Below are 72089 nucleotides of genomic sequence, written 5' to 3'. Positions count from 1 at the left end.
GCAACTTGAACCTTGTATGTGTGCTCTCGGCCTATGATCACAATAACATATTTCTTCTTGAGCGCTGAGTTCAGTATATTCTATAGTTGGCCTTACGGTGAGTGTTTATAACCGGATGTGTGATGCATGTACACACATAGTCCATCAGATGCTGCTGACACTATTGCCATGTTCGGACAGGGTATTTACTGATGACATCAGTGAGCTGCCTTCAGATCGCCGAAGTTTCCGCACCCCATATCTAGAATGGTTAAGCATTTTCATTTGTATTTTGGGGTGTTTCGACGATTATGAATCGATCCATTATAGTTCGCTAATATGCGGTCCTGTGGTATTGTTTGTGTGCAGGCCAGATCTTAGTGTGCTATTTGTTAAAATTACTGTATAATTCAGGCTTCTCGTATATTTAAGTTGTACGGGCATAACTAGAGATGACATATTGGCCAAACTATGTTTGATAGTTGTGATTCAAAAGCATGCGAGGTTAAGTCTGCTCTCTATAGCAATACCGTTAGTAATTTGATGTCACGCACCGATCGGTCTGATGGTGATGATCTGCTTCAAGTCGGAATAAGCCCTAATGATTCAATGGACCATTCATAAGAACCTTTTACTTCCTCCTAAATGAATCAGCCATTTTGAACAAATCAAATGAATGAATAAATGATTCGATGACTTTATCATTAAGACATTTACCACCACCTACTGGCAGATTTAGTTTATTATTTAGAGTATGATTTCATTAAAGAAATTATTTCATATTTCCAAAGTAATAATAATAAAATTAATAAAATAAATTATTAAAAGGTATAGTTCAACAACCCAAAAGTGACAGTAATGTCATCATTTACTCTAATCATAGTCCAAAAAAGTATGACAAGTAATAAATTTTTATCAAACAAAATTTTTTCTTGCTAATTACTACTTTTGTAATGGCTGTTTGACACTTTACACAACAATGACTTTAAATAATCTTTTGGGAGTAATTTATCAGCCAAAATCTTATTAATTACATGATGTGGCGACTTTATTACTGGTGATGAAACTAGTTTTTTGTGTAATTTAATGCCCAGAGTATGCGACTAGTTAACACTACTCTGGTTGTTTCTAATGCAAGCGACTGAAGAGTTGATGGTAAATTTGACATTTTTGTTCTTCTTTTGGAAAGTAGAGGAAATGCACTCATGGATTTTTTTAATTTTTGCTATCTAGAGCAAAACAGGCATCACTATAGATGTTTACACATCTACATGACAACTTTGCTTCTGAAAAAAACCCTGGAAATGTGAAAAGGGTCCATTTCAACTTGAAGTTATTTTGCTACTGCATTTTTTTTTTTATTTTTGTTAACACTTGTACATGTATGAATGCATTTCCTCACGCATTATACTCTTTTCTGATGAAGCGCTCCAGACTGCCCAGAATCTGCTCCCTCTTCTGCTGCTTTCGATAAAGAGGCGGTGACAGCTCACCTACAAACACAAAAAACATCACATACGAGACTGGCGATAAGCGTAAGGGTAAAATGCAAATAAATGCACTCAAGCTGAATGATCGGAATGCGCTGGAGTATTAAAACAGATGATGTTAAAGTATGGGATGGCGCTACGGTAGCACAGCATGCAGAGTCCGTCCAGGATTTCTCTGAAGTGCTTTCGGTCATGCGGACAGGGTTTTCAGCTCAACCTTCTTGAAGTCTTCAGGACAGTCGTCTTTAAGGTGGCAGTCTGGCGCAGATGCTGCGTACCGCGACTGCCTGTTGGCGGCTGTGAAGAGAAACAACCAGCAGGCGCCAACTTCTGGTTCCACAGCACCCAGATTATTTAGGATACCATAATAAATGTGATTCACATGTGTGCCATAGTATAATCTTTATATATATATATATATATATATATATATATATATATATAGATATATATATATATATATATATATATATATATATATATATATATATATATATATAAACAGACGATTGAATTATTGGATTGCATGACAATTCCACCCCACTCTTAGAATTAGAGAGTCTATTTTTTTCACTGCTGTGCCTTCAAAGCCTCCTTTATATACAATCGTTCAAAAGTTTTAGGTAAGTTCATTTGTTTTCCTGAAAAAAAAAAAAAAAAAAGTAGTATATTTACTTAAAGGGGTTTATTAAATTGGCAGTAAAGACACTTATAGATTTCTATTTCAAATAAATTCTGATCTATTTATCTTTCCATTCATCAAGGAACCCCAGCCCTCCAAAAAAAAAAAAAATTATCACTGTTTCCACAAAAAATATTAAGTGTTTTTAACATTGATAATCATAAGAAATGTTTCTTAAGTGAATCAGCATATTAGATTGATTTCTGAAGATCACGTGACACTGAAGACTGGAATAATGATGCTGAAAATTCAGCTTTGATCTGAGAACAAATTACATTTTAACATATATTCACAAAGAAAAAGAGTTATTTTAAATTGTAACAATATTTCACAATATTACTGCTTTTTCATTTTTTTTTTTTATCTGAATCGTTCATACCATTTTTGAAAGCTGTTTTGGTTCGATTCACTGAAAAAAAATGTATTCATTTAAACAATTCACTCAAAACAAACAAAAAAAAAATAACGCTGGCCATTTAATTATGTAATAAACTACACAAGATCAATATCTGCCTGAATTTTGAGCCAAACCACAAGCAGAATACAAATCGAGAGCACCACAAACATTTTACACAGTATCCTGTGCAATTACCTTCTCTCCAGTGAAGATCATCCCGTCAAAGATGTAGTGCATGTCTTCTGGAGCAATACTGTCCTGTTTCTCCATCTCTTGATCTTTATCCTCCTCCTCATCACCTCCTGCGCTGTCCATCAGCAGGCCGTTCAGGAGCAGAAAGGAGACTCCGCTGCAGAGGTTCCTGGGAAACAGACTCCAGATCTGCTGTCCATCCCAGCGTGCCGGCTCAGCAGGAGCTCAGTGAACCCAGCTCTCCAGACTCTCCTCTTCCTCTCCATATCCCTCTGCCGTCCTCATCATCACTGCTGTCTCGTCCTCCTCGCCCATCTTCTTTCGGTCCAGGCTCCGGGATCGGGCCGTATGAGGCGTCTGGGTTTCTTCACTCCAGTAAGCGCGGCTGGCGTTAAGCTCCGTTCCTGCTCTGAGGACAGGCGAAGAAATACTGGCAGGCCGTCTTGGAAACGGCTCCTGGATGTACTTTCGAACACCATCCTGATTCTAGTTCAGACTGCGAGCCACGTTCCTCTTCAAGCTAAACACGGGTCTGAAACACACCATTTAGTCATTTGCAAATGCTTTCAAACTGCAGTTGTTGCTCCTTTTCATATGGATCTTAAAATAACAAACATAAAATTAACTTAAAATGGATTCAATTGTAAAATACTGTGGTTTTTGATATTGTTTATTAGAATCGGACCATTTTGATCGGTTGATAATGGAAATTGAATCATGTGTTCAGTTTTGCAATTGTGTTCGTTTTTAGATTACCTGTGCAATCATCTCATGCTCATCTCAAGTTAATCAGCAACACTTTTTTGTTTACATTACATTCCTGACCTAACAATGAACAATACATCTCTTCAGCATATATATTAATAAAAGTTAATATATTACATACAACATTTACTAATGCAACTTTGAAATCAAAAAGCACATGCTATATTTGAGCATCAACAAACTATTATATTTTCTAAGAATTAATTGCTCAATTAAATGCATATATATATAAACAATATAATATATGCTAAGAATAATACTTTGTACTAGATAATTAAAAAAACAAACTTTTTTTTTTTCAATGTCAAAACAACATTTGAATAACTTTAAAACTGTATTACTTGTTTGTTTGTTTTTAGTTCTACATGTAACAATTTTGTTTTATTTTATTTAAATTAATAAATATGATTTAAATCATACTTTATAATGTTGTCATTAATAAATTCACCTGCTGCATTAAAAAAGATTGCGTTCTGAGTTATTAAAAACTACAGAATTTTTATATCAGCTATTTTTAGCCATAACATTAAAATAACTAAAAGGTGGTCAGCCAAAATATTCTATCGTTTTGGCATTTATTAACAGTGCATCCCTAAAGAGGGAAAACAGATAGGTTGAATAACTATTAATCTTATTTGAAACAGTTTTTAGACACGCCTTTTGCAGAATGAACACAAAAATGCTAAACACTTGGATGGAAACCAAATGCTTACACTCTTCAGGAAATGAACCATCTGAATGAAGTGTTGACAATGCAAACATCAGTGTTAAGCACAATGTGGTCTCACCTCGGCGCACAGAGTCAAGGCTGAGGCCAGTTCTTCTGAGCTCCAGTCAGCGGCAGCTCTCTTTCAGGACGGATGCTGATGATGTGCTCTTCCAGCTGAAACTCAGCCGTGTAAAAGCGCCCAGGAGCTCCAGCAGCTGCTCAGATCAGCTTTACCGGCTGCTTCAGCGTCCAGGCGAGTCTTACAAACACACACACACGGCTACTATGCGTTACTGATAATACTCACCCTAGGGATTCTCTAATCCAGTCATGAGTAGCGGTGAACCGCTCACCTTGCCCTTAGCATATTCACCCTTCTTCTCTTTCTTCTCAGTCTGGGTTTTAGGTTCAGGTTTGGCTCTGCCGTCCCCATGACCTTTCGCCTGCAGGAGCGCGGTCTGTGCTCCCAACCCGCGAGCGTAGTCCGACTCCATCCCGTCAGGTGAAACTCATCCACATCAGCTTCAGCGTCCGAAGCCCTTGATCTGAGCAGACATGAAACAAAAATACAGTTATTTCAATCTAAAATAGATGTAAGAAGCCTCCAACATGATCATCCTCATGAGGGATCCATCCCTGAAACTTAAAACACCATATGTATATATCTGAATTGAAAAATGCTGCATATTTTCATGTTTAAAGGCCAAATTCTAAATAATTATTGGAAAATACTTTGTTTCTATATGTTTCATTCTTACTTTGCTTTTAGATGTTTTACTTGTTTAAATAACTTTTAAATCAATTTGTGCTGTGAAAAATAAATATTATAAAAAATATGCAAAACGATTATTTGGAAAATATTTATTTTACATTAATTTCACCACTCACTATAGAACTGTGCTATTAGATGTTTATGTTTATTTAAATTAATTATACTGCAAAATAAAATTAATATTACATGCATCAAATAGTATTTTGAAAATATTTAGTTTGTCACATCATTATTTTTTTTTTAACTCACCAAGTACTGTGCTGTTAGATGTATTTGTTGATGTAAATCGATTTTTGCTGTCAATAATGAATATCATAAAAATGTGTAAAAATTACTTCTATTATGTTTTTCTCTCAGCCATTGTTAGATGCATTATTTGTTAAATCAATTTATACTGTGAAAAATTGTAAATGTGTAAAAAAAAAAACATTTAGTTATATAGCAATTATTGTTTTTCCCCACTCACTGTAGTTCTGGGCTATTAGCTGTATTATTTGTTAATTTGGAAAATAAAAATAAAATAATAATACTGTAAAAAATTATAATTATAAACATGCATATATTATAATTTGAAAAAACATGTAGTCTATATTGTTGCAATAAGGTTTTTTTTTTAATCTCTAAATTACTGTTACTGTTACATGCATTATTTATTTAAATCAATTTCTTAAAAATCAATTTATCCTGCAAATAATTATTACAAATGTTTTTATTTGACAGTATTTCTCTAAGCTTTTCCACTGACCTCTTGCAGCCCCTCAGTTTAAAAAACTAACTCAGACTACCAGATCCATTTGAGGTTCATACCCAGTGTCCCTAGATAAACAGGCAGGATGGGCTTGGCTCTCTGTTGCAGGAAGAATATGACCATCAGAGACAGCGAGTAGGGCGGGATTCTCCCTCCGCCTGACAGTGCGATGTGGCACAGCTACAGATAAACACACAATCTCGTTAGACCTCGGTGACAAACAGTTACTGTAATGTCTGGAAAAAAACATGATGGCGGACGAGTCAGTCATGCATACATTGGCCCAGTGATTCGGAAGGCCAGAACCAGAGGCCCGAGCCAGCCGGCTCCAGTCTGGCCAGAGCTGCAAGGTGATTGGTGGTGAGGCCACGCGACATCATTTCCTGCGCTCACTTTGCACATTAACCCACTGCAGAGACAACAAACCACACTTATCAGTTATGACAGGCTATTACTGATGACTTCAAATGCTTATTCTTTGTGTGCTGTGACTATTTATAGAAGTATTTTATTGCTGTCATTAAACCGACCTGGCCACATCTCTGCAGAAAACAACAGGGACTTTGGCGTGAAAATCTGACTCCACCTCAGCGAACTCCACTGGAAACAAAAGCGAAACTTGAGTTATTCTGAGCTGTCGAAACTCAGGTCTGGTGCATTATTAACTTTCAGCTGTTAGAGCTGGTAAACAGTCAAGTGAAGCACATTTATACTCCAAACCTTCTGAACTGAAGTCTTCAATCACTGAAAAGAGTATTGTAGACTCATATAAGCAAAGAATATTAGCAAATTAAAATTTTGACTACTGGTTTCTATATTTATATATAGTAATACACTAAATTTCAGTTATTTTTCCCATTATTGTTAGGGATGTATCGATTCACTCCAACTCACGATTCGATTCACGGTTTTGATTTCAGGATTAGATGCACAATTATTTTTTCTCACGATTTTTTTTCACAAAATGAGATTTAAGACAAATTATAAAATTAAATGTGTCCTTTTATTATTGCTTGGATAAAATGCTGTACGTTTCTTTGTGAAATTGAAATATAACACTTTAATAATATACTAATGTAGCACTTGCATATTAATTGCTCTTTTTGTTGGTTGATTGCTCTTTTGTCCTCCTTGTAAGTCGCTTTGGAAGATCATCTGCTAATGTCAATGTTAAATAAAAGTAATGTAAATAACAGAACTAATTTGAAATTTTAAAACCAGCCCTAAATCAAATATAATACGTCATACAATTAATTCGATTATGCATCACTTATACAATAAGGCGGTATGTCTGTGCTCTTTTTAGATCCTTTAACATTAGAGGCAAACTCCAATGCATTGTCACTCAGGATCCAAAAAAAGATGCTGCATAACATGCAACCTGAGCAGTTTGTAAATCTAAATTAGACTGTGTAATTTTGAAAATTTTGAAGCAAAAACAGAATGGGTGACCTCAGTTTTGTGAACTATACAATACACATATCTGCATGAAAACAGAAACGGGACGAGCTGAACGATACACGATTCACTCTCGCCAGCAGGTGTCGCTTAAAGCTTTTCATGGTTTCTGCGTAACAAAACAGTTGCACGTTTTTTTGTTTTGTTTTTTAACAGCGCTGCACTTATGACCTTTAAAACTGATTATACAGACCAAGAAGGAAAAGAAAAAATACCATCTAAGAATCGTTCTAAGAGACCGGTAGTTTTCCCCTCAGACATGCGTTCATATAAAATCTTACCCCTAAATGAATCGCGATCTGTTTAGCATCTCAACCGATTTGAATCGTCACATATTTTAATTGATTTTCAACCAGGCTCACAGTTAATCGGTACATCCCTAATTATTGTTTTGTGTTCATATTTTATTTTATATGTTTTATACATATGTGCTATGTATCAGTGGTAAATATTAAAAGTGCAAAGGTTGTACATTCATTTTGATAGGTAAAATTGATAGCCTGAATATTATGTTTTGGATATAAGCGGTAATTTTACACATATTTTTTTATATTCGGTAATTTTACACTTATTTTTTTCCCTTCAGTATTTTTTTTTTTTATTTTTTATTTCCATAAAATAAACACACACACAAATAAAATATAAAAATTTACAATTTATAAACTTTTAAATATAAAATATTATTTAACTACATTATACATATTTAGTATTTTTTTTTTTTGTTACATACCTGTATTTTTAAAAATGCATATAAACAATTATAAAATACAAAACATTAAGTAATATTTTTATAAGATAAAATAAACATAAGAAATTAAAGCAATAAGCTCCAAGAAGCCGTGGTTTACAGTGAATTTATAATAGCTAAGCCCAGGATGTTAGACACGTGGCCAGCTCGCTGCTCTTCCATAAACGTAGTGGGTTTCACAAAATATAAACAGAGCAAATCAGTAATGTATTGTTTAAAAACATTATTCTTCTGCCTTCAAACAATGTAGTTCTCATAAACAGTAGTGATTCCAACAAAGTTTGCATGAGCAACAAAACATGTAAACAAATGTATGTTTGTAATTTACAACAGCTTTGAACTGGCTCAACCAATCAGAATCAAGAAGAACTTTCCGTTTGATAAAAATGGTATTTTACTACAAATGTACAGTATTAGTCAAAAGTTTGTCTAATGCAGTTTTAAACAATAAATATTTCAATGTAAAACTGTGCTTGCTATAGACATAATTTCATTCATTTATATTTAGGTTTTCCATTGACTTTTTAAAGTTTTATTGGTTGCCAAGACTATTGGGAGTTAATATCCAATTAATTTAATTAATCGGCACAAGTAATTAACTCGAAAATGTATTTTGACGACCCTCATTTTTTACGAAAATCTGTTCATTAATTTGGATATCTATTTATAGTTCTGAAGTAAGTAAAAAAAAGAGTTGTGTTGTTTTTTTTTGAGAAAAAAATATTGATTGTTGAGTCAGTTCATTAATTCTTTGTGTGGTTTTAATGTTTTTTGTATTTTAGCTGTTTTTTTGGGTATCTAGAGCACCTGGATCAGCATCAGGCTGAGTCATCTGCACAACAGAAATGTGCAAAACTTTAACAAACACACAAAATACACAAGAAACACTAATCCAAGCAGGCTCATGCACGTTCGTTTCAGACTCACAGTGAGGGATAAGAGGCGTCGATGTTGGCGTCACTCGTTTTGAAGGCCGAAAGCGGGTGAGACATGAGCCATACAGGCGGAGAGAACACGCTAAGATAAAACAAACATTTAGATTCAGCAGACTGGAAGAAACACTTTCTTGACTTAAGGTTAGTTTACTTAAGTCTAGTGCAAGCTATTACCCAGGCACTGTACCTGTGAGTTGTTTGCGTATATTCCCCTCCATCCGGAGCACCCACGGCTTGCCTTAGCACGAAGTCTTCCTCCGAGATGCCGTGCGTCTCTGCCACCTCCAGCACGACCGAGTCTAACGCCCTCAACTGGGCGGAGAGGGAGGGAGCGGCAGTGCTCGCAGCTCATTCTCCTCCTGCTTCTCCTGCAAAGACCCCCAGAAACAATCAAAAAACAAGCTCGCAGCTCCAAAAAAAACAATACAAATGAGTCAAATCCAATACAAAATACCCACTATTTAGCTATAATATCTTTGGTGCTGGTAAAGGTGATGAATACATAACGCTTCTTTCCAGAGAGGGATCTTTAGCATGCTTGATAAAAATTACTATAATTTATATAATTGTGTAGAACATTAGAGCATTACAGCAACATTCTGCCAAATAATACATTGAGGATTTTAAGTTTTTATAAGGTGAAGAAAAATATATAACATTATACGGTTGTTGCTTGTTCATAATTTGTTAATGCATGTTGCATAGGGATATTCAAATGGCAAACACACAACGTCGGAATCATAATACATAAAATGTGTAATATAAAAAACATTTAACTTAAATAATATCGTAAAGCTGTGCAGTGTAAAATATATATTTTTTATTATATTATCAATTCTCATATTTTTTGCCGTACAATAATAACAATTAATTTATTATAGTTTCAGTACAATCATTTAATCGTACAATTAAAGTTATGATTATAGCTATTCACTTGGGTTGGGGTCAGGGTAGTGAGTTGACCGATATATCGCCAAGGCCGATTATATCAGCCGCTATTGGGCGATAATTTCACCTCATGGCGATCGGCCGGATAAGTTTTCCTGCTGTTGGGCCATGTGTTCGAGGCACAACTTTTATTCTGACGGCAATGGGAGCTGGCAGAGCCTGCGAACACAGTGCTCACACTCCTCTCTCGTTTTAATGACGGTTAACATTTTTGTCTAATATGGGTAATAGAAGTCTGTCTACTAATTCAGATAGAACGGTTTAAACAAAGGAAATTAATGTCTATAGAAAGTATTGATAACAATTGCGTGTGATAATTAGTAATAGAAAGGCATACCATTATAAAAACTTTTGTGCTTGCCATCACCATTAAGCAATACGCATTTATATAATTTAAACCCAGCTTTGAAGGACTAATGAACATTTAATTTCACAAAACATTGCAAAACTTCGTAGAACCAACAGGTGCAGATTTTGTGACGTGAAGTGTGCACTTTTTATCCAGGAAATGATCGTTGTGTTCTACTGCGTGAAACTCGCGCTCTTTGTTAATTGAATGCTTTAAACTCTTAACTCGGTGAATTTCAACTTATGCTGCGCTTTATGCATTTTTACACTGTCATTATTCTATGTCAATTTCCCGGGTTTGCTGGAGGTAAAATGGGGACTGTTACCCTGGCTTTATTTGATGAAAAGATGTGCCCAAACTGCACACAGGGGGGACTTACCAGAATACTGCGTGCTCCGGTTGGTTACAGGGTTTACTCCTGTTTTACTAAACAAAATTTTTTATCGAATAATTTATTTATTAGTGGAAAAATACTTTTTAAATGTTATTTCCACATTTTAGTTTTTTTAAATCCATTGTCAAATGATTTCAAATTTCTTCAATATATTATAAGAATAATAATATATAATCATAATACGATATATTATATATATATATAGGCCCCCCTGCTTTCCACAGATATTGGCATCGGCCTGTCAAAAAAAACACACAAACTTAAAAAAAACAAAAGGTTTAAATCTACAAAAAATCAAACACTAACAAACCTAATTACTGAAACATGAACTTAAACTATCCAGCGGAAACTTCAGGTAGATATCGGGCGGACAAACGTTTGGCAACAGAAAAACTAGAACGAAAAAAACCTTCTCCAAGCTTAAAGTCACTGTGGAGTTCACAGAGCACCAGAAAATAAGTGGTTGGGGAAAATAACGCGGACTGCTTCATCACAATGATGTCTTCTTGTGAAGTTTCTTCTTAATGTGCGTGTGAGCACCCTCTTGGATGTTCTCCACGTGAGACTGAACACAGTTTGCCTAGATACTGGAATGGGGGGTACTCAGTCGACGGCTGTGGAACTACCCAACGGGCCTGAGAAAGCAATCACAACACGCCACATCTCTTCACACATCCTACGCGCTCACAGACATGCTGATGGGAGAAATGAAGAGACCACTCAAACGACTCAGATTCGATTAACAGGCGCTATTCACTCCGCATTCAAAAGGAAAATCCTAGAGAGCGTGAAATATGCCATCACATTTACACTGATACTCAGAACAGTTAAGATCAGAGTCTGAGTTACAGCTGGGTCAAATAAAATCGTCTGTGGAAGTTTTTAAAGCAAATACAAAAAACTATAGGGTGAGACTCTTATTTATTTGGTACAAAATTAATCTTAAACACAGCAGTAAAAGTGTAAAAAAAAAAAAAAACCTTGAATATAATTAAAACAGTTTTAAAAAAAAATTATAAATAGATAAACACAACAGTAAGTAGATAAAACCGTAAAAAAATAGAAATTAAAACAAAAATATAAATTAAAGCAATAAATAATCTACGAAATAAAAATGAATTCTACACACAGCAGTAAAAATGTAAATATAAATAAATATAAAAACAATCCTTTAAAATAAAAATAACAAAATACAAAAACAAACAGAGATAAATAAACCATAAATAAAACAAACAAACGATTTTTAATAACAGCAGTAAGACGTAAAAAGAAACTTGAAGATAAAAAAACATCCTTTAAAACAAACTGAAAACCATAAATAAGAATTAAAACAAATAAATTGGTAAATAAAACCATAAAGAAATTAAAAACTAAAGCCAACAATAACTTCTAAATACGCAGTTAAAAAGTGTAAATATAAAATAATATTAAAAGAACTACACAAAACAAACAAATAAACATAAAGAATAACTTTAAATAATCCAAAAAATGACAAAACCATTTTAAACAATACCCAATAATCACAATTATACTCAAAAACAATAAACAAAAAATAAATAAATCTAGTAAAAAACAAACACACATTAAAAATAAATTACAGGAACAAAATGGGACACTGTCAGGTATCAACATCTCTGCTAAATATAAGGCACAAAAAAATACAAACAACTAAAGACTTGTTGCTTAAAAAAAAAAAACATTAAAAAAAAAAGGATAAACGCTGAAAAATAAAATGAAAAATAAAAAAAAATTCCAAAAAAATATATAAAACAAAAACAACCAATATTCTATTAGCACAAGAAGCAAAAAAGCACTGAGGACACGTTCATTTCAATATAATGCGTAAAGAATCCGAAGAAACAAATCTACCCGAATACAATAAATAACAAACTATATAAATAACACGCTAATAAAAATAATATGTGATTATATTGAAAAATACTGGCTGTCGGTCCCTCTAGCAATCTTTATAATACAAAATACTAATAAGTACCCAGCTGATGGGTCAAAGAAAAAAATACCAAACCATAAAATATATAAACAAGATATAAAAAAAATGTTGGCCCAAAAAAAACACTCTGATATTTAAGAAATAAAAATCAATAACCTAAAAACGACCAAACCTTACAAACATCATAAAAAATCATAATCACACTGACAACAAACCAAAGCATACATATACTAAACCGTATCTACAAAATGAATCAAAGTACAATACCAAAAATACAATAGACAAAAATATCGGCAGATTAAAAATAGGTTTGTTTTAAAAACCGGATAAAATTAAACAACAGATAAAATACAGAATCACCAAAGATGGCGCACGGCAAAAAAATAATAATCCAACAGCATATAAATAACTCACTGTAGCAAAAAAATAAAGGTGCTGCTCGCTAAAAAAACAACTATTTGCTATAAATAAATTAAAAGACAAGCGAAACAAAAATAGTCTAATCAATCTACCAATAATACCACATAGAAAATAACCAAACATACATCACTCCAAAGATAACCTAAAAACAAAAAATATAATATTAATAATACACCACATAATAAATTAAAAACATAAATAACACCAAACTACTACAATAAACAAATATACTAACATACATCAAACACCAAAAATCTAATAAAATACCACAATAGATACAATCATAAATAGAACACAAAAAATAAAATAAATATAATAAAATATAAAAAAGAATAAAATACCAATTTGTGTATTGGTGTAAAAAAACAAAATAATAAAATAAAACCTAAATAACAAAACATTATTTTCAAAATACTATACATAAATAATACGACATCAATAAGATACTAATAAAATAAAAAAATAAAAACAAAAAAAAATAATAAAATAAATAACGAGGGCAAACGATTGGACAACTGATACTATCATGTGACGGAAATGTAGAGAAATCAAACTCAAAAAGTGATGCCTGTCCGGCCGGAAATAACTAGACAATATACATGGGAAAAAAACATAAAAAAAAGTCGATAATAATAAATAAAAACAAACACCATAGTACTAAAAATCATTATAATATACAAACAAATACAACACAACATGGACAACAAAAAGGATAATAGGCACTATAGCATAAGAACGGTCGTGATGCAATAGGCGGAACTAAAAAGAACATATGAGCATATATATAAATGACGGCAAATATATAAAATAAAAAAAACATATAATAAAAATAATAAACGGGTTATAATAAAAATATAGGCGAATTATAGTGGCAACAATAATATATTTACAAAATAATAAAAATATATCTGCTCCCGGGCAAAAATAATATAATATAAAAAATAATAATAAATAATAAATCAAAGTAGTTAATCTTATAGAGCGATGAAAAATACAAATAATAATAAAAAGTAATGCGCAATATATTAACACAATGAAAAAACGATAACTAAAATAAAATTAATCTGTATTTGTTGCGTGCAAAATAAGGCGGCGTAGCAAATAAAAAAAAGAAAAAAACAAAAAAAAGAAAAAAATAATCAAAATAAAAATAAATAAATAAAAATAATAAAAATAATAAAAAAATTTAATAAAAATAAAAAAAAAAAAAAAAAAAAAAAAAGAAAATGGAAACCTATACACAAAATAACTATAATAAATATATGGTTAATACTAAAAATATAAAAATAATTTGAATAAAAATAATATGAAATTAAAATAACATAAAAAAAAATAATCATAAAAAAGTCCATATAATGTTTTAAAAGAATAAAAATATAGATATTAAAAAATAAAAATAAATATAATAAAATAAAAAAATAAAACATAAATAAAAATATAATTCATAAAAGAATCTGGTTTGTTTCCCATAAAAACATTCCAGAAAAAAATGCATTAACTTGATTTAAATTTGTTTTGCATGTTTTTTGAGAAGTATGTTAAGTATTTTTGATTGATTTATGTTTATAATGTGACACTGAAGACTGGAGTAATGATGCTGAAAATTCAGCTTTGCATCACAGCAATAAATTACATTTCACAATATGTTCACATAGAAAACAGTTATTTTAAATTGATATAATTTCACAATATTACTGTTTTTACTTTATTAGATAAATGCAGCCTTGGTGAGCATAAAGAGATTTAGTTTTTTCCAAAAACATTTTTACAAATATTACCGACCCCCAAACATCGTATCTCAAACTGTCCAGATCTGATCAGATAATCGGTGTGTATTTTCTCACCAGTTATGCTGTCTTTAGCGGTGGTGGTGAGGATGGTGTTGTCGGGTGTTGGGATCTCCAGCGGTGCTGCTCCTCCATCCTTGAACCGGTCCACTGTGTCGGACTGGAGTTTTGTTTCTCCTGGGCTTTGCTGACGGCCCTCACTGGGGCTGGGGCTTCCCTTTCCGCCCCCTCTCGCCAGAGTTAGTTTTCTGCCCGTCAGCCGGCGGGCTTTTCCCTTCCCCAGCTCCTGTGGGGCTGCTGGTACGTGTCCTGCCAGCACTGGGACCGCCCTGGATCTCCTCTTTCACCCTGGGGACAGCGTCCTTGCTATTCGGCCCGGGCTTTTTTTTGTTGCTCTCTCCCACTGGGGTTTGGGAGACAATAACAACGCCTTGCCCCCGCTCGAGCGGGAAGGTTTGACCACCTTCACGGGGCTTTTGGGGTCCTCCATGCCACTCAACTTCTCTCCGGATGAGACTGAAGAAAAGCCTGTTGAAGGTTTCTGGAACAGAAACAGGACAGAATCAGATTGTGGGGATACAGAAATGTTTGTGCACTGAAGGTTTGACAAATCAGGAAGAATCTGGCAACATTGGGAAATGAATACAAGCTCAGTACTTCAGTGAGTGGCATCTAGCCATGATTTAGGAAATATTATTTATAAAAATGAAATATATTAATTTAATTATTCCATTTAGGCAGGTAAAGAGAGAGATAAAGCTTAAATACACACACATACATAAGCTAATTGCGACTTTCTGACTATTCTGGATATTTCTTTATTGCATTTATTTATTCAGTGTAGATATGCATTTATTTTTAAAATAAACAACAAATTGTTAAAAAATTATAAATTATTTATAATATATAATTAATCGCATCCAACATAAGTTTTTGTTTATAAAATATATGTCGGTGTACTGTGTTCATTTATCATGTACATAATACAAATACATGTATGTATACATTTAAGAAAACCATGTTGTGTTTATATATTAAATGTACTGAAATTATATGAATATAAATATATGCATATAAATATTTTCTAAATATACTGTCTAGGGCTGTGCAAAAAATCGAATACGATTTTCATGTGCATCTCATCATTAAAGACGCTCCTGTAATTAGTAGTATATCTCCAGCACGTGCGTTCAGATCAGGGTTTTGCCAGGTTTCACAACAATCCTGCCCATTTGCTTCTCAAAAACTAGTCAAAAAATAGTCCCCAATCGCGTTTCCAGGAGGTTCCCCGATAAAAATTGCATCCCGCTGTTAAAATGTACGTTTTTCGGCAGGGTTCCCTTGGTAATATTCACATTTTAGGGTCTAAATATCAAGTTATTGGTATTGGGGTCGCTTCAACCCGCGAACATGGAAAACAACCACAGACTTGGCAACACTGGTTGGCATTTACTACACAGAGCCATAATTCACTGACAATCTACACAAAATCGATTTTAAAATCACAGGCGATTCTTTCTCGATTTTGAAAGCGATTTGTGTAGCTTGTCGGTGGAATTACGGCTCTGTGTAGTAAATGCCGCTCCACCTGAACTAGTGTTGCCAAGTCTGCGGTTGTTTTTCATGTCCGCGGGTTGAAGCGACCCCAATACCAATAACGTGATATTTAGCACCTAAAATGAGAATTTTACCAAGGCAACCCTGCCAAAAACTGATATTTTAATCCCGGGATGCAATTTTTATTGGGGAACCTCCTGGAAACGCGATTTGGTTAGTTTTGGACTAGTTTTGAGAAGCAACTGGGAAGGATTTGTTGTGAAAACCTGGCAACCCCGATCTGAACGCACGTGCTGGAGATATACTACTAATTACAGGAGCGTCTTTTTACTGATGAGATGCAACATGAAAATCGTTTTCGATTTTTTGCACAGCCCTAATACTGTCATATATAATATATATATATATATATATATATATATATATATATATATATAATATATATATATATATATATTATATATATATATATATATGACAATACAAACACATTATGGTAAACAAAAGGCCCAGGATTTGGGATGCGATTAATCACAATTGATCGTTTGACAGCACTAATCTAAACATAGCTACAAATAGCTAAATGTTATTTTTATTACAATAAGTGCATATTCACTTATAATATGCAAATTTAAAACCATATTTATAAAATAAGTTTTAAAATATTCAAAATGCAAAGTTATTATTATATACAGAAGTATTAAATAGCTAAATATTATTATTGCATTCAATTTATGTACTCAGTTTTAATATGCATACTAAAAAACACATCGATAAAATAACACTCCATTTTTAAAATCGTGAAATTGTTATATATACAGAAGTATTTGTAGCTAAATAAAAACATTATACACAACATGCATGCATATAAAATCGTATAATTGTGAGGTTTTTTTTCTTGCAATTGCTAGTTTATATCTTGCAATTCTGACTTTTTTTAAAAATAATTTCTAGAAACAAAGTCCAAATTTTGATACATGAACTCTGAATTACAAGCAAAAAAAAATTAGAAATGTGAGACAGGATGTTGCAGTTACCTTTTTTAAATTATTTATTTCTTATTCTATGTCAGAAACATGCTTCCATACAAGTTAGTTTCAACATAACAATCTGCTATTTACCTAATACTGCACAGTTTTACATTGATGAATTTGACAAATAATTTTAATTGAATAAATTGAATGCAATAATAATATTTAGCTATTTAATACTTCTGTATATAATAATAATAACTTTGCATTTTGAACATTTTAAAACTTATTTTATAAATATGGTTTTAAATTTGCATATTTCTAGTGAATATGCACTTATTGTAATAAAAATAACATTTAGCTATTTGTAGCTATGTTTAGATTAGTGCTGTCAAACGATCAATTGTGATTAATCGCATCCCAAATAAGTTTTTCTTTACATAATGTGTTTGTATTGTCATATTTATTATGTATATATAAATACACACAGTATATTTAGAAAATATTTATATGCATATATTTATATTCATATAATTTAAGTACATTTAATATATAAACACAACATGGTTTTCTTAAATGTATACATGCATGTATGTGTATTATGTACATAATAATTTCCCATTCAAGCATTTTATCAGTTCATGCAACTCTTGGCGTTGCTTGCACCATGTGCTACTGACAGTATATACTGCCAGCTATTTTTTTGTTTTTTTTTAAAAAAAACACATCCTGTATATTTAACAAATGTAGTGGGTCAGATCACATAATGCATACAAAATTAAGATTATTACAGAATAATTGCCAGGAAGGCATGATATCACCATTATAATGAGTGATTTCTGTTTAATTCTTAAGAATCCAAGTATATTTATCAGTAAATACAACAACTGTCCATCCAATAACTACACATTATTGTAACTTCAGAAGCAAAATGTGTAACATATATCATCAGATATAAAATTATATAATTAAGGAATTACATATTGTATTTAAAACGAATACAGAGTAAAATCCACATCTGAAAGCAAAACTAATGCACAAATATTCAACCCCTCACCTGGTCCCAATATCAAGTTTAATGACATACAGGCCTGAACAAACTACAGGATCTACAGTCACACATTAGAGTCCAAACATGAATTAAGACACTGTTTGCATGTACCAGCAATGATGCTTTATCCTGAAAGTTATTGCCTGTTTCTGATTTCCTATTACCATTGTAAAAGCATTGCATGTAACCTTGCAATTATCAAACAGAAGCAAATATCCATTATGTGAATATTTGCATGCAGAAAGCATATGCATGTAAATATTAAACGGTTAGAATTGTGTACTATTCACAAAAAGTCTAATTTTGCAGTAATTGCCCCAAACTTTGGCCATTGTATTTCGACTTAGCTCGTCTGCGCTGGTAACGCGTCGCGGACCTTTTCCTCACTTTTGTGTCTTTAGCGTTCTGTCTTACCTGGATTCACTAACGTGTGGTAGATCAGCAGCACATGCTGAGAACGATCACACGGAGCAGTGACGGATCGGCGTCGCGTTAAACGCCATGTATCCCTGCGCTGATGTTGTTGTTGTTTTCTTCGGCCCTGCTCAAAACGCCGAGCGCACGCGCCATGTTAATTCCGCTCGCGCGCTGGATTGTGGGCCGCGGCAGGCGGCGAAAACGAAACTGGAGTCCAACGCGACGCGACGCTTTCGCGCGTCAGTACGACTGTGACGCCTACAGGCGGCGCGATGTGGCTCAAACAACAAAAAAAGTGAATTACTAAAACTCTAAAAGAGACCTCTTCTTCTTAAAAATGATTAATAAATTAAATGATTAAAAAAAATTCCAAAATGAAATAGCCCCTTTTTAAGATTTGAAATATTGAAATTGTTTCTGTTTTTACAATAAAACATTAGTTTCAAATATTACAAATAATAATAATGGTTGAAAATAAATACAATAAATTATAGACCTTTATCTGTATTTTCTTATATAAAGCTTAAAAACTTTATTAAATGCAATGTTTCGGTCCACTGACCTTCATCAGGCAAATGCTTATAAAAGTAAGCTATAATTAACATTCACTAGGCTAAAACGCATAATTTTCTTGTTTTGCCAAAGATCTTATTAAAAATAGCAGGTTGGTATTTGCTTATTTCAATCAGTATTTGTATTCAGTGTTAATATGCATATTTAAAAACATGTTTCTAAAATAAATAACAGTTTTAAATCGTTAAAAATGCTAAATTATTACTACTATCATAAAATATTTAGTAGCTAAATAGGTTCAGATAGCTCCCTGCCCTGCCCATCCATGCAGTCTGTCATGAATGAGCAGGGAGAGCAGCAATAATGACCCCACTAAACAGAACGCAACAAAGCAGATACCATTAATGTACCTATTGATATTTAAGTTTAACATTATTCAAGATAAATGAGTCTGATTCAGCAAGGAATATCAGAAAGCCAAGTCCTGACTGTGGTGAAAGGAGGAGCTGGGGATGGAGGAGGGTAATTTGTTCCAGAGCAAGCAAAACAGCTGCTGAATAATACTGAATAGAGCTTATATAGGAATGCTGGGATAAGTGTCGTATTCCTAAAAGTAGATGTGATCAGCTAAGAGTCAGCTGATGCAAGCTTGACTCACGTGACCTACCAGAACTAACGCTATATGCTTAATTTATTTTATTTTATGCAAACAAAAAGAGCATTGTGTTAGCAGCGCAAAAGGTTGTGGGTTCGATTCCCAGGGAACACACATTGTAAAAAAAAAAAATGTATAGCCTGAATGCACTGTAAGTCACTTTGGATAAAAGCATCTGCTAAATGCATAAATGTAAATGTATTTGGAGAAATGTAGCCTTACATCACTTGCTCACCATTGAATGGGTTCTGTCAGAATGAGAGTCCAAACAGCTGATAAAAACATCACAATAATCCACAAGTAATGTTTGTGTTTGTGTGTGTGTCATGTATGGTTAATTAGGTTAATCTGTGAGTACTGACAGTCCCAGAGGTTTGATGTAGTGCATGTCTTGTAAACACTGCCATCTGGTGGAGTAGGAGCTCATCCACAGCGGTTGAGTCCTCAGTGTCAATCTGTGTCAGATGAGGCCAGAGTCTCATCAGAAACCTTATTAGTCTTCTCAGACGAGGAAAGACAGTTCTTCCTGTCAGACAGGGATATTTTATCTGAGTAATAGCAGGCTGATTGTATCTGAGGTTTGTGAATCTTTTGATTCAGAACGTTTTTTAACCACAGTTTTACTACAAATACCACGTTTAAACTGTGAGTGTAGCAAAACCATGGTTAATTATTATTATTTTTTTATATAAAAAAGTTTATGTTTATGTTTATATGACATTTAGCAATCAGGAAACACAAATTAAGTTATATTTTGCTGTATTCTCTTTTGAGTACTCAAACAATCCAAAGAAAACATCTTTAAAACCCCCTGCTGTAATGTTGTTGGTTTTACATAATTAAAATTGTGCAGTTATTGTCTGAAGAATATTCTAATATAAAAAGCCTCTCTTTATGATTTATGAGTCATTTTGGGGAATTATTTATGGGGAATAATTATGATTTATGAGGAAGTCGAGGCCTAATAGTGAGAGAGTTTGACTCCTAACCCTAATGTTGTGGGTTCGAGTCTCGGCCGGGCAATACCACGACTGAGGTGCCCTTGAGCAAGACACCAAACCCCCAACTGCTCCCCGGGCACCTCGTGGCACCGCAGCATAAATGGCTGCTCACTGCTCCGGGTGTGTGTTCACGGTGTGTGTGTGTACTTTGGATGGGTTAAATGCAGAACACGAATTCTCAGTATGGGTCACCATACCTGGCTGTATGTCATGTCACTTTCACTTTCACTTTTTTCAATTTCAAGTTGGCTACCATAGGCTATAAATATAGACTTTAGATGCCATGAAACTGTGGTCAGAAGCCTGTCATAAATGTGAATATGTTGTTGTAGTTGGATGGAGAGGGGGTGTTGTCTGCTGTTCTGTCCCCACCAATGTCAAAATCAGACCTACTCCCTAGGTCTTTAATAATAATGCATTTTAAATAATGATTATAGTAATAAAGTCATTTATTCATGGTTTAATGTTTAAGCATCTTATTTTTTACTGGATTGAAATCCATTTTTAATTGGACTGAAATGTTTTTTATTGATGTATTTTTGAATTACAATACAGAAACAAAATGCAAACATATAACATACATACATATATATTTCTGGGGACTTGTAGGACAAAAGTTTTGTCCTATGTCCATATTCCTGCTGCATGTGTGCCTTAATGTATGACAGAAGCAGCTGTCATACATTAAGGCACACATGCAGCAGGAATATGATGATGGAGGCGGAAATATCACACATTATCTGATAAACTGTGGTGATAGTAAGTGGTTTTACTCAACTTTGATTGGAGGGTGTTTTTTTTTTTTTTTTTTGGTACCAGTGTATGGAAAAATAAAAAGGTAATTACAACTTTTATCTCACAATTTATAAGCTTTGATTGCAATTCCCAGTTTATATCTCACAATTTAGAGTTCACATCTTGCAATTAAAAATGTATTTATTATTATTATTTATTTATTTTTTTTCTCTGGATGAATCAACTTTTAGCAATTCTAGCAGTTCAAGAGTTTTCCATTTTGACTTGCTACTTGATTTCAACTCATTTTGAGGAAAAAGTCAGAACTGTTTAGATAACGTTTAGATCCTGACTTTATTTCTCACAAATAGTTTATATTTCACATTTCTAAGTTTACAACTTGCAGGTATCTCACAATTTTTTCTCACAATTCTGACTTTCTCACAATTTTTTGAGTTTATATCTCATAATTCCAAGATTGTGTCCTGCAATTCTGACTTTTTAAGAATTCTGCATTCATATTAAAATTCCTCACAATAAAAACATTGCAATTCTGACTTTTTATGGTAATTGCAAGTTTATACACTGTAAAAAATAAAAACCTCTCCAACTCAAATTTTTCTAGTGACTGGTTACATCTAAATCTTTCAATTGACCTAATTGAATTTATACAATTAAAATCACACTAATTCAAATTGGCCAATTGAAAAATTTAGATGTGATCAGTCAATAGAAAAATTTGAGTTGGAGAGGTCTGATTTTTTTTTTTTTTATTTTTTTTTTACAGTGTATTTCGCACATATCACTATTTCTCACAACTCTCAAAATTTAATTTAAGACAAACTGGTAATTCTGACTTTTTTTTTTCAGATATATCAGAAATGAGAAACAACTGGCGTAGAATAACAAGATATAAACTCATAATTGTGTGATTCAAAAAGTCACCAAATTCCTTTTATTCTGTGGTGGAAACTGGCTTCTATTTAAAAAATAAATAAATGTTTAAATAAATAAATAAATGAATAAATAAATAAATAAATAAATAAATAAATAAATAAATAAATAAATAATCATTGGTAAAAACCAACTTTAAATGAAGGTGTGTTTATTAATTTTTCAGATCATGCAGGTTGGAGTGTGTCAGTTTGATGACGGCCAGCGTGTAAAAAAAACAAGAATAATCTTTAACTGCATGACATGTTTGTGAGTTCTGTTGTGATTGTTTCTTTCATCAGTTAGGGGTGTCAGAAATAGTGTTTAATTCAGTGCGTGTCTGTACTGAATCACTGTTTGACATCTGCTGATTCTGCTCAGGTGTGTGACGTCTAGATGAAGTGTATTTGCACATTCAATCAAGTTTGACTTAATAATTTTATTTCCAAAGTTCTTCAGTGACTCAGACCGTGAGTTGTGGAAATGCTAATACGTGGGTGTGTGTTTTAATCAGACTGTCATATAATTATCATTACTCTATTAATCGAAAGTATGGCCATTAATCTTTTTAGGATATTAAAATAAGGTTTTATTTTTAATCATAGGACACAAACAGGATTAGTTTGACCTGAGACTTATATCTCAGACTATAAAACAAACATTTTCCCTCCTTTCACCAGTTTTAATGGCAGATATAACCTTTAAGAGAAGTTCTTTTCAAAATATTTGTTTGTTTGTTTTTTTTACACAATTATTATGTCTATAAAAACTTTCATTTACATTTATTAATTTAGCAGACACTTTACCAATTTGATTGCTTTTAGACATTTATTATTATTAAGTAAGTTTCTTAATGTTTTAACGTTTTGGTCTACATGCCTCTTAAAATAGCTGAAGTTTTTAAAACTTCTACAAATTTATATAAAAACAGATAAAATTGGTCAAACAATAAATACCCGGGGCTTGTCAGTAAATTAGTTTCACTCTTTAATCTAACTGTACATTTAATAAAATTCCATGTCTTTTCTTTACAATAACAATCAATTGAAGCATGTACTTCTGCTCCACTGGCATTGAGAAGAAGGTGAATGCAGATATGGTATTATTTTAATATGCAAACCTCATTGGTAACTGGTTCCAGCACACACGCTGTTACTTGTAAAGCGGTAAATCGTTTGGCCTAAAAAAAGAGTTTGATAAACGTCTGTGTAATTGTTATGAATGTGACAGCATAACCCAGATCGACCCACCCGTTCACACACACACGGCCTCTTATCATACCAGACTGATGACAATAATGACACAAAATGAGAGGACACACACCTCTTTTCTGTTTCTTCATACTAATCTCATCCCTCCCTGCTTTTCACTTTTTTCGTGTTTTTGTGAAATGTCAGGTTTTTCTTCTTCTGCGTCACCTTATGTTAAACATCAGAGTGCTTTATGGAAGCATGTTTAATTAATATTAATGTCTATATGTGTGCATGAGGGTGTGAAGTTGTTATTTGGGTGTGAAGGTTCAAAAGGTTAGATATGCACAATATTTTATACTGTAAAATGGTAAAGAATAGTACAGAAATATGGGAAATGGGACATACCTCTGTGACTTTTTTACAGTGACACTGGTGGAGCAGAAATAATCTAATTCAATTTTAAATAGATATAAATAAAGTAAATATTAACACTAGATAACAAAACAACAACAATAATTGTTATAAAAAATAAAAAAGTTTATAAGTGATATAAAACAAAAAAACATTTTACCATGTTTAAGAACTGTTAATAATAATAATAATAATAATAAATTTTAACAAAATTTAGGCCTTAAAAATGGCACATTCTTCTTCTTCTTATTAAAATTACAATATGAGTAGTATCATTTATAAGGCTTCAGAAATAGCAATAATAATAATAAGAAGAAGAATTCTGATTATTATATTGCCATTTCTACTTGGTTAATTATAATAATAATATGAAACAAAAACATTGTACTGTGTTTAAGAACTAATAAAAAGCAGTAGTAATAATAATAATAATGGTAACAATAATAATAATAATAATAAGACTTATACTCTTGTTAAACATATTTATTATTATTATTGTTGTTGTTGTTGTTGTTATTGCCATTTCAGAATCCTTATACTACTACTATAAATACTACTACTGCTCATGATGTAATTTTTATAATAATATTAATAATAATATTATTATATTGACATTTATGCATGCTCAACAACAGCAACAATAATATGCATTTTTTAAGGCTTATATTCTTGTTGAACAGATTGTTAATTGCTTTCAGGCAGCAGAAACATATTAATCAAAAAAAAAAAAAAAAGTTGTGGCTTTTATATGAATTAATTGCTTTTTGTGATTCACAGATTTTGATCTGATTCTGAAGCTCATGAAGGAAGCTGTTGTTCATCAGCCTGTCGCCTCCATTGTAATGAAGGAGGAGTGTCGACACACACTTAAATAAGAGCCACGAGCAGGTGCTTCAGTGCCTAACATTCATCAGAACAAACACCAGACGTCTGTCAGAGCACCTGGACTTCACCAACACACAGGTAGCAAATATTGCATTTATGATCACTTTTTGTTAAGAATTCAAAATAAACATTACGCTTCATTGATCAACAGCTCGAGTTTATTCAAAAATGGATATACTGAAAATATATACAGTATAGCACCATTATTGCATTATGGCAAGACAATACAGGTGAATATCTTAAATTAAGAATTACAAGAATTATAGTGTACTAGTTTTCTCATTTGTTATGTTGAGGTACGGCGTGGGAGGTAATGGGTGTCAGAGAAACAAGAAACTCTTGATAATGATTTTATAATTGTACTATTAAAATGCTTACTGTAGGACAATGAGTTTGTCATTAATCGCTATATATGAATTTTTACATGAAAGGATCATGAGTTCAGATTATTAGTCAGCAGGCCTTCCGTTTCCCGTTTCAATGAGGAAACATAACAGGAAAAGATGTATTATTAAGTTGGCTTGAAAAAAAACAACTTACTGAAATCCTATTTAAACTTCTTCTTCTGAGACCAAATTTTTTTTTAAGTTTGTTTTTTGTTTGTTTTTTCTTTTTTATCTGGTGTGGTGTCATTTTTTTTTTACCCGTCAGATTTTCCTACAAGTGTTTACTGCGCAAGCGAACAGCAATATTGCGTCTTTTTGCTAAACAACAATATTTAATCTATCTGCATCACTGTAAGGATAGGTTTAGGGTTGGGATAGGTAAAGACTTTAATAAAACACAATCTAATAGGTAGAAAAATATATTTATTGTTGGTTTCCTGTAAATGTATCCCTTCTAGCTTTTACCGCAAATATAACACTGGTTGGCTGCTTTGGCTGGTCTCCCAAGCTGGTTTTAAAGTGGTTTTGGCCACTGTTTTAGGAGGTCACGCTGGTCTTAGCCGGTTATTTTTTTTTTTTTTTTTTTTTTACTGAATCAACCAGTTTCAGCTGGATTAACATAGAAACATGTTAACAACATGCTAGTAACTTGCTAATCAGGCTAAAAACATGCTAGTGACATGCTAGTAACTTGTTAATCATGCCAGCAACATGCTAGTAACTTGTTAATCATGCTAGCAACATGCTAGTAACTTGTTAATCATGCTAGCAACATGCTAGTCTTTTGCCAATCATGCTGGAAACATGCTAATGACACGCTAGTTACTTGCTAAACATGCTAGCAACATGCTAGTCACTTGCCAATCATGTTAGCAACATGCTAGAAACATGTAAACAACATACTATTTACTTGCTAATAATGCTAACGGCATGCTTGTCACTTGATAGTCATGCTAGCAACATGCTGGTGACATTCTAGTCACTTGCTAATCATGCTAAAGACACGCAAGTCACTTGCTAGTCATGCTAGCGACATGCTAGTCATTTGCTAATCATGCTTGCAACATGCTAGTGACTTGTTAATCATGCTAGCAACAAGCTAGAAAAATGTTAATGACATGCTAGTAACTTTGTTAATCATGCTAACGACATGCTAGTCACTTGATAGTCATGCTAGCAACATGCTAGTCACTTGTTAACCATGCTGGAAACCTGCTACCAACCTGCTAGTCATTTGCTTATCATGCTAATGCCATGCGACTAACTTGTTAGTCATGCTAGCAACATGCTAATCACTTGTTAATCATGCTAGCAACATGCTAGCAAGATGCTAATGGCATGCTAGTAACTTTGTTAATTATGATAACGACATGCTAGTCACTTGATAGTAACGCTAGCAACATGCTAGTGACATTCAAGTCACTTGCTAATCATGCAAGAAACATGCTAGCAACATGCTTGTCATTTGCTAATCATCCTAATGACACGCTAGTCACTTGCTAGTCATGCTAGCGACATGCTAGTCATTTGCTAATCATGCTAGCAACAAGCTAGAAAAATGTTAACGACATGCTAGTAACTTTGTTAATCATGCTAACGACATGCTAGTCACTTGCTAGTCATGCTAGCAACATGTTAGTCACTTGCCAATCATGCTAGCAACATGATAGCAACATGCTAGTCACTTGCTAATCATGCTAGCAACATGCTAGTCACTTGCTAGTCAAGCTAGCAACATGCTAGTCACTTGGTAATCATGCTAGTTACTTGTTAATAATGCCAGCAACATGCTAGCGACATGCTAATCATCCTGGAATCACGCTAGTGACATGCTAATTATGTAAGCAACATACTAGTCATTTGCTAATCATGCTAACAACATGCTAGTTTACTATTTCTTATATATTTATCTATCTGTCTATTTATCTATCTATTTTTCTGATAGATTGTATTGCCTTCAACATTTTTAAACCTACTTCAAATTAGTTAAAACTGAAAACCCTCAAACTTTAAGGTTTTAAAACTACTTCAAACTTTCTGGCTAGGCTTTTTCAAGCCAACTTAAAGTTTACCTACAAACTTTACTGTCTAGATTTGTTTTAGTATTTAAACACCAGCAGTGTAATGCATCTGGTGATTCTTTACTATGATGATTATTTTGTGCTGAAGGTGCATTCTAGGAATACTTCCTTATCTTTCTGGCTCGACTAAATTTCAGCATTGTAAAGAAATCTTACGAAGGCACAATTGATATTTGTCTACAAAATTAAACTTAAACAGCATGCAAGCTGAAGCCTTCACTGTAAAAATATACAGTAAATTTACAGTAAATTACTGGCGACTAGTTGCATTCATTCACAGTAATTTACTATATGTAATTTCACAGTAAATTACTGTAAACTAGGTACATTACTTTCACAGTAAGTTACTGTATCATTTTACAGTAAATAATTGTTAAAGGACAGCTGTATACTATGACCTCACAGTAATTATTCCATACTGTGATTTAGCAGTATGCTCCTGTAGAATTACTGTAATTAGCTGTGAAGTTAGTTAATGCCATCAGATTACTGCAATTTCACAGTATTCTGCTGTAGAATGAGTGTAAACTGTAATAGCAATGCAAATCAATAGCCAGTAATGTGCTTTTAAAGGCATACTCCACCCCAAAATTAAAGTTTTGTCATTAATCACCTATCCCCATGTCATTCCAAACCCGTAAAAGCTTTGTTCGTCTTCAGAACACAATTTAAGATATTTTGGATGAAAACCGGGAGGCTTGAGACTGTCCCATAGACTGCCAAGTAAGTATCTGCCATCAGTGATTCAAGCGTAACTTTATGAAGCGACGAAAATACTTTTTGTACACAAAGAAAACAAAAATAACAACTTTATTCAACAATTCCTCTCCTCTGTCTCTCTCCAAATCAGCTTAGCGCCATATTGTCAAAATGGCGCTACGCTGATCATAAATAGAATGCAGGAGTAGTTTTCTGTCAGAGATTTGGCACGCTGCATCCAGTGTAGACAGCATAACTGATTATAATGAGTTCTATAACATTTTGTCGTGCCGCGCCGCTCACGTCCGGTGTAGACATGGTGAAAGAGCGAGATCCGATAAATGCTGCAGGTAACCTTTTTTTTTTTTAGCATTTTGTTTTATGATTCCTGGACAAAATCGCTTGCCTGTGATCAAAGGTAGTGAGAGCTGATATTGTGGAATATAGTCAGACTATAGAAGACTATAAAATAAAAGGACTTTGATATAGCCAAATTTGTGCTAAATTATCTTTGATGCAGTCAAAACCTTGCCGTAAGCATGTATGTCAAGCTGTGTGTGTGTGTGTGTGTGAGAAAGAGAGAGAGAGAGAGAGAGAGAGAGAGAGAGAGAGAGAGAGAGAGAGAGAGAACACATTTCAGCTTATTAATTTTTCCTTTCTCTTTGGAGTGTTACAAGCTTTTGGTGCATAAAGAAGATCTGTAAAGTTGCATAGACTAAAGTCTCAAATCCAAAGAGATATTCTTTATAAAAGTTAAGGCTTGTCCACGTCCTCCTAAAATGCCTTGTTTAAGCACGCCCCCACATGTCTACGTCACTATGTGGGAAGATTTGCATAACACTGCCCAGATGTTCAAGCAAAGAAAAAAGGCTTAACCTTTATTCTCACTGTAGTATTGTTGTTGCCTCCATGTTGTGGAGATGCTGTGTGTTTCATTGTGAAGGCGAAACTACTTTGTTTGGCCTTCCAAAAGAGGATGATATCCGCTTCGTCATGCCTATATCTGATCCGCGCTGGTCGCTCAGGAAATACATTAACTTCGCGCAGTGGATCATCGGATCGGCTTTCACCGTGGACAAAGTGAAGTCCAGCTGGGTTCGTCACATGTGTCCTTCTTAAAATCCGCTGGCCGCCCCGTTCTTTAACCCGCCGGCCATTCTTCACTCAAGCCCGCAGTGTGTGACGCTGTGTGACGCATTTTATGGAGGACTGTTTTCTGATCCTGCAGACTAGCCTATAATGGGTCTGTGATCAAAGGCTGTTTTATAAAGTGAGGCAGTTTGCAAGGACAGTCTGGCACTTTTGACTCACAGCCTGTAAGTACGTTTTATATTTAAAGAATTTGCCACTGATGATTCAAATGCAAGTTTTAAGCAGTGTAGAGTAGCACTTGTTGTTTGTTGTTTCTCCAATTAGAAATGCAGACATGGTTTAATATTTACCCGGCGTGATACGCAATGCAATGCGTAAAAACACAGTATAAGTCATTATAATCCGTAATTATGTCCCCACTGGATGCAACAAATGCCTCGTTTGCAGTGGGTTTTATTGGTTTTGTCTGGTCGTGCCGGGAGACACCATCACAGTATGGTAAGGGGTGTAACATTTCCGTCACACGCTTGAGGTATTCAGCCAATCACAATGCACTGGATAGCTGGCCAATCAGAGCACACCTCACTTTTCAGAACGATGAGCTTTGTAAAAATTGATGCATTTCAGAAAGGCGGGTCATCGAGGAGCAACAATAATGTACAGTTTGTGGAAAATAATGTGTGTTTTTTTTTACCTTAAACTGCATAAACACATTGTATTACACCAAATACACATCATAATGTTCTTTTTAGCAACATCATATGACCCCTTTAAAAAAACATTCATAAGCTGAAATGTGCTCTCTCTCTCTCTCTCACACACACACACACACACACAGCTTGAAATACATCCACATGGCAAATTCTGCAATCCTACTGTATGTGTCCAGTATGTACATTGAGCACTGCTCTTCAGTTGGCTCGTTTGTGGCCAAATTTCTTTTTATTTTTGATACATTTGTATTTTTGAAATACATAAACCTATTTATTTTATTTGGATGAATTTGTCTGTTTTATATATATATCAGATTTACCAGTTGTTTTCATTCCTATTTCATTATTTTCAGGTCAATTATGAACAATAGGTAAAATTGGACTGCTAGCGAAAACTTGAGAGAATTGTGTGCTGCAAATATTTGAATGGCTCCTCCCCTTTGAGTGGCCCCTTCCCTAATCTTACTCCATACCTTTGCTTTAACTTGAGTGTCCTGTATCAATACAACAGGAGTACAGTAAGACTGTTAATAATCTGTACCTATGGTAGCACACTGTCAAAATTTGCGCACAAATAATCTCTTGCCCCTATCAGTTTATCTTATATGCACTTCATATTTCAGTTGATGAAGCAGACAAAGGTTGATGTTATTACACACTAAGCAGGTGACAAATTTATGAAAAAGCCGAGTTAAGGTTACTAATAAAATCTAAAGTTGAGATAATGACATTTTATTTTTATTTTTTTCGAAATGAGGCTCCAAAAAAAAAAAATAGCTAATGTCTCAGTTAGCTACTAACTTCATACAGTACAATTGCTACAACCAACGTCTGTTTATGGTTTAAAAAATTGGAGTGCTTAAAACCTACCCCCCAGCTAACATTAGACCAGCGAGCCACTGGCGGCCCACCGATGGCAAAGTTGGTGGTTCACCAGCGTTTTGCTCATCGTTATTCCAGCGTACCACCAGCAGCAGCTGCCGCTTTTCTCACAGCGGTTCGCTGACCAGCTGCTGGTTTATAATTACTGTTTACTGGCGGTCCACGGTCGGTTCGTGGTTCATAATCAGTTCAATTACGCTAACCAAAATGTCTTTGCACACAATAATGGATCAAAAACTATTTACAATCAATTTATTTTCAGTGAACAGATTAAATATACAAATATATTTACAGTATCAGATGGTTTTATCCAATGTGACTTTCAAAGCATTTAGATATTTGTACCCGTACAAAATTCAACCACACAATCAAAATCTTGTGTACACAAGTAAACTAACTGCTAACGACATGACAAAAGAACCTACAACTAACTCTACTTGGTTAATACTTTTAAATTACATGCACTATCATATAAAAAAAAAGTATTTAATTTGACATTTCAGCACTTAACCGCTGAATCCGTTGGACTCGGATGAGAACATGGAGCAGACGATCAAGCTCAGTCAGACGCAACAGCGCGCGGAGGTGGTACGGAATTCACAGTATTGTCCTGTAACTGCTCCGCCTACAGTATTTTCACAGTAAAATTCCCAAAAACGGTATTATATTGTGAATATCACAGTAAAAACCTGTAAAGTGATAATAATGTAATTTACTGTGAAATATTACAATTGCATGCTGTGAAATCCTGGAAATATTTTACAGTCTTCAGATCAAAAGATTGTTAAAATCTTGATGACATTCAATCAAGTATGTCCAAACTTTTCTCTGCTAGTGTAGGCGAGCCAAGTATTTTATGATCAAATCTAATGTAAATCTGGAATAGTTAGGAATAGTCTGGAATAGCAATATTTATTAGAACTGCATTTATTACATTTTTATGAAATCGGATATTTATTTATTTATTACATTTTTGTTATATATTTTATTGATTGATTGATTGATTAAAAAGTATTTAACATATTTAGTTTTATTTATTAGAAATGTATTTGTTACAATTTTATTTATTCTGATATTTATTTATTGATTAAATTTTTATTATTTGCACGTTTTACTTAATATTTTATATATATTTTTATTGATAGATTGAAAAGCATTTAACATATTTCTATTTTTCTTCTTCTTCTCAGTCTTTCAGCCTGCCTGCAGAAATGTCTAGGTCTTACACCAACACTACTGGAGGTCCCAGTGCCAGCGTTTCTGCAGCTACGACTTCAGGTGAGGAGGAAGAGGAAGAGGAAGAGGGAGACTCTAGTGCAGTTTATTTGCATGAAAAAGAGTCCACAATGAGATTTGATGCTTTCAGGGAGTCGTAAACATTTCCTCTCTCATTCACAGACATGCTTCTGAAGGTTCACTCTGTCGACTTCCTGAAATCCAAGGATGGGCCGAACCGACGCGAGCATCACACAGACGTTTACTTCAGCGACAAGCTGATCGTCCGCAGAGGACAGACCTTCCAGATGTGGATCGAGTTCTCCAGACCCTTCAACCCGAAATCTGATAATCTGCAGCTGCAGTTGAAGTTAGGTGAGTGAGCTGGCAAACAACCTGTTTGACAACAGTCATTATTTTTCCATTTCATCTCACGAGGTGCTCAGAAATGACTAATTTTACCTTTAAAATCTTAATTTGACACATACTAAGAAGTCAGACATCTTAACAAGATAACAGACTTAAGTCCAGGTAACAAGGTAACAAGGTATACCTTGACAAAGGCGTTGTGCCGAAACGTTGGTAATAAAGAATCACCTGCAAGTGAGTGTGCGGTCTTATGCCTCTTTATGTAACCTAATCCGTCTAATCCAGCTGCTCCTTGAGTCTCCTTTCTTAATGGATCTCCAGCCGAGTCACCGACAGATGATTCAATAAAAGCTAAATCATTAAGACGGGGTTCGTCTGACAGTATGTTTCCATGTCTTTGTTGTGTTTTTGACACAGAGCCCATCTACAGCAGCAGCACTGGGGTTCTCATCTCTGTCCCGTTAGTGAATGTCCTGGAAGACAGACGCTGGGAGATGAAGATTGTGGAGCAGAAAGACAAACGCGTGCGGCTGGCGGTCAATACTCTTCCCTCCGCCTCCATCGGCTGCTACAAGGTGACCGTGGAGTCTTTCTCACCAAGGGGCAAGCTGCTGTTCCCCTGCACCCCCAACGACGTCTACCTGCTCTTCAACCCCTGGTGTGAAGGGTACAGACTCAATGAAGAAGAATCACACTCACTTTTTCCTCCTTGGCATTAATGAAGTAACACAACATTCATCTGTCTTTCCTCAGATGACGCCGTGTATCTGGATAATGAAGCAGAAAGGAAAGAGTATGTCCTGAATAGCATGGGCAGAATTTACTACGGAACTGTGCAGCAAATTGGAACCAGAACATGGAATTTTGCCCAGGTGTGAAAACACAGTGACTGTTATTATTATTTTTATTATTATAGTTTGAATTTTTGCAATTGTTATTATTATTATTGTTATGCTGTTCTTTTATCAGTTTGAACAGATCTGTTATTATCTATAATTTTATTGTTGTTGTTGTTGTTGTTGTTGTTGCAATGATTATTATGATTTTTAAATGTATTAATTACATTTTTAGATTCTATAATCTTTAATTCTATGATCTGTGGTGATGATAATGATGATGATGATTATTAGCAGTATCTTCGCTATTATTATTATTTTTGTTGTGAAGATGATGATTGTTTTTATTAATTTAATGTATTATTATTATTATTATTATTATTATTATTATTATTATTATTATGCATTTTCATCAGTTTGAACATATTCTATTATTTTCTATATTTCTATTATTATTATTAATTTTTATCATCATCATCATCATCATTGTCGTCATCATCATTGCCATGCATTTTTTTCATATTTATTATTGTCTATAAAGATAAATAATAATAATACAATTATAATAATAATGGACATAACAAATAAAAATAGTAACAACAACAATAAAAATAAACAACAACAAATAAACAATAAACATAATATTAAATATTTTTATTGTTATTAATATTATTACTAATATTATTTTATATTATGCAAATGTCTTATCAGTTTCAATCAAATTCTGGTATTATATATGATTCTATTATTATTATTATTATTTCCAATTGATCAATTCCATTATTCTGATTTTGGTTATTATGCATTTGTTTTATCAGTTTGAACAGGATATCCTGGAAGCATGTCTGTTCATTCTGGAGAGAGGTCAGGTCGCTATGACCGAATGGAGAGATCCAGTGATTGTGTCCAGAATGGTATCTGCTCTGGTGAGTCACATTCACGTGGATTCATAAGAAATCATGATTATGATTTGAGAAGGTGAAATACAGTAGCCAGCATGTGCAGGAGCGGACTGGCCATCCAACGGCTGTCAGCCTGCTGGTTCATCACCAAAGAAAAAGTGTCAGATTAAGTGACATTGACGGGCATCAAAAGGGGGTGCTAATGCAATCTATTTTTGCTTATAAGAAACAGTGTTGCCAAGTCCGTGGTTTTCTCGTGGAGTTGGGCTACTTTAACACTGTTGCCGGGGGTTGTTTTTCATTTACAATAACATGATATTTAGCCCCTGAAAATGCATATTTTACCAGGGGAACTCCGCCCAAACATGTGTATTTTATCACTAGAAGCTATTTTTAATGGAGGACCCCCATCAAAAGCCATTGACACGAAGGAGTGTGAGATCGTGATGGCAAGCAAAAAGATGTGAAGATAAAGGCGGTTGGAGAAGCTTAAAGAAAAATAATGGGAATAGTTACAGGTTACCTTTGCCTGCCTCTCTCATTATATACAGCATGTAGCCTATAGCACTATAGTAAAATCCCAGGTCCGACCATCCACTGCTATTTATTATTTATATATATTATGGTGGGCCTATTTGGGAGAAAATCCAGGGCCGTTTTTTACTCCCAGTCCGTCCCTGAGCATGTGGCAGTTTTAGGTTCATATGAACCTTCTGTGTCCATACAGGACAAAAAACAACATGCAGCCTACTGTCTTTCCTGTGAGGAACAGAAAAATAAAGATGCACGATTAAAGAGCTGAAAAGCGGCTGTTTTTTAAAAGCTTTTCTGCTCTTCTGTGACAGGTGAACTCCAATGATGATTTTGGTGTTCTGATGGGTGGCTGGAAGGACAGCTATGAGGGCGGGACGTCTCCCACCGCCTGGAGTGGCAGCGGTGACATCCTGAGACAGTATTACAGAAGCTCAGGGAGACCCGTCAAATTCGCCCAGTGCTGGGTCTATGCAGGAGTCACCAATTCTGGTACATTTGTATTTATTTCTCTTTTATCACTCTATTAAAAAATATTTTTATTATGTTTTTAGGAATAAAATGTTTATCTAAATAAATTTCTTTTTCAGTGTTGAGATGTCTTGGTATTCCCACCCGCTGTGTGACCAACTTCAACTCGGCTCACGACACGGACCTTTCCTTGACCATAGACATTTATATTGATGAAAAGCTGGAAATTATCAAAGACAAGACCAGCGATTCTGTCTGGTACGATATTTTACTGTCATTAATGCCATCAGAGTCAGGTTTATGTTATACTTAGTCTCTCTGATCACCAAAACTTTTGCTTGGATGACCTTATAATACATTTTGATGAGTAATGAACTGACAGTTCTCAAATACAGCCATCATTACTGACACTTTACATTAATATGATATCAGGGTTATTATGTTTCACTAAAAGGAAAACCACAAAAAAAAAAAAAAAAAAAAAAAAATCACTTGAAATACAATAAATGTTAACAAAAAATAACCTAACTATTGTTTATTTCATAGTTATTTAAACATTTTTGTTTAGTTTAACTTGAAGTACTAAAATAACTAAATCTGAAATAAAAAATAATAAAAAAACGTAATATACATATTTAAAAACAAAACAAAAAACTAAAAAAAACTAATTTAAAATGACAAAACACAAAACTAATTTAAAATATTTATAAAAGCTATAATATTATATTATTGAAATTATACTTACAGTACCATTATTGTTTTAAAGTATTAGAGGTAGAAAACACTGACTGAGTAACTTTTTTGTAAAATAAATAAGAATGAATGTATATTGAATTTATACAGTGAAGACCATTCAGTCTATTTGTATATTTTATTTATACAATATGATATTTATTATTCAGTGCTTTAAGATTTTCAAGTAGCCCTGATTTGTATGATCTTTGTTCTGTTGTAGCCTGATTTGTGACTGTTTACTTGTCTTCAGTAAGCATATCTTTACTTAGGCTAGTATTATTTTTTGTGATATTGAAACTGGTAGCAAAATTATGAAATTTCAGTTCATCATGAATTTAGATATGGGATAAAAATCCTATTTAAAGCTTTATATATATATATATATATATATATATATATAATTGTGATGGGTTATAGCCCCGGGCCCAGTGCGGTCTTAATGCGGCCCTGGCAATATGGTAATGTTTCATGTTGACGTCAGATTCATTTTAAAAATGACTCGTTTCAATGATTCAGAGTCGACTCTTTTGTTTGAGAGACAATAACTTTATACACAATGCACTTTCAGATTTAAAACTTTGCAGGATGTTTTCGTTCACTTGAAGCTGTGTTACACACTACATTAAAGGTAATTTCCAAAAATCCATAAAAGGGGCACTTTAATAATTTTCACAACACAAAATGACACAAATCAGTTAAAGGGGTCATTTAATGCAATTTCAATTTTTCCTTTCTCTTTGGAGTGTTACAAGCTCTTGGTGAATAAAGAAAATCTGTTAAGTTGCAAAGACTAAAGTCTCAAATCCAAAGAGATATTCTTTATAAAAGTTAAATGTCAACCACACCCCACTAAAACGGCTCGTTCTAACATGCCCCCACATCTCTACGTCATGATGTGGGAAGATTTGCATAACACTGCCCAAATGTTCACGCAAAGAAAGAAGGCTGACCTTTTATTCTCTCTGCTGCCGCCACCGCCATGTCACTGTGTGTTTCGTTGTGAAAGCGAAGCTACTTTGTTTGGCCTTCCAAATGAGGACATGACTAGAAATCAGTGGTTAAGTTGTATTTCAACACTGTTCCAGAACAGTCCAACCCAAATATTCAGATGTGTGCAGCACATTTTATGGAGGATGATGACTGTTTCCCGAACCAGTAGTCTGTGGCACAAAGGATGTTTCTATAAAGTTAGGTAGTTCAAACTTTGCAAGGACAGCCTGACGCTTCTGACTCACAGTCGATAAGTAAGTTTTTTATATTTAAATAATTTACCAACGATGATTCAAACGCGGGTTTTGAGCAGTAGAGTAGGCTGTTATTTGTTGTTTCTCCAATTTCCGATTTGTTGTTTCTTCAACGCAACGCGTAAAAATACAGTATAAGTCATTATAATCAGTAATTATGTCCCCACTGGATGCAACAAATGCCTCATTTGTAATGGGTTTTATTGGTTTTCTCTCGTCTAGTGATGTCCGGATTGCGAACAAATCTTTCTGTTTAACTGGATCTTCTTAGTGAACCGGTCGAACCAGTTCACCAAATCGAACCGAATCATTTGAAACGGTTTGTGTCTCCAGTACGCACTAATCCACAAATTACTTAAGTTATTTGTTTTATAAATGTGCCTTAAACTCCCTGTGATGTGAAATAAACCAATATCCCGAGTTATTCAGTTACTCCTAACAGTACATTGACTGAACTGCTAAAAGAGAACCGATGATGGGATGTGCACGAGCAGAGCAGCTGGACTGAGTCTCGTGCTGCTGGCCTGGGAGACAGCATCACAGTATGTTAAGGGGCGTAACATTTCCATCACACGCTTGAGGCATTTGGCCAATCACGACGCACTGGATAGCTGGCCAATCAGAGCACACCTTGGTTTTTCAGAATGATGAGCTTTGTAAAAATCAACGCGTTTCAGAAAAGCAAGGCATAGAGGAGAAGCAATAATGTACATTATATGGAAAATAATGTGTTTTTTGAACCTTAAACCGCATAAACACATTTCATTACACCAAAACAGTTTGAGGTCTTGTTTTAGGCCTATTCTGCTTCATTTTTGTAAACTGCAGACCAACAACAACAAAACGCTTTATATAAACTTTCCCTGTAGGAACTTCCACGTGTGGAACGAGTCCTGGATGACTCGTCCGGACCTCCCGGCTGGTTACGGCGGGTGGCAGGTGGTGGACGCGACCCCTCAGGAGCCCAGCCAGGGTTCGTACCGCTGCGGTCCCACTTCCATTTTCGCCGTCCGCAACGGACAAGTCACCCTGAAATTCGACACTCCGTTTGTCTTTGCTGAAGTGAGCCCTTTCATATGAACCTCTTCTCAACCTCATTTGTGCCTGATGACATTTCAAACTTTGCACTTTATTCAGAACATCTTCTAAAAGGCTGAAATGGCTTCACTGTGTGTCTCAGGTGAACAGTGATAGGATCTACTGGCAGAAGAAAACCGATGGAAGCTTCAGTCAGGTTCGTGTGGAGAAGAACACCATCGGTCAGAGCATCAGCACTAAAGCTGTGGGATCTGATGCTCGTGTGGATATCACACACCTCTACAAATACCCAGAAGGTAACAAAACAAATCATATACATCCTTCCAATGGGGATTGTTTCTTATTTTCATGCATATTTAATAATAATAATAATAATAATTGTATAGCAACTTTCATATAAGACAGTTATTTTAGTATCATTTTTTAAATAATATTAAATTAAATTAAATTAAATTTATGCATTTAGCAGACGCTTTTATCCAAAGCAACTTACAGTGCATTCAGGCTATACATTTTTACATATCATGTGTTCCCGGGGAATTGAACCCCTCACCTTGCGCTTGTTAACGCAATGCTCTACCACTTGAGCTATATTTATTTATATTAAATATAAATAATATATTTTTTATTATTTTTTTTGAATGACATTTTTTATATTTTCCATTTTAATTTTACATTTTATTTATTTTTATTACTTTTTATGTTCATATATATATATATATATATATATATATATATATATATATATATATATATATATATATATATATATATATATATATATATATATATATACATAGAGAGAGAGAGAGAGTATTTTCTATATATAACTAAAATTTTAGTTACAATCATTTAAGTATTTCAAGTTGAACTAAAATATTAAATGTTGCCATCACAACTAGCTAAAATAAAATAGGTTCTGGTATTTATATTTAATTTTATTTCAGTTAACATTTATTTTATTACAAGTAACAAAAAATATTTTTATGGTTTGGTTTTAGTTAAGATCACTGATGCAAGAAATCCAGCTGAAAATGATTTACAATAAAAAAGCCATTACAACAAGCACAGATAAAATACCACAGATAATATACCACAAGATAATAATAAAGACCCACTTTATAATAGTAACAAAAAGTTGAACTGAAAATTACAAAACATAGGAAGCAGCAGTTTATGTTGATAACTTGATTTGGATCCCTATGTAAGCAGCACACTTTAGAATAATGGGTTTGGTGGTAATTCTCCAAAAGGGCAGCAGCTTACACTCCTCTTTACTCTCTGATCATGTCCGTCAGGTTCAGCGGAGGAGCGCATTGCTGTGGAAAGGGCCAGTCGCTTCGGCTCTAAACCGACTTTGTATCCGTCTCCCACCAGCAATGACGTGAGTGTTGAGATTCTCATGGACGGGGCAGGTCCTCTTATCGGTGGAGATGCCAAACTCTCCATCGTCCTGAAGAACAAAAGCTCAAGTCAGCGCACCGCCAGTCTGCTGTATGAGGTGATGGTCATGTACTACACTGGCGTGCTGAAAACCACTGTGAAGAAGGATAAGATTCCTCTCACCCTCAGACCACAAGAGAGTGAGTTTTACAGTCCCACCAGAGACATTTTTCTGGTTATTGTGCCCCAAAATGTCTGAATTAGTAGCTGCATTTTTCAAAAATCACCTGATGGTGAGACCTACTTGTAGTTGGTGTTGAATTTCATTCACAAATTGTACCTTTATACCCTTAAAAGAACATCTGTGTGCCTTATTTACCTCTAAAAGGTGCATATTAGTACCTCAGAGTTATAATATGTACCCTTAAGGTACTACTTTGAACTTTTTAGGTGTAAATAAGGAAAAAAAGATAAGCTGATAAGCTGTTGTGAATTTAAAATGAATTTGCATTCATGTTTAAGATTATGGGCAGTGAGCAAAAAGGACTGGAGTACTGTGCAAAATGACCATGAAATATTTCATTATAATCATTAATGCCATGTTCCTTTTCTCTCCCTTCAGCCAAGACTATTCCTTGGACTCTGCAGTATAAGGAGTACATGAACCATCTGGTGGACCAGGGTGCTCTGAAGCTCACAGTCACTGGGAGGGTCAACGAGACACAACAGATTCTGGCCAAAGAGTTCAACTTCAGGCTGCGCACACCAGACCTCATCATCACTGTATGTCCATGATCCACTAGTCTTTATTTGGGACCTTTAACAAGCACAAAACTTTCTTATATCTTTCTTACTGTCAAATCTGTTGATGTTCAAACCTGGTTCAATGCATCTAAAAGCACCATATTTGAATTACAAATAAGATTTGAGAATTAAGTTTCCTTAATTTAAAAAAAATCTACATCCATTGATTTTGTTTTGACTGTTTCAGCCTCAAGGGGACGCTGTGGTGGGTAAAGAGTTGACAGTCAAGATCACGTTCCAGAACCCGCTGTCACAAGTGTTGAGGAACGTTTTGTTCCGTTTAGAGGGATTGGGAATGCAGAGCGTCAGGAAGATTGCGTATGGGTAAGACTTTCAGTGTTTAAGAGCATTTTGAAGTGCGACATGTGCATGCACTTCATGCAAATTTGCTTCGTGTGTAAGCTGTACTACATTAAATGTGATCAACTGTATTTAAAGAGTGAAAAGCTTCTGGACAGTTTATAATCTATTGGTGTTTCTCAGTGATGTGGATAAGCTTGCGACGGTTACACTGACAGAGAAGTTTATTCCCACTGTCGCCGGCCCTCAGAAGCTCCTGGCATCGATGGACTGCCGTCTGCTCACTCAAGTGCACGGAGTCGCTAATATTGTGGTCAGACCAAAGTAAAAAATCACTGTCATTGTAAATCCTGCTAAAGTTCTCAGTTGTCTCAAGGATATAAGAATATTTACAAAATGAAATGGTCATTTGGAGTTAAAAAACAATCAAGTACTTTGATATAAAACTAATGTAAATCAACAATAAAGATCTTTCATGCTTTATTTATATCCTGTCTGTCTGGGTTTTTTTGTGTGTTGATTTCAAATATCTACAGTGCATCTCAGAAACTGCTTGCTGTACCATTATTTAGTCTTGTGAGGTCAGTGTTTAAATGTTTAATTTCTGTTTGTTTTTATTTTTCAGCTCTTTTTTTAAATTCTTATTTAACTCTTCTTTTACCTATCAAGTCAAGTCTGCTTTATTGTCAATTCTTCCACATGTACAGCACATACATACAGAGAATTGAAATTATTGAAAATGCGTTACTCTCAGACCCTTGGTGCATACAGATAACACTAACAGTAGAGCATAAAAATACAGATAGATACAGATTAAATATAAAATACAACTATACAAATAAGGGCATATAAAAAAAGGAAAAAAGTTAGATAAAGCAGCACAAGGCACATGGCAGATAGAGTGCAAACCAGTGAAGTAAACAAACAGTGCAGATAAAAAGATTGCAAATGAGCTTATTCAGTCTGATTAAAGTGACAAAGAGCTCAGAGAGCAGTTCTTTATTTAAACTGACTGAAGAGGTAGTTGAATGAGGTAGTGAGCAGACCAATCCTACACAAAGTGTCTGGTGCAGGTCACAGTTTGTTAGTGGGAGGGGGGAGTGGAAGGACCTGGGGATGTGGGAGCTGGGAGAGGGGGGTAAAAGAGGGGAGAGGGTTCAGAGTTCAGTGTTGCCTAGGGCAAAAGAGGGAAGTGGGGCAAGGTCAGTTATCTGATGAATGAATCTGTGCTTCAGTCTGCTGGCCCTTTGCAGGCACCATACCACACAGTGATGCAGCTCGTCAGAATGCTCTCGATGGTGCCCATGATGGGGGCCGGGGCTCTGGCTCTTCTCAGTTTGCAGAGGAAGTAGAGAGGCTGCTGTGCTTTCTTGGCCAGTGCTGCGGTGTTGTCGGTCCAGGAGAGGTCCTCTGTGATGTGCACACCCAGGAACTTGGTGCTGCTCACTCTCTCCACAGTCACACTGTTGATGGTCAGGGGAACATGCTGAGATTGTGCACTCTCCTGAAGTCAACAACAATCTCCTTCGTCTTCTCCACATTCAGAGAGAGATTGTTGTCACTACACCACCCGGCCAGACGGCTCACCTCGCTCCTGTAGTTTGTCTCATCTCTGTTGCTAATGAGACCCACTACAGTTGTGTCATCCACAAACTTAATGAATAGGTTGGAGTTGTGGGTCAGCAGAGTGAAGAGGAGGGGGCTCAGCACACATCCTTGGGGGGCCCCAATGTTCAGTGTGTTGGTGCTGGATGTGTTACTGCCGACCTGTACTGACTGAGGTCTAACAGTCCAACAGCCAGTTGCACAGCGAAGTGTTAAGCCCCAGCTGGACCAGTTTGTGAATGAGCTGTTGAGGGATGATTGTGTTGAATGCTGAACTGAAGTCTATGAGCAGCATTCTGATGTATGAGTCTTTTTGTATAGATGTGTGAGTGCTGAGTGGAAGGCAGTGGCGATGGCGTCATCGGTCGAGCGGTTGGACCAATAAGCAAACTGGAAGGGGTCCAAGGAGGGCAGTCTTGATTTGGTGCATGACTAGCCGTTCAAAGCATGGGGTACAAAGCACACCCTATGGGTGTAGGTTTGATTTTGACATAGGCAGGGGCATAAAATCATTTTTGCATTGATAGACTTTTGACCACAGTTTTGTGTCATCTAAAGGGTTTATTTATAGCTATGGTAGCTAACATTCATAAAGAGAGCTTTCTTATGTTAGCATATTCATCAGACAATAACTGTCTGGTGAATAATAATTCTTTGGATTGTTTACTCAAAAGAGAATATAGGCCTAGCAAAATATAACTTACTTAATTTGTGTTTTTCTGCTAGCTAAATTTCACATACATAAAAATTTACTGTCTCTAAACCTTCATTTATTATATTATACAAATGGTAATCAATTCGCCAAAAAAAAAAAAATAAATAAATAAATTTTTAATTTTTTATATAATTGGTAATTGGTAATTTCCTTTGTTTGTTTTTATAACTGTACTGCCTTAATGGTTTGATGTTTTGTACTGTTTAAGAAAGAAAGAAATATTTCACGCTCCAAAATCCCGGTCTGAATAAAAAAATTCACGAACCCGCTCCAAAGTTTCGATCTAATCAAATGATTTGCGGTACATGCTCAAAGTTCTGATGTGAATCAAGATTTGTGATACATGTGCTGAAGTTCCATTATGAATCAAAAGATTCGTAAACCTTCTCAAAAGTTCAGATCTAATTAAATGATTCAAGATACAAACTCCATAGCCCTGCACTGCGTTCCATTTGGAAGGGCTCATCACAATGCCCCTCTGGAGTTAGAGCTTCGAAGGAATGAAGGGTGCAGGGGTCAAAAAAGCTCTTTTAATGGGAAGATCAAGGAGGTGCCTTCATTGCACATTTTTCTGTTATGCCAAACAACTTCCCTGTGCAAAGGATCATGGGGACCTGAAGTGTCCATCAGGTGTGCCCTTCGAAATCCTTCATTCCGAAAGGCCCTTTGAAGTGGTTTTGAGCACTTCGATTAGGAATGATCCTTCAATATGGCGACATGATTGTTTTCACTATATTTCACTATATAATTCCCATTTGGAATACACCACTGATCTACTGTAAATAATGATTCAAGAACCTCAAATGATTTGCGGTACACACTCTGAAGTTCCGATCTGAATCAAATAATTTGTGAACACCGATAATGATTCGCGAACGATAATTTCAGATCAGGACTTCGGAAGTGCGTTTCACGAATCATTCAATTTGACTGATTGTCTATGTGAATCAAGATTTGTGATACATGTGCTGAAGTTCCATTCTGAATCCAAGTATGGTGACCCATACTCGGAATTCGTGCTCTGCATTTAACCCGTCCAATGTGCACACACCCAGCAGTGAACACACACACACCGTGAACACACACCCAGAGCAGTTTTGTTGTTGGATGTAATAATGAATATAGCAGTCTTCATTTACTCCCAACATCTGAGTCGCTGAAGACGCAGTGGATTACTTTTGTTTTGTGAAGGGAATGTGCCCCAATCTACCAAAATGTGTCTATGTTCGCATAAATCATTCGTGGTCCAGCTTTACCTCCAGAAGAAGTGAGTATATGTTTTTTTTTTTAATGAATCTTTGCAAATCGCCTTTCCTAATAACGTGCTAGTTAGCAAGTTTGATAATGAATGCAGCTGAAGTTTACTGTCTCTCAGAGAGTGGCTCGGAAAAGAGGGGCAGGGTGGGCAGAGCTCATTTGCATTTAAAGCGGCATGCAAGAAAACAGGTCGCTTTGAAAAGAGCTGTTTTTGACAGGGTAAAAACGGTGTTGGTTTACACTACCTGTCATGCCCCCTGGGCTGATCTGTCAGTTTTTCCCTTATTTTGTGTCTGTGTTTTGTGTGTGTGTGTGTGTGTTTTGAGCAACTGGGATGGTGCCCCCCAGTGTGGGAGTTGGTGTCCTACGCAGATTTCTCCCGCCCACCTCCCGTTTTGTTATTTCTCCCAGGAAACTCCCGTAATTTGTATGGCCCTACCTCGTTATATGAATAATCACATCAATACATTATCCCAAGGTTGTCCAGTTGCCAGATCTTGTATGAAACGCATCCTTCTCACACAGTAGATACATCATACAATTTTGAACCCATTTGTGACCTCAACCTGGCAACCTACAGCTCTGTTGCGCGTTGATATCTGCGCAGGTAGACGAGGGAATTTGAATCAAGCATCACTAAAAATGGCATTAGAAAGCTCAGGTGGTGCTACGGTGAAAAAAACTTAATATAGCTGCAAATATAACAACAGCTGGTCGGAGGATTTTAATTTGTTATCACGAAGCAGCATTGACAATTCCCACGCTTTTTGCAAAGTATGTCGCACTGATTTCAGTATCGGACATAGTGGGAAAAACGACATAACGCAGCACAATAAATCCCAATGGCACAATCACGCTGTGGAGGGCAAAAAGGGGCACATCCGCGATTTTCAAACTTTATCTAAGTCTGCTACTATATAATTATAATTCTGCATGTAAGAAAACACTAAGAAACGCCTTCATGTTAAATACATGAAGTAGCCTACTTTACCTCATGTATTTAACATGAAGGTGTTTCCTAGCGTTTATAACATGAAGGTGTTTCCATGTAACTTCAAGTACATGAATTTCTTGTTACATGTGTTCCACATGCACCACATTGTTTCCTTTTATGTAATATAAAAATTTGTTATACTATAAGATAAAGAAAAAAGAAACATGAATAAGTCTCATTTATCACAATAATTCTTATCAATAATTATGTATTATGTAGTTTTACTTATGTGTATTTAACTTGCCTCTGATTATGTTTAAATGAAAACAGAAGGAGGCAGTGGTATCCTATTTCATCTTATATACAGTGAGGAAAATTGCAGTAGCCAAGGCGAGCTGACTGATGTTATCAAGTACGCTGCTGTTTGCAGAATTACCGTGTCATCCCGTGTCCCGGAAGTTCGCGGAAGATCACGATTAGGAGTAGAAATGGAATAAGGAGTACCGAGGATGCAAGTTTTGGGTACTTTGTATTTGAGAAACGCGCACAGACCTACGTCACCAGACTATTCGCCTAATCTTGACCAACATGGAAACACAGAAAGCAACAGGTCTGGGGGGAAATAGTTCTCGTGGAAAAAAAGTTCCTGGTACAATTGTTCCGGGTAATTTCGGTGGAAACCCAGTATTGGATCAGTGTTGGGTGCTGTCTTGTAACTGGGTTTTTTTTTGTTTTTTATTTTGTTTGTTTTTGGATTGTTTTTTGTTGTTTATAAACTGACTTTGGCACCTGCAAACTAAGACCACTTCTGTATCTGAACTTTTGAACTTCGTACTGGCACTACCATTGAGAAATTATAGTATGTTATAGACTGTTTCATTTAGACCCTAAAGAATAATATCAACTTGTGGAAAATGGGCATCCAATGACCCCTTTAAGACCTTTATTATCCCTGTTTTAAGAAAATAAAATAATATGTTAAAGTTTACAATGCACTGTATACATTAGTACAAAACAAAGCAAACTAACAATGTTAATATTTTTAAAAGTTTTTCGAACTCTAAAATGAAACTCTGGACCTTGGTGGAAAATGTGGATTTAATTTTGTTATATTTTATGATACTCTGGACCTTTGGTGAGAGCGTTGCCGTTAACAAGCACAAGGTTTGGGGGTTCGATTACCCGGGAAACACATGATAGGTAAAAATTGGATAGCCCTGAATGCACGGGGAAGTTCTTTGGATAAAAGCGTCCTGCTAAATGAATAAATTTAATTATACAAATGTGGCACAAATTTAATTTAATTATACAATACAATAAATTTAAGACCTTTGTTATCCCTGCTTTTATAAAACAACAAAACAAATGTTTTAAATATGCTTCAAAAGTAAAATTCACCAGGATAAAAATAAAAAAATTAAAAATAATTCTCATCATTCTGACAGGTTTGCCAAAGATCGGAATGCGGAAGCTTGTGATTGGTTGTTTGGGCCACGCGTCACTGAAGTTCCGCTCATTCCGCTCTAGGTGTTTAGAATTTTTTTTTTTTTTTTATTTTGTATGGGAGTGTCGTTGTTTAATCATCTGTGTTCTTTTTCATCAGAGGAATCTCAACGCATTATGGGGACGATTCTGAGAGCGCTTACTTTACTGACTTTATCATGTCTGGCCGAGGCCAAACAGAAAGACTTTTACTCGTTTAAGGTGGTGAACAGCAGAGGGAGGTTAGTTTCTCTGGAAAAATACAGAGGATCGGTGAGTCTGGAGAAATCAGCTCTAATGCTGCAAGCGTAAGATGCAACTAACGTGCATGTAAGAAAACCCTAATACTAATGTTGCATCACTGTGGGCTTTTCTCATGCATGCTTTAATGGTGTTGTAAGATTCCCCCACTTCTAGCATTTCCCATAATAAACTACTAACCAGGAGACTGGAGTTCGGCTTCATTCATTCTGTGTCTACGTGGCAGCCTATCTCAACTCCTGCTGTGGATTTCAACGGTATGGTTAGCTATTTATCAATGTAACGGAACACCTCGGAATAACTTCCATAAATATTAACATACATTGTTGGATTGTTCTGAGACAAGTATTGCACATGATTCGAACTGATTTTGAGTGTACGTGAACTGCTGATCAGCATTGTTTTTTGATAACATTCTAAGTTATTTTAAAGTTTTACATACTATAATTTATAGCACTATGGAAGGGCTCGTACTTCACCTTTTCATAAAAAACAAAAAAACAAAACAAAACGTAATTTATTATGCATAAATATTTGGTAGTGTGGTTGCACAACTCATTTTGAGTCACTAGGTGTCAATGTTGAACAACTTTAAAATGCTGTTCTTAGCTCCATGAAATCTCTAAACAATCAACAACCGTTTTATATTATATTATATTATATTATATTATATTATATTATATATACTAAAGATAAGGAATTGTTTGTTATTATTATGTTATTTGTTTTTTTTTTTTGATAGTTTTTTTGTTGTTGTTTTTTTTAAACAATTGGTTTATTTTGTTTTATTGAAGTAGTTGTTCCAAAAAAGAAGAATTTTTTAATATGTTGTTTCCCTCTGGCCATCCAAGATGTAGCTAGAGTTTGTTTCTTAATCAGAGATTTGGAGAAATGTAGCGTCGTAGAAATGTAGCTGACAGAGAGAGAGAGAGTCTGTAAGAGTGTGAGTGTAAGTATGAGTTTTTGTGTTTCTGCTCCTGCCATTCCCCACACAAGGTTGTAGCACTTTAAAATTCATGAAATGTGATCTAACAAAAGTAATGGGCAAATTGCATTAATTTACCATATATGCTGTTTATATTGCTTGTAATTGGGATAAAGTAAACATCTAATGAGTATTTTAACATATCATATTTTAACGTGTTTGAACTAAAACCACAAAAAACTGCAGTGGGTCTACCAGACCCACGAACACTGGTCTGGAGTAACAAAAATATGAAACATCATACAAGGGTAATAGAGGGGAAGTCGTAGCCTAGTTGTTAGAGAGTTTGACTCCTAACCCTAAGGTTGTGGGTTCGAGTCTCGGACAGGGCAATACCACGACCTGAGGTGTCCTTGAGCAAGGGCACTGAACCCCCAACGCTCCCCGGGGCGCCGCAGCATACATGGGTGCCCACTGTCTGGGTGTGTGTTCACGGTGTTGTGTGTGTGGTGTGTGTGTGTGTGTGTGTGTGTGTGTGTGTGAGTGTGTTGGGGTGTTCACTGCTGTGTGTGTGCACTTTGGACGGGTCAAATGCAGAGCACGAATTCTGAGTATGGGTCATCATACTTGGCTGTATGTCACTTCACTTCACTTAATATGACTACCCTTACTACCAGAACTGCACCACTCCTCCTCCTACCACTACTGTGTTTTTTTTAATATAAATAAAAAATTCTGTCTCAAGTAGCTCATTACGTGCAATCAGTCGTTCTTTTAAGTGCAGAAGTAGTTGCAGAAGTAGTAAGCCACTAAAATAAATGTCAATTTTAACACTACCCAATGAATACAATGATGAAGTGTTTTTTTTTTTTTTTTTTTTAAACACAGCAGGCTTAATGGAGGTGAGGTGTTTTTTTAATCTGTATCAGAAGAGCTGGTATTATAGTTCAAGGGCTGATCAACAAAATCCTTGTCACATGTACTGTACATTTGATTATCATTAAGAAGGAAGTGGAGAGGTAAAACAGAGACTCAAGGACAAAGAGAGAGTGAGACAGAGTCCCATTAATGACGTCACAATGTCTCTTCACTCACCAGTGACTCAGAGCTGCTGCAGATTGACTCTAATGGCTTCATTTGGCTTTTAGAGCATATCTGGTGTTCACGGTCAAACAGAGTCAAAAAGCTTTATACAAAGTTTAACAAGCAGAGACCCTGTGCGATTATGATCATAAACTCTAAATCTGATTCAGGGATAACTAGAATGAAAGGAAGCAGGAAGTACATCAGAGGGCTGCTGAACAGCTGTTTAAACTATCTATCTATCTATCTATCTATCTATCTATCTATCTATCTATCTATCTATCTATGCATCCATCCATCCATCCATCCATCTATAGTCATATATGGTGTATGATGTTCTTGATGTTACTGTGCTGTGTTTGTAGGTGTCACTGGTAGTGAATGTGGCCAGCGAGTGCGGTTACACTGACGAGCATTACAAAGACCTTCAGCAGCTGCAAAAAGACTTCGGTCCGTTTCATTTTAACGTTCTGGCCTTCCCCTGCAACCAGTTTGGCCAGCAGGAGCCCGGCAGCGATAAAGAGATCGACAGCTTTGTGCGGCGGGTCTACGGGGTTTCCTTTCCCATCTTCAGCAAGATCGCTGTGGTTGGAATAGGGGCCAATAATGCTTACAAATACCTCGTGGGTGAGTGGAACAGGCCTGATGATCGTGAGCTCCCAGCTAACAAAAATAATATGCTCTGAGGATGTTCCCATAAAAACGTTATTTCTGAACTGTTCTGTTTATGGAAAACTTTTAAGTTTTTTAATGTTTTAAAAACGTTTTTTTCTTGGTTGTGCAAACGTTAGGCCCCGTTTACACTAGTGCGTTTTCATTTTAAAACGGCATTTTAGAATGAAAATGATCCTCGTTTACATTGCCGTTTCTGCTGCGTTTCAGAAACAATCTCTACACAACCGAAAACGCATGTTACATGACCATTCATGCATGTACAACCATAGATATGTATAGGTAGATTCCCTATTATTTAAATGGTCTACTTGCTTGGAGTGGTTGAATGGGGATTCTACCCATACATATCTATGGGTAATATCTTTGGGTTGATGTTTTTGTTTGATGTTTTTTTTTGAGCAGATGTGGGGGGAAACGCCATTGTTTTCAAAAGTCTCAGTTTTGGTCCGTTTACACTGAGGCCCTGTCCACACGAACGTGGTTATTTTTAAAACCGCAGCTTTTTTACGTGGTTTGGCCATTCGTCCACATGCAAACGCAGCGCCAGGTCACTAAAACCGAACATTTTTGAAAACTCCTGCCTGGGTGAAGATTTTCAAAAACTCCAGTTGCAGGGTTATCGTGTAGACAGCAAAACCGGCGTTTTTGGCTTGTTTTTTGGCTTGTGACGTGGAACCACCGTTGTTATCTAAGCTTTTTGGGGATTTTTTCTGGCTAAGATGGCTTTATGGTTGAGATTATATTGCCACCTGCTGGCTTGGCATGCTCTTGACAATGCATCATAGCATGCTTTTGCATTTTCATGTGGACGGAGATTTTTTTAAAAACGGAAGAAGAGAAAACTCTGTTTGTAAAAAAAAAAAATACGCGTGTAGGTGTGTACATGGAAACACAACCCCAGAGTTTTCTAACTAAAATGGGGTCTGCAGCATTTTCAAAAGTCTCAGTTTTCGAGGGTTGAAAATGCCGGATTAGTGTAAAAGATAGGCATAACCGTAGCAAAAGTTGTGTTTTAAAACGAAAATGCACTAGTGTAAACAGGGCCTATAGAACGTTCCAAATAACGGTCAATTTTGTCATTTTTTTGCATTAGAATGTTACTTTTGAATGATTTCTTTTTAAATAATGTTTTGAGAGTGTTATTAAAGACCAGATAACTTTAAAGGAACATTCTATTAACAAAAACCTGAAGAACATTTGTTCATAGCTTTGACAGAACCTTGCCAAAACATTTCCTGTTTGCTAGGTTACAGTTATATCAAAAAGTATTTAAACACTTAAATCACACTTCAAAATGTCTGAATGTCATTGCATTAGATACAAAATATCAAAGTGTTTCCACTCAAGTGCCCACAAATGGTTCAACTGCAATGTCTCATCCTTTTGTGATGTAACAAACAAAGTGCTTGAGGAGGTTTTTAATTTTCACACAAGGTCACAGTCTAGTGGCTTATTAATTTGACATGTTGCGCTCTCATCCATCACACTCTCTTATAATTTCAGAGGCGTCTAGGAAAGAGCCGACCTGGAATTTCTGGAAGTACCTCATCGACACTGATGGCAAAGTTGTTGACGCGTGGGGTCCTGACGTCTCCGTCAAAGAAATCCGCCCACGGATAGCGGATATGGTTCGGAAGCTGATCATTAAGAGGAAAGAGGAGCTTTAGTCCTTTGATTCTTCTTCAGCTCTGAAAACTGTAGACACTCAGACCTCAGAAACAGATCTCTTTGAAGAAACACATGCTAATTTAGGCCTATTCAAAGCACGAAGTGTGGGATTACACCAGCAACCCACTTTAAATGAGCCTATATTCTATCATCCACTTCTTCAGCTTCGTTGCATTAGTTTGTTTTCTCTCCACGTTTATAAAGAGAATCACTGAAAACTTGAGTGATAAAACACCACTTTTATTAACAAACACTTCATGCTTAATAACATACCTCATGCTATGTCTAATAGAGCTACACAAAATCATCATACATGAGCAATATGATGAACTGCTCCTGGAGTAGAAATGTTTATTTTATACTCCTGTTATCATTTTTATTTCTGTGATCTCTCTGAAATCTGTTTTGACCCTGTTATATTTTAGTTTGGTGGCTCTATTAAAAGTTTTTTTTCTTAAGTTTTGTTTGTTTGTTTATTTACTGAAAAATTAATTAAAACATTAATCTATTTTTATTTATTTTTAAGAAAACATGAGTGGTGGTGCTCACATTTGTGTGTATGTGTAAAACTAAAAAAATGTATGTTTATATATTTAAAAAATCATAATAAAATTAATATATCTTAATATTTTTTCTGAAGAAAATATGAGTGGTGCTTGCGCATGTAAAATTAAAATGATTATTAAAATTAATGTTTAAATGTTAAGAATTAATAATAAAAAAAAATATATATCTTCATATTTATCTGAAGACGATGTGAGTAGTGTTATTAAAGTTATTGTTTAAATATTAATTAATAAAAAATTAATATATCTTAATATTTCTCTGAAGAAAAATGTGAGTGGTGGCACTTGCCCATGTAAAACTAAAAATTAATTATTAAAAAAAAAAAAAAAAACATTTTTTAAATATTAAAAATAATAATAAAAATAATTCTTAAGAAAAATATTAAAGCTTGACTTGACCTGATGCTTTTAAAACATTAAGCATAACCTTGGGTGTTTTAAAAGTAAGATAAAAGAGGGTCTAATGAGTGCACATTTCAATTTCATAACATTTTCACATATTTTTTCCGAAACAGCTGCAACTTTTCTTTTATAGTCAGAAGGTACATTCAAAAGCAAAATATTGTAAGACATGTCCTTCAATCGTTTTTTGCAGAGGTTTGGAGGACAAAATCTCTTTACAATTCCTATTTACACATTCATGGCATCCTCTAAATCATCCTCTAAAGTGATCACCGTGACTTTGCAGCAACTTTCAAACATTTCATTAAAATGTGCTTAGTGTGTGGAAACCAAATAAAGAACAGCAAAAGAACATAATTATGGAGATATAAGTTGCAACAGTTAAATTTGTAAATCCTATTTTCACTTACAATTGCTAACATACAACATTTAAGAGGATCTAAATAACCTTGGAACATATTTAAGTAATTTAGTATCTGAGATAATTAGTGTTGCTTGTTAATTCAAGAACAATTATTATTACACATAATCAAGTTAAAGGAACACTCCACTATTTTTGAAAATAAGCTCATTTTCCAACTCCCCTAGAGTTAAACATTTGAGTTTTACCGTTTTCGAATCCATTCAGCCGATCTCCGGGTCTGGCAGTAGCACTTTTAGCTTAGCATAGATCATTGAATCTGATTAGACCTTAAGCATCTCGCTCAAAAATGACCAAAGAGTTTAGAGAGATTTTTTATATTTAAAACTTGACTCTTCTGTACAGTAGTTACATTGTGTACTAAGACAGACGGAAAATGAAAAGTTGCCGATATGGTTAGGTACTATACTGCCGTACTATATTACCCGGTGTGTAATAATATTTCAAGGAATTTTGCTGCCGTACCATATTACGCCAGCATTTTCCGGCTTTAAAATGCAGAGTTGCAGCCGGCAAATTTCAGGCTTTATTTTCTGGGTTCCATTGACAACATCCATCAAGGGTTATTTATTTTTTTATTGTTTTTTTTACAACTCATTTTGAGTTACATAGAAGAAAACGTTAAGGGTTTGAAAGGGAGCTTTGAATGTTTTTTTTTTCATCAGTTTCTTTTATTGTAAAAGATCAAGGCTGAGTGATTTCTTATTACATATTTTCTTAAATACAGACAATTACATAAAGCAGTTTCTCATTGGATGCCATGACCTAAGAATCAATGCATATCATAATTAACGTGACATTTGGATTGTTTTATTTTTTATTTTATTTTTTTTTAAGAGTTATTTTAAGCCTACACCAAAGGTTATCTCAAAAGATTTTATTCTTTTCTTCTGGCTGTGATAGAGCAATATGCCTCTAAGACTTTAATCTACTTACACTAAATTATTTTCTTTTTTCCAGAACTTTAGAAAATGTTCACATGACCTCCTCAGCAGGTTATGTGACCATCTGAAGTCAATTTATTTGAAAATCTATCATATATGACCCAAAATGGTTTCTCAAACTATCAATCGACTGTTTTGATCAGGTCATGGTCTCAACCTCCTCCTAGTATCTGTCCTTAATGCTGAAATGTAAAAATGTTCTAGTTGTGTTTAATGTTACAAAAGCAATTTTGATCAGGTCATTCAGGCCCGGCGCCAGATATGAATGAAAGGTGGGCCACATGATATCCCAGGTGGGCCGGTCGGATATAACTTAATTATATATACATATATTAATTATATCATATATAATATAGTATATATATATATATATATATAGGTCTCCAAACAAAAAAAAATCGAAAGTAAGGAGCCATTCCTATAAGAAAAAACTTTAGGAGCCAAAATAATATTTTTAGGTGCCACAGAATAAACGTGTTTTATTTATTTTACGATTATTATTATGTATTTATTTACATTTCAACATTTCATCATACTGTCATGTGTTTATGTCTCATCTTTCTTGATTTTATCAGCATTTTAATCCATCTTGTAAGATGGACCTGGGAACTAAGGTTCCACTTTAAGTGGGCACTAAATGTCTTTTCCAGCTTGAAATATACAGTCACAAAGAATTGTTCATTACACAGAATCTGTACCAGTATCATGGAACAACACTTGGCCACTGAGCGTAGCTTGGGCTCCTCCTACATGAGACATTTCAGTAAGTTGTACTGTAGGACCTCTTATAAAATAGCCTACCTTTTGATGTTAATTCATGTTCATTATGTACTATATTAGTAAAGAGAAAGATTAAATGGGGTTTCACTTGCCCTTGAAAACTGAGGCGCTAAAGCGACCGTGGCCTGCCCCATTAAGGAGGCCCCCCCCGCCAAAACTATTGTTTGAATTTCGTTATGAATCGGAATAATTTTAAAGCTAGTACTTTTTATTAAACAAGTTCAAAGCATCGAGCTTTTTGCGATTACTGGACGGCAGTTGCACTTCAATAATGAAGTTCACGCATTAAAAGAACACCAAGATCTTGTTTAGAAGAAGCCATATTAGTAATTATTATAAACGAGAATTGTTAACGATATTGCCAATATTCATACAGCTGACAGCTTTACCTGTTCTAGTTTGTTCAAGTTGTGCACGAAATAGACGGTGTATTTTCTGCACTTTCCCTTCTTACATCTCCGTCATCTCTCTCGCTGCACAGCGGAGCTGCGTTTATCAGACTGTGTGCGGCAGCTCTGATGTGCGGCAGAGATGAGGACTGTCTGAAACTCTCTTTTCCTCTAAAACTTTGATGCGCTCGTCTGTTTAATACGTGAACATAACAAAAGATCTGATCGCAAATCAATTAGGAAAAAGGCATTACATTCAAATGTTTACGTTTATAACATGTAAATATATACCCAGATAGCAATAAACACTCGGCTGATTCTGGCTGAAATGCGTCTCTGTCGGTTCAGTCTCGGCATCGGTGAGAAGATAATGGGCCAGAGCCGCGCCGACTCTACAAAACACTTCTGGCTGACAGACGGCTTTTTTCTCTATGGGACCGATCCTCGGCTGAAAGCTGCTGTACAGCGGCAGGTCCACACTCGTGTAGTTGTGTGTATTAACCTTCCGTCCGAGTTCGTTTATCACAGACGGGGCGCTGCTAGAATGAAGCAAATCATCCGCCTGAGAAAACTTTTTTAGCGGTTAAATCTATGAGGATTCGTGGGGGAGAGGGCTTTCGGCGGGTAGTCGCCAGTGGCGACCTCAGCAAAAAACATCACTCGCAAATTAATTATTTATGGTCGCAAATGCGACTGTTTTAGTCGGTGTTTGGGTCTTTGATATATGTTGTTAGTTGGTTGATAGTTGTTGAGTCGTTTATTTTTTTTTATCTCTTTTTGCATTTGTAATTTTTTTTGACCCCTTACAGATCTTGTATTAATTAAGTAACTTTAGATTTGATAAAAAGGGGCAGGTTCTTTTAATTTTGTGATTGGCTGTTATGTGGTGTGGGGCCATGGTGGGCCAAGCCTCTGATTGGGTGGGCCAGGCCCACCCTGGCCCCCCCTTTGAGCCGGGCCTGATGAGCTATATGTCAAAAGCAATTTATGTGATTTTGTGATTTATTTATATGAAATGGTTTTGAGTAATTTGTTTATAAATGTAGTATTATGCAGTGAATGGGTGCCGTCAGAATGAGAGTCCAAACAGCTGATAAAAACACAAGTAATCCACACCACTCCAGTCCATCAGTTAACATTGTTTGAAGTGAAAAGCTGTGTTTGTAAGAATCAAATCCATCAAGACGTTTTTATCTTCAAACCATTGCATCCAAGTAAAATACAAGTCTATGTTGCTTTCTCCAGTAAAAACGTTGTCTCGTTTATTGCCTAATTTATATAGTAGTATATTTTTCTTTTTTATTTAATAAAGTTGTATATTTTTTTATTTATTTATTGAATTTAGCTGTCTATTGAATTAAATGCATCCGCCAGAAGGTTTATGAACAGCAGAGCAGAAGAGGATATGGATGGATTATCTGATAAGTTATCACTCTGATCATCACAGAACAAAGCTTTTTAAAGGTTAAAAATCTCTTTGATATTCAGAATGAAGCAGGAATTTTAATTTCCCTGATCAGCAAACATGACGTGGCCGATGTCTTGTTATGCACTATTCAAGACCTTTCTGATTTACCAACGGCACTCAGAATATCAAGTAGCACAGACTTTTATTTACACAACTGGGTGTTTTTCAGATACTGGCACACCATTTATAGATCCTAGGAAATAAACTTTCTCAAAACACATTTATCACTCATTTATTTAATTTGTCTACCAACAATATTCAGCAGTGAGCAAACATGCATTACATCTCAAATGATGTACTCTGTTTAATAGTATAATGACAGTGATGGAAATAATGTTTGGAAAACACAATGCAAATACATAAAAATAAATAAATAAATAAACTGAATAGGATTTTCACACTAATTGTGTGCATTAAGGACAAAGGGTGTTTTCTGATTAATTGTGTGCATTAAGGACAAAGGGGGAGAGTATGACCAAAAACTATAATATTATACTAATGATACTAAAATAAAAATGTTTCCAAAATAATTTCAATGGTTTATACTTTACACTTCTCTTCTCAATTCACTTCTGTTCTCAATTATAATTTTAATATAGTGTCATATATTTTCAGATTCAAGGTCTGTGGAAAGGCAAAAGCAATAAAATCTATACATTAAGAAGCTTAATTTAAACTGTAGAAAAACATAAACAAATGTATAACTTGAATGCACTATAAGTTTTGCAAAGCAAAGTCAATGCAATTTTAAAAACCTGTTTTTGGTGACGACTTTTGTGAAGTCTTGACAGTGCAGTTCTGGTTCCCTTTCAGTTGGTCACTCTCGACGTCACATTGGTGACCGACGAATTGGGATATCGCTTCGAAAGACCAATCTACTTGGAGTGTTAACTAGACGAGCCAATGGACATTGGCATGCAATTATTGCATCCAGCTGCCACTGATCACAGCGTGAGTAAAATAAGGCAGCAGGTGGAATGCATACCAGCTTTTCACTTCGGAGCTGAGCATCAACATTGTTCTGCTTCATCCAGTGTCTTCAAGTGTCTTCAAGACACGTGTTCAACGTGTCTTGGAAGCTTCTGGTGTTGGCGGTACGGCACTTCAGTGGGTGGTTGTTCTGTGTCGAGCGGGTTGCACACTTTGGGCTGTGCTGTGCTGCAAGTGGCCAATTCCCCTGAAAAAAAAGAGCATTTAAAAGAGCATTTCCCTAAAAGAGCCTATTTCTCTAAAGTAGCTTCACGGGTGCGTCTTTATGAAGACTACAGATCATCCTTATGAGGATGCCTTTTCACCTGTGCAAACTGCCGTTTTACCTGTGTGTTTCTGGATGCAGTGGTTACCTGGCACCAGGTGGTGTCTGAGCATTAAACATCCTGAGGTGGCTTTTCGTGGATGACTCTTGTTCCCACTGTGGGAAGATGACCATCTCGGAGGTGTGGACCAGGCTTCGCTATCTCCAGGGGGGGGTGTTCCGTTGCCTCCACCGCTATCTAAGGCTCATCCTGGCAGCTGCCAGGCAAGAACTACTTCCTGCAGTAGCACAAGCGGTCTTAGGGTCACAGTGGTGGCAAACCCCTCAGGGAACCAACCCTCGGAGGCCCACCACACCTCCGATCCTGTAGGATCGTTCTGGCAGACGCGCTGGGGCCCTCTTCAAAGAGTGTACCAGCGGTATTCAGCGGGGCTCTTCCCGATGTCTGGATGTTGATTGGTTTCTCAGGGTGGCCTGCCCTGGATCTCAGTGCCCCGCCCCAGTGCCTTTCTTCCCAGAAGTGCATGAGGAGCTCACCAGGTCGTGGACAGCACCTTTTACTGCCAGAAACCGCGCTCGGGGTGAAGCGGTCGAGAGATTTGCCCAGCAGTTCTCGGCTGCACAGAAGCAGATGGAGGCGATCTGACACATCCTGCCCGGGCAGGCAGCTGCTGCCTCCAACGCGCCTCGTGTGTTTTTGTCGAAGGGGCGCCCTGCCTGTCCAGGCGAAGTTCAAGCGGAATTGAGAGAGGTGTTGAGGAGGTTGAGGGATATGTTGTTGGGTATGTGGGGAAGGCACCACTCCTTCCCCCAGAGGAGGGCCGGGCGGAGAATCATTTGTTTAGTTTTACCCCACCATCAGTCTCATGGTCGATGGTACCCAATTTCTCATGGGGAAGGCACCACTCCTTCCCCCAGAGGAGGGCCGGGCGGAGTTCTGCGGTTTGCATTCGAAGGACAGGCATATCAGTACAAGTTCCTGCTCTTCGGGCTGTCCTTGTTCCCCCGTGTCTTCACGAAAGTCACGGAGGCGGTTCTTGTTCCCCTCAGAGAGCAGGGTGTTCGCATCCTCAACTATCTCGACAATTGGCTTGAAGCAGCACAGTCTCGGGATCAGTTGTACGAGCACAGGGACCTGGTGCTCCGGCACCTCAGCCTGTTGGGTCTTCGAGTCAACTGGGAAAAGAGTAAACTCTCCCCGATGCAGAGGATCTCTTTTATCGGTATGGAGATGGATTCGGGTTGAACAGACAGGGTGCCTCACAGAGGAACGTGTGCGGTCGGTGCTAGCCTTCTTGAATTTGTTCAAGGGAAGGACGGCGGTGCCACTGAAACTATTTCCAAGGCTCCTGGGGCATATGGCAGCTGCAGCAGCACATACACTGCTAAGGCTATTGCATATGAGACCACTTCAGCAGTGGCTTCATGGGCCAAGTCCCGAGGTGGGCGTGGAAGCACGGCACTCACCAGGTCCAAGTTTACACTGGTCTGTCACCAAACCTTCTCCCCGTGGTCAGATCTTGTGTTTATTTGTGCACTTTTTACTGTACCAATTTTTTAAATTGCCATTTGAACTTAGCTTTATTGCATGGTAATCTTTGCATGTAACAATCAGGTTTGTGCACTTTGTCTGGGATATGGACGGGCCCCCCGTCTGCACTAGCATATCAACTGCTTAGAGTTGTTAGCAGTGCGGCTTGCCTTGAACCATCTCAAAGGGCACTTATGAGACAATCACGTGCTGGTCCAAACAGACAACACAGCGACCGTTGCGTACATCAACTGACAAGGTGGTCAGCACTCCCGTTGCATGTCGCAACTCGCCTGCCACCTCCTCCTTTGGAGTCGGAAGGTTCTGAGGTCACTTCATGCCACATTCCGGGCCTGCTCAAACCATACGTGGCTTTAACGTTCAAGGTGAGGTGATGTGTTGAGGTTGACTAGTTGTATTGAGCTGAATTCATGGGTGTTCGCCGACTCCATCCCTGTTCGGCCAGCTGATTTTGCATCTCCAGAGACCACTCACCGCCAGTTTTGTACTACTCCCTGTTCAAGAGAACACTCAGCACAGACGCACTGGCACACAGCTGGCCGCAGGGCCTGTGCAAGTATGCATTTTTCCCAGTGAGTCTTCTTGCACAGACGCTCTGCAGGGTCAGGGAGGACGAGGTGCAGGTCTTGCTTGTGGCGCCATGTTGGCCCACTCTGACCGGGTTCCCCGAACTAGTGCTCCTTGCGACAGCCCCTCCCTGACCGGATTCTTCTGAGGAAGGATCTACTGACTCAGAGATGGGGCACCCTGTAAACACCCGCGTCCAGACCTCTGGGGAAACTTCATGTCTGATCCCAGGATGGGACGCGGAGGTTCTTGATAACCTACCCCAAGAGGTAGTGGACACCATCACTTCGGCGAGAGCATCGTCTACGAGACACACTTGCGCCTTGAAGTGGAACCTGTTCATCGAGTGGTGTTCTTCTCATCGAGAAGACCCCTAGAGATGCCCGATCAGGGCTGTGCTTTCCTTTTTGCAGCAATGGCTGGAGTGAAGGCTGTCTCCCTCCACCCTCAAAGTCCAGGTTGCTGGGATTGGTGCATACTATGACCCAGTAGAAGGGAAGTCAGTGGGTAAGCATGACCTGGTCATCAGGTTCCTTAGAGGGGCCAGGAGATTGAATACTTCCCGGCCCCCCTCCATACCCTCTTGGGACCTGTCTCTAGTGCTTAAATAACTACAGCAGGGCCCATCTGAGCCTTTTCACTTAAAAATGCATAAATAAATCTCAAGTAATCTTATTTAAAAGTCTTATTGAGGTCTTCACAAATGAGTTTCTGATGCGCCTCAATTTGCTAAATCTGGCTCATCTCCTAGAGTGCAATTCATTTTCATCATGCAGAATATGAGACTGATTATATATAATTTTATGGGCTTGTCTGCTCATCTCATTTGATCTCACCTTATGTCCTCCATCTCATCTCGTATCTCATGTCTCCTCCTCAGCAACAGCGAGCTGAAGAACATCAGATGAATCATGGTGTTGCAACTTGAGGTGATCTTGAGGCGTCTGTCTCAACTTTCTCAAACAGCATCAAAGAAAAACACATACAGAGAATAAAAAACAGCATTTCTTGACATAAACAGAAGAAACAATGTGATTTGTTTGTTGATTCTGAATGTGCTTGCTTTTTAGTTATTACATCTGAGCAGCTGCTTCAACTGATGACATAGAAATATAAAATACTAAAGAATGTTTCATTTAACCATATAAACGACCAGCTATACAGTATCAGACACATCAGGCTTGCATAGTGAATATTTGTCAAACGCTTCTGTGTGGAAAGTGCAGTAAAGTGCTGAGGAAAGTTTGAGACGTGTTTTATCACAGCCATAACCAGATTACGATGACTCCTCACTGCTATGATGATTGTGAGAATGATTGTGAATCTGATTTTTTTTAGAAAACTTTTAGAGAAAATGCTTAACGGATTGGGTTGAAGGATGATGATTTTATAAAATGATTCAAAGAATATACAATATTACCTCTTCAACTTTCAAGGTAGACTCAAGAGAGACTGTTTGTGTCCATTTTCATCCAGCATTCATACTACACTATCCATTTTATTTTTAATTTTATTTAGAATTTATGGCATAAATGACCAAAGATTATAGTTTTTCATTTTCAGTAGCTTTTACTTTTATATTTTCAGTTTAGGTTTCATTGTTATTTGTAATAATCTTGTTCCTTTACATATATAAACTATGCTGTTTAGGTGATTAACCTTAGTTCACATGTTCACACAAGTTTGTACTTAATAAGTCTGGCTTAATTAAACGTTCTCAAATCTGTTTTAGCACAAGAGGCTGTGATATACACACCTCATACCTTCTGGCTGAATAAAATTATTCTGATATTCTGAGTGTGCTGCACAGATGGTCTTCTAGTAATTAAAATGGTAATAAGCATTGGATCCTGCTAATTGTTTTGAGTTTGTTGTAAGGGTCATTAACAAACGCCCATTGTTGATGATATGTGGACATGCATCTTAATCTCAGTCAGACTGGAAAAGCATCAATATAACATTTTTATCCTTAAAATGATTGACATGTACCCCTACATTTGTAACTTCCTGCATAAATGTGAGTGCAGATCTGAAGAGAAAAACAATGTCTTTAAATGCGCTAGTCCTCAGAATAGCTGTTCTAATAAAATGTCAGTAATAATTACAGTCTGACATGTGATTTTGTGTAGTGCCAGCAGACGCTATCACAGACAGAAATTAATCGCTGATCAGTCAAGATTAAGATCAATATGAATGAACTGTGCAGTAAATTAAATATCAGGGGTGACACTTGTGAAATGGCTTTTATTGGAGCACTTCTGAGAAAAAGAAAAAAAAAAACAGAGATGAGGATCAGTCAGCAGCAAGAACTGTAGGCTTTATGTACAGTGAGGTCCAAAAATCTAAAGGTCCATTTACACCTAGGACAATAACCACCTTATTTGAACGTAAGAGACCCCGAGCGACCATTTGTAACTTAAAAGTGTAGACAAGTAGCTATCCATCGCATTTTTTTCCCATAAGAGTGGGTGTGGGCCTTTTGTAAATTCACAAATCCGCTCCAAAGTTCCGATCTAAATCAAATGATTCGCCCCGAAGTTTGATATGAATCAAAAGATTCACAAACCCACTCCAAAGTCCCGATCTGAATCAAATGATTCACGATCCGCGCTCCGAAGTCCCAATGATTCAAGGACCATCATTTTAGATCTTGCTGCAAATGAAGAAAACATGCAAATTGAAAAGCACCAGCAAATAAGGAAAACATCTTCATTAGTTTGACAAGACTTATGCTGCAAATTCTCTCAATGCAATCAAACACAGAAACGCGCTGCTATGTTTTATTCTTCTGTAGAAATGTGCGTCATAGCCTACAGTCAAAAATATAGTTAAGGATGTTTTAGTGTAAAAATAGTTTTGAATAAGATTGATTAGACATGACAATACGCATGTCCACGGGCGTAAATTTCGTCTAACAGTAGGGTGGTACAATTAACATAAAATGTTTAAAACATATAAAACATCAAGTGCAATTTGAAGGGGACACAAATAATACAGCTAAAATTGTACTTGTAAGGATATGTTTACACAGAGGATTACTATTATTAGTGCAGCAGGAAGACCGTGCCAAATTAGACAACTTCAAGCTGTGGTAGTCGCGCCGTGACAGCGCTCGTGTCCGTTGTAGACTTTATGGTCACAATGTTGCCAAGTCCGCGGTAATTATTCTTCTTTAAGCTGTAGTATTTTAAACCCTGGATCGTGATTTTTACCGGGGGACCCCTCAAAACACAGATCGTTTAGGCTAGTTTTGAGTAGCAAATGGATGGATTTTATTATGAAACCCTGGCCCTTTCCCTTTAGGCCCCGTTATACTTCAAAGGAAATCGAAAAGCGAACTGATATGACGTAATTTTGAACAAAATCAGGCCGAATCGAAGTTTGTTTTTAGTTTTTTTCTGCAGTTCGAAACAGCTGACCAAAGCAAACTTTCTGGGGGAGTTTGTTTGGCTGCTAAACACCTTTGAGTTTCCATTGGTCCATGGCGGTTACGCAATCGGTGGGTGTGTTCTGAAACTCCACCTTCTTTGACATGCAATTTTTTTTCCCCGGTATGTTTCTCATTCAACCGTGGTCAGGCAAGAGAGAACAATATCTCCGGCCTAGTCACTAGCAACATGAACACACTTGAGTGTCGAATAGCTGAAACTCCACCTTCTCATTAAAGCTTAAGTTTACTTTATTTTTGTTAAGGGGTAAAATTTATTCAAGTATTATTTTTATTTGTTCATGAGTTAAGACACAAATATTCTAATTGTGTGTTTGACCCAACAACTGAGGCTGAAAATGTGTTCACAACATCTTTTGCTGCATTTCATTCCTGTAATTCATTTCTCCTGGGACAAAGAATCTAAATCTACTATATCTCAGTCCTATCACACTTCCACAGTCACTCTTTTGCAATAAATTGGCTTTTTGCTTTGACTTTTTCAGACTTGAAGCCCCAGAGCTTAAAGGCTTCTTTTTCCTCACCACAAATAAGGATTTTACCAGTGCAGTTTTTGATATTTGTCAAAAGAGTCTTTTAACAAAAAACAGCCACACAGAATTTAAATATGCTACTTACCCAGAGCTGCAGTATGTTAGACATCAACATCAAATGAGAGTTGACAGCTGAAGTGTCTTTTTGTTTAATCAATAAAACTAAGTTATAATGAATTAAAAACAAACAAATGATCTGCAGCTTACAGAAAAATAAATGATTATTATTAAGCTGATAAATTACACTGTAAACAATTGCTGTAAAAAACAAAAACAAAAAAACGCCTAATTCTGACATGCTGTTTTCCATTAAAACAGTACTGTAGAAAACAATGCTTTATGGGCATTATTATTTTATTAAATTGCTATGTTGTATTATTAAAGTTTTAATCTTTCTATCTAGCAGTTACTGCATGAAATACAGCAGCAGCCAGAGATAAATCTTTTCAAAATGTAAAATGAGACAAAAATAAGAACTTTTCACTGCTATAATTTGACTGTTATAAAGAAAAGTTTGTGGTTTATTTGTTGCACTTCTCAAGTTTAGATTTCCAGAGACGGTCAGAAATCAGTGGAGCCTGGCAGACGATCACGCCTGGTCTGTTTGGATATAATATCCTGTCTGCCATCAGACCTCCTCTCAAACACTGGATGTTTCATTTGATGTTTTAATATGCTCTTTTAGTTTAAAATTGCAGTTTGCTCGAAGTGTTGTGTTTGATATGTTTATTATAAGAGAAAACTGACTGGGTAATACAGCTATGAGAAATTCATGATATGAATTGATATGATGTGATATGCATACATGAAATGTGCTTTGACGTTTTAAATTCAGTAAGCAACAGTGTTTTAACATTTTCACAACACACCTCTCAATGTTAAGAAATTTTCTTTGAGGTGTAAAGTATAATCAAAGTTGCCATTTTAAATGGGAAAACATTGGTCTTTTAAAGTAAACAACTGAACAAGCTTGATCTCTGGGCCAATATATATATATTTTTTACTCAGAAATTGCTAGCAAATGTAAAATAAATAAATAAATAAATATAAATTTTAAAGGAACAGCAAGTAAAATGATTAAATTTTGAAGTAGAAAGACTGAAATTTGTGTGTGCGTGTGTGTGTAAAACATACTTAATAATCTAGTGTTATTTTAGTACGATTGAAATACTATTATATTTTTATTAGTATTTTGAATTAGTTTTCATTTTTATATTTCCCATTTTAATTTTATTTGGAACTTTTAGTACTTTTGTTGTTTTTAGTGTTTTTTAAAGAGTTTTGTGTTTCCCATTTTAATTTTATTTGGAACTTTTAGTACTTTTTTTTTATTTAGTTTTATTTATATATTATATATTTTTAATTTATGTTTATTTTGTATTTTTTATGTATGTTTTTTTTTTTTATTTTTTATTTATTTAATATTTTTATTTTGTATATTTTTTAATATTATATATATATATATATATAATTTGAATAAATATCTAAAAATTATACATTTATATAAATATATATATAAAAAAATAAGTTTTGTTATTTTACACCTACACACACACACACACACATTGCCATTCAAAGTTTGGGATCAGTAAGATTTTAATGTTTTTTTGTTTTTTTTAATGGAGTTTATAATGGAGTCTCTTGTGCTCATCAAGGCTGTATTTATTTAATACTGTGAGATATTATTTCATTTTCTAATATTGGTTTCTGCTTTAATATACTTTAAAATATAATTTATTTATGTGATCAAAGCTGAATTTTCAGCATCATTACTCATGTCTTAAGTGACACATGATCCTTCAGAAATCATAAAATCCTGATTTATTATCAGTGCTGGAAACAGTTTTGCTGTTTTATGTGTTTTTTTTTTGTGTGTGTGTGTTTTTTCTTCAGAAATCATAAAATCCTGATTTATTATCAGTGCTGGAAACAGTTTTGCTGTTTTATAAAAAGTTTAAAAAGAACACATTATTTTGCAATGCCTTCCTCTGGGACGACAGCGTTGCCCGAAGCCAAGAGCATTGGGCTCGAGTGGAGTGCTCCACCCAGTCCCGAACGCTAGAGGCTGGATGACTGGTTCCTGGGGGCTGTACGCGCTAATCACCAGCACCCCCCTCCGGTTTCTTTCTTACCGGAGGTTCATCAGGAAGTTACCAGTTCGTGGAAGGCACCTTTAACTGCCCGAAACCATTCTGGTGCTATCTCCGCCTTCACTGCCCTCAGTGGCGGGGTGGCCAAAGGGTATGTGGGGATACCGCCAGTGGAGCGCTCTGTTGCGATGCAATTGTGTCCTCGGAGCGTCTCCGTCTGGCTTGGTGGTCCCAAGCTCCCGTCCAAGGCCTGTGAGTTCTCATCCATGCTTGTGGCCAAGGTTTACAGAGCTGCGGGTCAGAAAACTTCCGCTTTGCACACCATGGCCACCCTTCAGGTCTACCAGGCCAAGGTGCTCAAGGAGCTGCATGAGGGCAGTGTTGACTCAGAGGTCTTGCAGGAGGCACGCACTGCTACCAACCTCGACCTCCGGGTGACGAAGGTCACTGCACACTCCCTGGGTCAGGTGATGTCCACTTTGGTGGTCCAGGAGTGCCACCTATGGCTGAACCTGGCAGACATGAGGGGGTCTGATCGGACTTAGCTCCTCAACTCCCCAGTGTCCCAGGCTGGCCTCTGTTCGGGGACACACGGGGGAGAGTTTTTGCCCAGCAATACTCTGCTGTCCAGAAGCAGTCTGAGGCCATCAAACACATTCTGCCCTGGTGGCCCGCTGCTGCCTCCACACTGTACTCTGCCCACAGCAGCCTCCACACCAGGGTTATTCAAATCTTGCCCTGGAGGGCCAATGCAGTGCAGAGTTTGGCTCCAACCCTGATCAAACACACCTGAGCATGCTAATCAATGTTTTTGGGATCATTAGAAAATCACAGGCAGGTGACTTTGATCAGGGTTGGAGCCAAACTCTGCAACGCATTGGCCCTCCAAGGCAAGATTTGAATAACCCTGCTCCACACTGCTGCCAGCTCAGCCGCCTCAGCCTGCTCATCGCCGAGAGAACCCCCCTGTGGTCTCCTACAGCTCCCCAGCCTATCCCACTGGCTCTTTCGAACGATCAGTCTCGGCTACGCGATTCAGTTTGCCTGGTGTCCCCCCAGGTTTTCGATAGATGTGGTCCGTCTTGTTAGGTATAAGGTTCTCCCATTCGGGTTGGATGAAGCTCCCCGTGTCTTTACGAAAGTCGCGGAGGAAGCTCTGGCTCCTCTCAGGGAACAAGGGAGCTGGTCCCTCCAGCCGACATGAAGTCCGGCTTTTATAGTTCAATGTTGTGCAATTCTGTTTGGGAGAAGGTTTGTGGTGCTCAGACACCTCACCCGTCTGGGTTTTTGGGTCAACTATATTTTAATTGTATTTAAATGTTCAAAATAAATAAAGAAAGAAAGAAAGAAAGAAGAACTGGTTGCCATGTTTGCGCAGCTTACGAGCGAGCGCGTGCAGTCACTGCTGAATTGCCAATAGTCAATTCGAAGGCAAGAGGGTGGTTCCACTGAAATTATTTCAGAGGCTCTTGGGGCATAGGGCATTCTCAGCAGCGGTCATACCGCTCGGGTTGCTTCATATGAGACCGCTTCAGCACTGGCTTCACGGCCGAGTCCCGAGATGGGCATGGCAACAGGGAAAGGCTGTCTCCAAGCCGAGGTTATAACACTGGATATTGGATGCTATTGTCTTGGCTTATCAGGCTCAAGACCTGCCGTGCCCCCTAGGGGTGAGGGCCCACTCAACTAGGAGTGTGGCTTCCTCCTGGGGTCTCCAAGCCGACGCCTTGCTAACAGACAACTGTAGAGCTACGGGCTGGGCGACACCTAACACACAGTGTCAAGATTTTATAATCTCCGTGTAGAGGCCATGTCCATGGTCGTGTAGAGGGGTACTTACTCCTTTAGGCCAGTAACAGGACCTGCTTAGTGTCAATCCGATTGCTGCGCCATTCCATTCCACAGACTGGATGAGTGCGCTATTCTCCTCAGGTGAGTTTCTCAGTTCAGAACCCTGGGTTCCTCCAGCCCTGTTGATGTCCAGCACTTGCGTGCATTCCCTTTCGGTCAGCCCCTGTGTTGGACTAGATGCCTCCATGTGTTGTGATTAGGGTTGGGAGTCGAGAACCGGTTCTTATTCAGAACCAGTTCTATTTTTTTAAAAGAACTGGAACTGTGAGCAATTTCTAAGTTTCGGTTCCGAAAACGGTTCTGGTGCGACACAACTCCAAGCACTGTGAGCAGCCTTGTGCCGGTGTTCTGACGATTCGGTGTTTCCCGTAAAGGATGTCACAGACCAAATAACAGAAATGCCTCCCTGCCTCTTTCATTACTGAGCACATTATTTCCAATAACGCGCACCTACGAAGTGTATGTATGCAAAAGGGGCCCCTGGGCTTTACCTCTTGAGGGGCCCTTCCAGGGCTCGACAATAAGTACTGCCCGATTGCCCGAGGCTAGTGTGAATGACGCTCGGGACAGTAGACGGAACTGTCACTTGCCCGATCGGGCCAGTGCTGTAGGTGTGTGCGTTATATGTAGTCTATGATATCGTAATTGTTAATTTAACGATCTGATATTATCGAGTATGCATCTCACTTTACAAAAAACAAACAAAAAAAACACCTATTCTGTGCATGCATGCACGTGACGTAGTCTAGTAGGTTTAGACTTGTGCACGTGATTTAGTCTTAATGCCTCAGAATTCAAATATGCCCCTGTATATATTTCATATAATTAATAATTTAATATTTATGTTAACCAATATTACACAAAGAGTGCCGTTTTTCTCCAAATATTAGCATGATTACAAATGTGATGATTTTTATTTGGCGTAAAGTTTAATAAACAAGAACTTAATATCAAGTGACTTACATTTTAGACACCAAATCATCTGTTTCGCTGTATTTCGCCAACGAAAATGGTTCCAAAGTCCACAGAATTGTTTTGCGTCTCTGAGCAACACTTCCTGAGTGAATCAGCCTTGAATGAATCTCAATGATTTGCTCATTAACAGTGATACGCTGCCACCTACTGGCGGGTTTAATTTCAGGTTTAAAGTGTCTTGATTTTTTTAATAATTCCACAGTATTTAACGTTTTATATTTTCAACATTAAAAACATTTTTATGCATCTGTAACTGCTCTTGACTGATAATTTTTTGATAAAGTTTAATCTATTCTATAGTTATACATTAGATTACAATGTCTGAACCTCAAAATCTCCTGTTTAAACCTACATGAAAAACTTGAAAGAGCACTATTTATTTCATTTATATGTTTGTTCTGTTGTATTTATTTATGCTATTACTCGTAATTTGATTATTTTTAACTATTTTATTACTTACTGTTTATTTGTCTAACAATATTTAAAATATAAGTTAATCTAGTAGCTTGCTGTCATTAACCTATTATTGAGGTGAAATGTAACAAAGACAATGAAAACAATATCTATGCTTATTTTATAGGGCCATTTTCTTGTCTTTTACTTTTATTTATTTTTTTGTTTGTTGTGGGCAAGTAAAAATTTGAATCACTGGCCCGACCGGGGTTGAGCCCTGCCCTTCCTTCATCCATTGGAACTGCATAATTAATCGTTAAAAGTGTTCCACCCCTTTTACTGTTAGGCCGTTTTTATCTATTACACGTTACCCCACCAGGTGGCAACAAGTGACTGTTAAAAATGCATTTGTCATGGAATCATTCTCAATTTAATTCAGTATTGCATGATGTCTGTGAGGGTTTTCTGCACACGAGCTTAGGGTGTGTCAGTCAACACGAGTACAGAGATCTTTTTTATGACTTATTATTGCGATTAAAAAGTAGTTTTAACATCAAGCACGTCCTACACGATTTTCTCATTCATGCATTTTTTTTTAGTAAAAAACGAAATGTGCCCAAATATCTTGCTTTAAAGAAGTAATACGAACATCAAGCGCAATTAAGCGTTTGCTTCTGAAGGCATACACAACTTTAATAGTAACAAGAGTGCTTTATTTAAATCATTATGTTAGTATGATAAGGCCTATTTAATTACATGTAGGCCTAAGCAGAATCTTCATCTTTCCCTAGGCCTGCGTTAAAATAGGACGTTAGTTTCGGAATTTTTTTAACAAACTGTTCTGACGTTCTACTTTATCTTGTGGTGTTTTTCTTTTTTGCGAACCACTTTCATATTTACGAGACATTGCTGTCACATTAGATTAGCTTATTAGATTAGTTATTGTCATCATTAGAATAGGCGGCAATTATCTTATAAAGAATTCAACGTAAGTATGTCACGTGAGTTCGATACAGGCCAATAACTGAATGCTTTCAGAATGATGAATTTGATTGGATTTCAGACAATTAAATAATGCCCACTGTGACTGATGATTGCAGGGTTCATTGAGTGAGAGGGTTTGACTGACACTTCTCGAGCAGGACTTGCAACGCCCGCACGTGCATTCAAAGCAAAGCGATAAAGCGTAATTTTTAAAGGGACAGCCAACGAATTATAAAATCCGATTACAATATTTTCCGGCATCATCGGGGCCCTCCCCTAGCCCGGGGCCCTGGGCTTAAGCCAGGTAAGCCCGTGCATTAATGCGGCCCAGCGCGCACTCCACAGACGCGCCGCGTTGTGTGTTTAACTGCCGAATACATCATTCCCACGACTGTACACCCACTCGCGCCTTTGATAACTGTGCAAGTCATTTTGTCTGACTGTACATGTACCGGCAGCGCACAGCACAACTGCCACCACTAAATTACATTATATTTGTCCCATATTGTCATTAATATACATACGGAAGTCAACTTGGACCAATAAATAAATAGATTGCAATTGTTGTTAAGTATGAAGGTTAGATTATTTAGTGTACAGGTCCTTTCAAGAGTGATAAACAAAGTGAAAGTGCGTACAGCCAAGTATGGTGACCCATACTCAGAATTTGTGCTCTGCATTTAACCCATCCAAAGAGCACACACACAGCAGGGAACACACAGACACACCGGAGCAGTGGGCAGCCATTTATGCTGCGGCGCCCGGGGAGCAGTTGGGGGTTTAGTGTCTTGCTCAAGGGCACCTCAATTGTGGTATTGCCAGCCCGAGACTCGAACCCACAAACTTAGGTTAGGACTTAAACACTCTAACCACTAGGCCACGACTTCCCCAAAGTGATGGAAAATGTTTAATTTCATGCATTTTTAATTTTTTTAAAATCTCATCTTGCATCGCACCATCTCCTGACTGCATTATTATTTGTAAAATAGGGGCTTTATGGAGGGTGTGTATACATGTTTAGAAGTATAACAGTTTATATTTTATTAATTTTGGGAAATGAACAAGTGTCTTAGTCCTCAAAGGACTATTTCGTCAACCAGCTTAATCCTGCTTGAAAAGCTAAATGTTATTGATAGTGTAAAAAACACAACTGAAGCATATCCTGATTGATGGACTAGCATTACTCAACATTACTTACTACCTTCCAGCAACACTACATTCAATGAAGGTAAAATAGTAAAAAAAAAAAAAAAAAAAAAAAACTTAATAATAGTTAATTTAAATGGTACCAGAATCGGAACCGGAAAATTTGTATACTGTAACATATGTTGAATTTTGACATTGCCAACCTTTAAATTAAGTGTACAGTAAGTAATAAACAGTATTGAGCATTGAGTAGTTGAGTATTGTGCATTTTTCCTTACCACAATTTTTTTAATTGTTGGTTAATGATTTTACTGGAACCAGAATTGGAACCGGAACCATTAGGCGGAACCGGAACCGAAAAATTTCTAACGATTCCCAACCCTAGGTGTGATTCTCCTTTTTTTGGGCAATCCCATGTGTGTATTTCCACAGTAAGGGTGGGTACCTCAGAGATTCATGTGTATCACCCCCACACGGTTGGTACATGCCCATGTAAGTCTTCCTACGAGCAGGCTGCCTGCTAGCATACGTCCAGCTGGAATATGCTATGCAGTGCATTCTGTGTCTGGTATAGGCCCTCAATCGTGCTGGCCTGGACAGGGTGCTATCACTTACATGGGTCACTGGAAGACAGCCATGTGGCGTTTTTTGTAAGGGACCCCATTCGTCAGTCTCTTTCTGACGTAATGTAGAACGTAACCAACTGAAAGGGAATGTCTAGGTTACGTATGTAACCCTTGTTCCCTGAAGGAGGGAACGGAGACGTTACGTCCCTTTGCCACATCGCTGTTCCGCTGAACGGCCGAGTCACTTTTGAGAAGGTTAAGTCCTTGGCGGGCCAAAAGACTTGAATGCAAGTTGCTCGCGCTGCTGTTCATATACCCACACAGCGGGGCAGAGTTCGAGATGCAAATCCCTCAGCAAGGTACACTGCAGTAACGTTGGCTCGTTTCGTTACCCACTTGAAGGTGATTGGGCTCGCTATGCAGTGCA

At 36.4% G+C, this 72089-nt stretch overlaps 3 protein-coding genes across 4 annotated transcripts in view; 2 read left to right on the top strand and 1 right to left on the bottom strand.

Annotated features, from left to right (window-relative positions):
* Positions 1-18905, bottom strand: part of LOC109048485 (terminal uridylyltransferase 4-like) — a 52419-nt gene extending 33514 nt beyond the window's left edge. For both annotated transcript variants that reach the window (XR_006158287.1, XM_042751399.1), the window contains exon 1: positions 18718-18905. The gene's annotated coding sequence lies outside the window, so the exon portion shown is untranslated. The remainder of the gene's footprint in view (positions 1-18717) is intronic.
* Positions 18906-25079: 6174 nt separating this feature from the next.
* On the top strand, positions 25080-41159 carry LOC109063894 (protein-glutamine gamma-glutamyltransferase K-like). The gene is made up of 14 exons (XM_042751162.1): positions 25080-25124; positions 32090-32177; positions 32298-32489; positions 32901-33147; positions 33235-33355; positions 34138-34245; positions 35067-35244; positions 35343-35481; positions 38072-38264; positions 38383-38536; positions 39539-39823; positions 40246-40406; positions 40615-40751; positions 40911-41159. The coding sequence occupies exons 2-14, from the start codon at positions 32111-32113 to the stop codon at positions 41053-41055; spliced, it is 2127 nt and encodes a 708-aa protein (XP_042607096.1). The 5' UTR covers positions 25080-25124; positions 32090-32110; the 3' UTR covers positions 41056-41159.
* A 5680-nt stretch (positions 41160-46839) lies between these two features.
* LOC109084834 (glutathione peroxidase 7-like) lies at positions 46840-51771 on the top strand. The gene is made up of 3 exons (XM_042751064.1): positions 46840-46993; positions 49355-49616; positions 51168-51771. Exons 1-3 carry the CDS (start codon positions 46859-46861, stop codon positions 51329-51331), a joined length of 561 nt encoding a protein of 186 aa, XP_042606998.1. The 5' UTR covers positions 46840-46858; the 3' UTR covers positions 51332-51771.
* The last annotated feature ends 20318 nt before the right edge of the window (positions 51772-72089 follow it).

The sequence above is a fragment of the Cyprinus carpio genome, chromosome B23 (genome assembly GCF_018340385.1).
Source record: "Cyprinus carpio isolate SPL01 chromosome B23, ASM1834038v1, whole genome shotgun sequence".
NCBI lineage: Eukaryota > Metazoa > Chordata > Actinopteri > Cypriniformes > Cyprinidae > Cyprinus > Cyprinus carpio.
Note: the sequence above shows the minus strand (reverse complement) of the source record. Positions and strands in the feature narration are given on the sequence as shown.

Excerpts from the sequence above, each read along its gene's own strand:
- LOC109063894 (XM_042751162.1), top strand. The coding sequence starts at position 32,111 with ATGTCTAGGTCTTACACCAACACTACTGGAGGTCCCAGTGCCAGCGTT. Across the intron at positions 33,356-34,137 it reads GAACATGGAATTTTGCCCAG|TTTGAACAGGATATCCTGGA; the intron begins GTGTGAAAACAC and ends TTGTTTTATCAG. Across the intron at positions 39,824-40,245 it reads CACCCTCAGACCACAAGAGA|CCAAGACTATTCCTTGGACT; the intron begins GTGAGTTTTACA and ends CTCTCCCTTCAG.
- LOC109084834 (XM_042751064.1), top strand. The coding sequence starts at position 46,859 with ATGGGGACGATTCTGAGAGCGCTTACTTTACTGACTTTATCATGTCTG. Across the intron at positions 46,994-49,354 it reads TGGAAAAATACAGAGGATCG|GTGTCACTGGTAGTGAATGT; the intron begins GTGAGTCTGGAG and ends CTGTGTTTGTAG. Across the intron at positions 49,617-51,167 it reads TGCTTACAAATACCTCGTGG|AGGCGTCTAGGAAAGAGCCG; the intron begins GTGAGTGGAACA and ends TTATAATTTCAG.